The following is a 70,585-nucleotide window of genomic DNA, read 5'->3' on the forward strand; positions in this document are numbered from 1 at the left end:
CCCCGGCCGCAGTCACCTCTCCTGCCCCACGCTTGGCAAGGAGATGCCCCATCCCCCACCCCCAGTGATGCTATGGTGAGGGGCAGCAGCAGGGAAGGAGGTGCACACGTGACAGCAGCCCCCCCCCCCCCCCCCGCCGCCTTCTGTCACCCACCACAAGGGAGGTGAGGGACCTGAGCAGCTGGGGCTTGGGTGAGTGTTGTGACACCCTGCCCTCCCCCCGCCCTCCGCAGTCACCACTCCTGCCCCAGGCTGGGCAAGGGGCAGCCCCATCCCACACTGGACAACGACGAAAAGTGTTTGCTGCCTCCTGAAGAACATCGCAAAAGAAGGGCGACATTTTGTTTTTAATTTTAGAAAGTCTTTGCTTTTGAGGGCTATTGATCCAAGAGTTCTGGGTTGTTTCTCTATTCAAAAGAGTATGAATAAAGTTGATATTCTTAGATAAATACACTTTTCTTATGATGGTGATAGTGTGGAACAGAGGGAAACTGTTAAACGCTTCCTGTTTCCAGTCCACTCTTTTACATAATTTTAAAAATATATAAATCGGCTTACAAGGCAGGTGTGAACGTCCTACTAGGCTCCTGTCTGCATCTTTAGGAGCCTAAATAACTTTGCAAATGTGGCACAGAGACTAAGGGGCAGATTTCAGAAGGTCTGTAGACACCTAAAGATGTAGCTTGGCATCTAGTGGGATTGTCAAAAGCACTTAGGTGCCTAACTCCCATTGGGAGCGAGGTGCCCAGGCACCTTTGAAAACTCCCCCGAACGACTCGGCCAGCTCACCACAGGCTGCTTCCCCTGCACAGGGTCCCACTTGGGCACTTACAATGTTTGACCTCAACTTCTTTTTTATTATTGTGTCAAATTCAGAAAATTGCAGCGGGATTTCAGAATGTTCTAGGGGAGGAGACCTAAGTCCCCTCATTTTAAAGCCTCCCCCACAGCCTCCCGGAGAAGCCTGGTGGGCTCGGCTCCAGGCCTGGCTTGGGGGGATTCCCAGGTCCCCTCAGGACCAATAACTGCATGGTCTGACTCCCAAAGACAAGCTGAGCCCAGGATCCCAGTGAGTGCGATGGGGCCAGTGAGCAACAGGGAATGTCCCGGCATTTACTGCCCTAGGGACTCATTGCCCATGGCGAGGAGTGAAACAGCCACAGGGGCCAAGAGTGAGAGCGCCAGGCCCTGCTGTACGGGCTGCTTTGTGCTGCCAACTTAGCTGTGTCAGGGAAACTGGTCCCAGCGCGATGGAGGGAGTGGTGGGGACGGGGAGTGGGGAGAGCTGGGGAAGGGCAGTCGGTAGCTGGGCCAGGGGAAGGGGAGGGAGAACCCAGCCCCAAGGTTGTGTGAGCGAGGGGCCCAGGATGGGTGAATGGGACCTGGGAGCCCAGGAAGCTCTTCAACCCTCTCCCCACCTCAGCCTCTCACCTAGCCTATACCCCACCCTATATTCTTTTATCTTTGCACCTGCCTCCATGCCTGCATGCCCACCCTGACCTATTGCCCTGGGCCTGCAGACTTCTCCTTCCATACACCCTGTTAGCCGATGGCCAAGGATGTTTGGTGAGGTGCCAGCTATGCCCGTCTATACCATCCGTGACTTTAACCGCTAGGACGCACTGTCCCTTCGCGGCGGGCAGCCCGGGCTAGGCTGACGGATGCCCCAAGGTCCTAACCACCCGTGACTTTAACTGCTAGAGCTCAGAGCTCCTTCGCAGCGGGCAGTCAATACTGACTGACAGGTGCCCCAATGGCAGCACTAAGAGCCTCTCCACACCCGTGACTTTAACTGCTAGAGCTCAGAGCTCCTTCGCAGCGGGCAGCCAGGATTGACTGACAGGTGCCCCAAGAGTTTGCCCCGTGGAGGCGGCACAACTCAACGCTAGGCTCTTAGTACTCTCACCTAATGGCCAGGCTTTAGAGCCAAAACGGCTGAGGTTCTTTAATTGTGTCGGCTGCTTTACAGTAAACCAGAGAAAACAAGTCAGGCTTATGCACAAATGGTTACCAAAATTTATTAAGCTAGATTCTAATCGTATGGTTACAAAATTGCTAGTGCCTACTTATTTAAATGTAGAGATGTTACACACACAAACAAGTTACAAAACTGAAGCCACAATCCCAAAGGAAGAAAACAAAGTATAGAGCTCTATTTCAAAATATGTGTACACTAAAGATAGGAGATCAGGTGTGGGTGCTTCTTACCCTCCTTGCATCTCTCGATTCCAGCGGTGCCAAGCCAGGATCGGTCACTCAATTCCGCGGAAAGACGAATAAGAGACAAGGCGTAGGGACCCTCTTAGCTGCAGAAGCCTTGGGAGGCTGTCACTTATCTGACCAGCAGATAGATAGTGAAAAGCACTCAAAAATCATGGTGCTGTAGGTCCCCTACTTATACCTCTGTACTCCTTTATTCTCTTTCTCCTTTCTTATGCCAAATTGAGGCTGGTCTGTCTGGGTGACGCCAGCTTTCGCAAGAGTAGTTTACACTTGCAAGGGAGAGAAACAATAAGTGTTGACTACTGGACATTTCTTTTATCAGGGTAAATATTTTCCCAACTAGGATGTTGGTGTGTGTGCATCACGCTATTTAGTAGGGGCTAAAAGCCATGTCTGTCACAGGGCCTCTGCCTGCTGTGAGCTTAATCGTTGTATCTGCCCCCAGAGGCACATTGTAGCAGCACACCTGTGCTTTCACAGCTTCAAAGGCTGTGCTGGAATATATGTTAAGTGCCCTGTTCCGGCTTCCTCCTGTGTTTCCAGCAATGCTGGTCTGAGGGGGGGGGGGGGGGGGGGGCTGGCTGTCTGGCTACATTCCACCCCCTGATGCACCACACTACATCCCAGATTGCAAGGTGGCGGTGATGCCAGCACCTCTTGCCCTCCTTGGGGAAATCTAGAAATACCCAACAACCAAATTAGAGGATGAGGGTTCGCGGAATTGGTTAGGATCCCTTTTTAGCTCTAGGTATCTGATTTGCGTGGAGGAAAGAGCAGTTTGAATCAAACGCTTCATAATACATAAAGTTACACAAAAAAACAATTACAATAATTAAAATGGTTAAAACAGTATTCACAACCGAATGTAAAAACGGGGAGAGGGAAAATCCCAAGTGTTGAGCTAACCATTGCATCCATGAGGTTTGTCCATTCTCAGCCACTGCATGTAGTGGTACAAATTCAATTCCCAGTCCATTGGTTGAATCTAGCAAGGTGCACATCCAGCAATTTGTAGCACCAGCAGCTGAGGCGATGGTTTGGATTGCTCCCTGAAGAGGATGTTCTGGTATTGCCAAGGTGACTGGAGCCAACAGAAGGATCATGAGGGCTTGCAGGAACATATCTCTTGTGGGTCGTGTTCTAGCTAAAAAACTTATTTTAAAACCAAAAGCAAAAATTACACCTGCTATTATAAGTAATGGCAAATATATCAACAGTCCATAGTAGTCTCTAGTGATCAAACAGGTCTGCTGCATGGTCCATTTTGCTGACAGGTTAGCTGGCAGGTTGCTCGGAACCGTGGGACCATTCCTGCAATAAATCACATGGTCAGCCGGTCTTGGATGTGATCCAAGCCTCTGTAATGGTTATTAGCCTTTTATCAGCATTTAAAGCACTCCATACACCTTTCTCTTTATAGGCATGCAAAACGCAGGTAAAGGTTCCCAGGGCTGGGTGTTTAATCACAACAGTGTCTCCGGGAGCATACTTGGAACTGTGCAGTGGTGTTCTGGCAGGGGAGATAGCTTTCCCTGTAGGGAAGAATCCCCTGCTGATTGGACTTCCTGTAGGAGTCTGTCTGTTGTTTAATCTCTGCACCACTTCGTCCAGTCTGTCTCCCCATGTGCCATCAGTAGGCTTCAAGTGATTCTTTAGCAACCCATTCCAGCGCTCGACCATGCCATTAGATTGAGGTCGATATGGAAGGTGGAAGGTCCATTGGACTCCATGTTTAAGGGTCCATTCCCTTACAAGTTTATTCTTAAAATGCGAACCATTATCTGATTGGATTTCTTGAGGCATTGGGACAATTGCTGTTAAGCGGTTTAGTCCCATAACTGTGGACAACCCTGTTGCCAATCGGGTTGGATATGCAAAACCAATCCCTGAAACAATTTCTACCCCAGTCAAGATGTATTTCCACCTCTGCCTTGTAGTGGGCAGTGGTCCGACATAGTCGACCTGCCAGGTTGCCCATAGTGTTTTTCCATCTCTTAGCCTGGCAAACTGTTGTCCTTCTGCTATATGTTTTCTAGTCTCAGCACAAATAGTGCAGGCTTGCACCAGGTCTCTAGCCTGTCTGTGGGTGATAGGCCACCCCCTGATATGTGCTTGCCGCACTAACTCATCACTTCCTGTGTGTCCTAAATTATCATGTAACCATGAATATAAGCGTTCCCATTCTACTTGTGTGGTAAAGAGCTGGGCAGCTGCATCGGCTAAATTGTTTAACTGTGCAGCTGGGGTATTATTCCTCTGATGAGCTGAGACATGTCCTATAGACAGGGGTTGTTGCAGGGCATGCTGATATAACCACTTCCAGTATTCCAGTCCCCAGACTGGTTTACCTCCTATTTCCCAGTGGTTATTTTTCCAGTTAGTGATCCACTGAGTGGCACCTGCCCAGACCGCATAGGAGTCCGTATATACTGCGGTGGCTCCTGCTTCACAGGCCAGTTTAATTGCAGCCAATTCTGCAAGTTGTGCTGACCCATCAATTCCAGCAGTTAGGGGTGCTGCAGAGGTGTCTGCAGGCACTGCTGCAGCTTTTCCCTTCCATTTTCCTTTGACCAGCCTGGCACTGCCGTCAGTGAACCATACTCCCTCAGGCTTAGAAGGATCAAATGGGGCAGCATCCTTAATGGGAGACTGCTGTGGAGGTAGGCGGTATTCATCAGGCATTCCTACTTTCCATAGGGATTCCTGAATCATAGTGGGGTTTTGTGCAGTGTCTGCACTACCTACCCGGTGGTGTATGTAAAGTGCCCATCTTTGGATAGTCATCTTTTGTGCTACACCAGGTGGTAACTCTTTCCCTTCCAATATAGGTTTAATGATTGGAAGAGGAGTGTGAATTGTGATGTCCTTATCCTGAGTTAATTCCTCAGTTTCTCTCAAGGCTGTGTAAGCTGCCAGAAGCACCTTCTCATAAGGCGCGTAGTTAGCCTGTGACCCTTGCCATGACTTGGAACCAAACTGAATTGGTCGTCTGGGAGCAGTGTCACTTTCTTGCCAGAGAGCATAAGACATTCCAGTGGCTCCCACAGTTAGGTACAAATGGAATGGGGCTTCAGGATGTATGGGACCCAGAGCCTGATAGGTGTGTATCTCCCCTATCAGTTGCCTGAGGGCTTCCTCATGGGCAGGAGCCCATTCCCAGGCAGCACTTTTCTTTAACAAATTGTACAATGGTCTGGCTATAATGGCAAAGCCAGGTACATGTTTTCTCCAAAATCCCAGGGTTCCCAAAATCTGTCTCAATTGATCTTTACTTTCAGGGGAGGGTGCCTGATTTAGCTCTTGCACAGTGTCATTAGGCACAGACCTCCTACCTCCCATCCATACAGTACCTAAGAATTTTATCTCTTGGGAGGGACCTTGGCATTTCTCAGCTGGTAACTCTAAATTAAGGGCTTCTAGTGCTCCTTTGATTTGATTCATAGTCTCCTGTACCTCTTCTGAGGTTTTCCCACCTATTAAGATGTCATCAATGTATTGCACAGTTTGTACATTGGGTGGCAGTATAAGGTCATCTAGGACCTTTGCCAGTGCCCCATGGCAAATAGTGGGTGAGTGTTTAAACCCTTGTGGCATTCGGGTAAAAGTGTATTGTACACCTTTCCAAGTAAAAGCAAATCTTTCCTGGTCAGCTGGTTGCAAAGGGACCATGAAGAACATGTCCTTTACATCTAATACTGCTAGCCAGGGTTTATCCCAGGTTTGTATGGTGTTTACAATATCTGTTATGCTAGGGACTGCTGCAGTTAATGGTCCAGTGTTACTGTTTAGCTTTCTATAGTCTATAGTGAGTCTCCATTTGCCATTTGGTTTCTTGATGGGCCACACAGGAGAATTAAAGCGAGAGTGGGTACGAATTAAAATTCCTCGCTGTTCCAAATCTTTGATCAGGTCAGTAACAGGGCTTATGGCCTCAGCTGGGACATTATACTGCTTTATGTTTGTTACTGTTGAGGGCGGGAGAGCAGGCGCGCTGCTAAGTAAGTTTACAGAATAGTGGGGAGGGCTTTCCTCTTCCAGGTGGGTGGCATGAGGAAAAGAACTGACTCCAAAAGCCCATCTTTCCCCATTAATCCTTCCCTCCTTTCCTCTTAAAACGTCCATGCCCAGGATGTTGGCATTGCCCAAAATCACCTCATATTTTCGGGGCTGATGGTGGGGTTGCAAGGGGATATCCAGTTTTATCTTAACTAATGGGTAAGTTATGGTACTGCCATTTACTCCTGTAACAAGTACCTGTTTTCCGCCAGTAGGTGGCGAGCCCTGAAAACTTTCTCTCTTAATCATGGACCTTTGAGCCCCTGTGTCCATTAAGAAAGGAATAATGTGTTTGTCATTTACAGTTACATGTATCCGGGGGTCTTTTGCTGTTGTTTTCTCCTCTTTGGATTTAAGCTGGTTTATTAGGAGAGGAGACTGACCCCCGCAAGCTAGTTTCCCTGCTCTAGTAACTCTTGCAGTTGCCGCAGCAATGGAGTATACCGGGTGTCTGCAGGTGGGGAAAGAGGAGAGAGCTGTAGAGGTGCACTGGGAGTAGCATTAGTTGTCTCCCAGTCAGCTCTTTTAAAGGTGGTGAATAATTTTAGCCGCTCTGTGGGCAGTCCATTTATCACATCTCTGGGATAACCTAAAGCCAGACATTGTCTCCACAACTTGGCTCTAAGCTCCTTTTCCTCTTGGGTTGGCTCTCGCTTGTTTTTATGTCCTTTAGATGGTGCCCCCTTGTTTCCCTGAAGGGAACGTATCTTAGCTTTGCCTGTCAGTGCTCTGATGTCTCCGAATTCTCTAAAGTATGACACCAGAAGGTTTAGCAGTGCCCGAAAGGTACTGTTATGTGCTGCAGCTTCTGATCTAAGGGACAGTGCCATAGCCCTGTGGTTACTTGGAACTCCCTTAAGCAGGGGTCTGAGATCATCTACATCTACCTGACCCTCCCATGGGCTTTCATAGGCTAACTCTTGAGGGTTTTGGCCAAGCATGCTAATAACAGCCACAGTTAATAGAGCTGTTTTTACCTCATCTATGTTGGTCCAGTGCATTACTGTGGGTTCATCTCGGTCTGCTGGGTAAATTCCTCTTGCCCATCGACAAGCCAGAGACCAAAGTGTTTTAGGGGTGTTCCCCTCTGAATGTTCCAGGAATATTCCTGCACCTAAGTTAAGGCGCTCAGTTTCTTGGGCTGTCAGGCGTATATATCCACCCCCAGTGTCCCAGAGGCGGACCAGCCACTCTATTATACCTTCCGCAGGCTTTTTAGCAAAATCTCCCTGGATTGTTTTTAACTCCAAGGGAGTATATTGGCGGGTGGTAATTTTGGTAAAGTGTGTTGGAGCTTTACTCCCTTTTCCCTTTTTACCTCCCTTCTTTGTTTTTGAAGAGGTGGATGGATAATTGTCATCCCCTTCTTCATCCAGCTCTGCCCCACTCAAATTTTCCTCATGTTCTTCTGATTTGTGATGTGTGATAGCTGGTCTTAATTTTACAGAGGGACCTTCCTCCTCAGAGGAGGGGGACTCATCTGCTGAATCCCAAATGTCTCCATCCCATTCCTCAGGGTCTAGCCAGAGAGCAGTCTCAACTTTAGCCCGGTTGATACTGCGTGTTTTAGTCTCCAGCTTTTCCCTTCGTTCTATCCCTTCTTTCTCAATTAAGGGAAGTAATCTTTTCTGAAGATGTTCCATATCCCTATTCAGTGTTCTTACTCTGGTATCTAAATTCTGGCATTCCTTGTGCAGTGTGTCCCTTTCCTGTTGTAGCCTATTAAATTCTATTGCCAGACTATGATAATCCTTACAGGCAGCTTGCCAAATGTTAGTAAGCAGCCATATACAAGCACCTTTTCCTTTCCCTTTCTTCATCTTGCAGGCAGTTCTCCAGTTACAGAAATGCTGCCAGATCTCTGCTGGTTTTCCCCAATATTTCTCCAGCAGTTCTTTGCTCCACAGAGGATTTCCCCATCCCTCTTGGGTCAAACTTTTCTCTAGCTCAGGGAATTCTGTGGTGTTTATCATGACTGGTTTCATTGTGTTACTGTAGTGCAGCCTATATCACAATCCTGTTCGTGACGCCAATTTCTGTTAGCCGACGGCCAAGGATGTTTGGTGAGGTGCCAGCTATGCCCGTTTATACCATCCGTGACTTTAACCGCTAGGACGCACTGTCCCTTCGCGGCGGGCAGCCCGGGCTAGGCTGACGGATGCCCCAAGGTCCTAACCACCCGTGACTTTAACTGCTAGAGCTCAGAGCTCCTTTGCAGCGGGCAGTCAATACTGACTGACAGGTGCCCCAATGGCAGCACTAAGAGCCTCTCCACACCCGTGACTTTAACTGCTAGAGCTCACAGCTCCTTCGCAGCGGGCAGCCAGGATTGACTGACAGGTGCCCCAAGAGTTTGCCCCGTGGAGGCGGCACAACTCAACGCTAGGCTCTTAGTACTCTCACCTAATGGCCAGGCTTTAGAGCCAAAATGGCTGAGGTTCTTTAATTGTGTTGGCTGCTTTACAGTAAACCAGAGAAAACAAGTCAGGCTTATGCATAAATGGTTACCAAAATTTATTAAGCTAGATTCTAATCATGTGGTTACAAAATTGCTAGTGCCTACTTATTTAAATGTAGAGATGTTACACACACAAACAAGTTACAAAACTGAAGCCACAATCCCAAAGAAAGAAAACAAAGTATAGAGCTCTATTTCAAAATATGTGTACACTAAAGATAGGAGATCAGGTGTGGGTGCTTCTTACCCTCCTTGCATCTCTCGATTCCAGCGGTGCCAAGCCAGGATCGGTCACTCAATTCCGCGGAAAGACGAATAAGGGACAAGGCATAGGGACCCTCTTAGCTGCAGAAGCCTTGGGAGGCTGTCACTTATCTGACCAGCAGATAGATAGTGAAAAGCACTCAAAAATCATGGTGCTATAGGTCCCCTACTTATACCTCTGTACTCCTTTATTCTCTTTCTCCTTTCTTATGCCAAATTGAGGCTGGTCTGTCTGGGTGACGCCAGCTTTCGCAAGAGTAGTTTACACTTGCAAGGGAGAGAAACAATAAGTGTTGACTACTGGACATTTCTTTTATCAGGGTAAATATTTTCCCAACTAGGATGTTGGTGTGTGTGCATCACGCTATTTAGTAGGGGCTAAAAGCCATGTCTGTCACAGGGCCTCTGCCTGCTGTGAGCTTAATCGTTGTATCTGCCCCCAGAGGCACACCTGTGCTTTCACAGCTTCAAAGGCTGTGCTGGAATATATGTTAAGTGCCCTGTTCCGGCTTCCTCCTGTGTTTCCAGCAATGCTGGGGGGGGGGGGGGGGGGGCTGGCTGTCTGGCTACAGGCAGCCACCATGAGGAATCCCCTAGCTACCACCTGAGCTGGAACAAGGGCTGGACCAGGAGAAAGGATTGTGCCCAGACTAGGAAGGCGTCCAGTCTGAGAAAGAAACTTATTGAAACATCTCTAAGGGTGAGATTTTACCTCTATTCAGTTGTATTACTGTATTAGGTTTAGATTTGTGTGTTTTATTTTATTTTACTTGGTAATTCACTTTGTTCTGTCTGATACTATTTGGAACCACTTAAATCCTACATTCTGATTTAATAAAATCACTTTTTACTTAGTAACTAACCCAGAGTATGTATTAATACCTGGGGCGGGGGGGGGGGGGCAAACAGCTGTGTATATCTCTCTATCAGTGTTATAGAGGGCGAAGAATATATGAGTTTACCCTGTATAAGCTTTATATGGGGTAATACAGATTTATTTAGGGTTTGGACCCCATTGGGAGTTGGGCATCTGAGTGTCAAAGACAGGAACACTTCTGTAAGCTGCTTTCAGTTTAGCCTACAGCTGTTAGAGGACATGGTTCAGACCTGGGTTTGCAGCAGGCTAGCGGGTCTGGCTCAAACCAGGCAGGGCACTGAAGTCCTAAGCTGCTAGGGCAGGAAAGCAGGGGCAGAAATAGTCTTGGCACATCAGGTGGCAGCTCCCAAGGGGGTTTCTGTGATCCAACACGTCACAAATGGATTGTGTGATGTGTCCTGGATGGAAGCTGGTGGCATATAGGTAAGTATAGCAGTCAAAAGGTTTCTGGTATAGGGTCGTGTTTATGAGACCATCACTTATTTGCACTGTAGTGTCCAGAAAGTGAATCTGTTGGTCCAAGCTGAGGTTGTTGGTGGGGTGGAAATTGTTGAAATCCAGGTGGAATTCTTCAAGGGCCTCCTTCCCGTGGTTCCATATGATGAAGATGTCATCAATGTAGCCCAAGCAGAGGAGGGGCACTAGGGGATGAGAGCTGAGGAAGCGTTGTTCTAAGTCAGCCATTAAAATGTTGGCATGCTGTGGGGCCATGCGGGTACCCATAGCAGTGCCGCTGACTTGAAGGTATAAGTTGTCCCCAAATCTGAAATGGTTGTGGGTAAGGACAAAGTCACAAAGCTCAGCCACCAGGTGTGCTGTGGCCTCATCAGGGATACTGTTCCTGACAGCTTGTAGCCCATCCTCGTGTGGAATATTGGTGTATTGTGGAATATTGGTGTAGCTTGTAGTCCATCCACACGAAGCGAGATGCAAATTAATCTGAGCCCTTGCACTTCTATATCCTTTTTCATTCAGCTACTAAACCTCACAGCCATCTTAAGAAAGACCCTCTGTAGGAGAGATTTCCTGTTACCTCGTGCTCCCCTGCCCCTCCAACCCCAGTTTGTTTTTCTCATCCTCCCATTGCAGCTTCTCCTAACCTAGATCCAGAACCTGCCAAGACTCTGGTGCAAAGTATCTTTACACACATTGGATCCTTTGCCGTGATTGAAACTTTGACTCCTGGCAGGATCTGGGCCCTATACCGTGAGCTCTTTGAGGCTATTTACTCAGTGTTTGTGCAGAGCTCAGCACAATGGGGCCCTCTTCCTCCATAGACTGTAATAGGAATACAAATAACTATTTTATAGATGTGGAAACTGAGGCAGGAGCTGGTTGGCTCAATGGGCCAGATTCACACTTGTGCTGGCAAAGGGATAGAGGAGAGGCAGTTTGGGACTCCCCTGTTCAGTGGCTGCAGGGGCTGGTGCAGACCTTGGCACAGGCTGTTGAAGTCCTGAGATTGAGCCAAAGTTGCTCCCCTGTTTCAGTGGCCCCTGTGGGGCTTTTCATGAGTCAGCTTCTGCCCTGCCCCAAAAGAAATCATTAAATTAGCCCCAACATCATGGTTTGTTCTCTTTTAAGATTTATATTGTGTTCTTCAGTCGTTTGATGTCTGAACTCCCCCTGCCACCCCCAGTGTGTCTGTGTCCTTCACCCCCATTCCCCAGCCTGGACCCTGGAGGATTGCAGTGTGGTCCCCTCTCCCCCTTCCCAGGCTGGGTGTTGCAGGCAGGGGGCAGAACAGAGGCGCTGGGCTGCTGCTCACAGGCAATTCCTCTGGATCAGAATCTGCTTCCCATCAGAATTTGCTACTTTGCTGTTATTCAACATAGTCCAGTGTGCTGAATGTGGAACAGCATTTCTTGAAAGGACCAAACGTCCAAGGCTGAGACCCATCACGTTATAAACAATCCAAAGGAGACGTCTAAAATCTACATCTGTAAGGAAAACTTCTCTCTGTCGGATGATTGTGCTCTACAAAGAGCTCAAGGAATTCAACAGGTATAATCGCCCCAGCGCTGTGGGAGGGGATTTTTCCCTTAAGTCAGGCCACTTTCACAGGTCAGCATTTAATTGGGAACAACCTTATACTATCGAGAAAAAATTATCTTGTGTTTGTGTTAACTTTTCAATCAGAGCAGGGTCAAGCTGAAGAAAACCAAGCAACTAATGTCGTGCTGGCTCATTTTTCAACTTTTTCTTCTGTAACTGATATTTCACAGCTCTTGTTAATGCACATGTTGCACAGAGTAATTTTCTAACCCTTAGCCTACAACACCTCCCAGTGACGAACGCTCCTGCCTTAGACCTTACGTTCAGCTACAATGTCCCCTCAGGCATTTTCTCAAGGCTACTTCAGGCTGGCCAGCAGGTTTTAGGATAGCTCTGTCTCAGTTGTCATGGGGAAAAAATGATGCTTACCAGTTTGGGGGGCTCTGGTAGAGGCTTGGGGGAGGGCAGAGATCAGCAAGCGGCGGGTGGGAGCGGCCTCGGGGAGGGGGCAGAGCATGGATGAGAAGAGGCAGAGTGAGGCCAAGACCTTGGGGGAGGGGCGGAGTGGGGGTGGGAAGATGGGGAGAAAGGGTGCGGCCTTGGGGGAGAGGATGTAGCGGGAACGGGGCCTGGGGGCGGAGCAGGGATGGAGCACCTCCTGGGAAAACCAAAAGTTGGCGCCTCTGGATTATACACTGTTTCTACCTCTGAAAATAGGAAATATCCTCTGCGTGATGACTCTGGTCATTTGAGGGGTTCCTGCCCACGCACTGCTCGCTTACACCCTGCAGTAAGAAGAGATCCTGAGACATAAGCCCTTGTATTCGAGGCCTGAGAGGAGGCAGAAGCTGTTCACAGAATCCGACTAAGAAGTGCTAGTCACAGAGCACTCACGCAAACACACCCCGATGTCAAGTAGTGCCAAAACATTCGGACATCAAGAATGGTACAAAAACATTCCCCAAGGACAACAGGAACACCCTGAGCTCTCCTAAAAGCTAAGGTCAGGATCACAATATACAATCAATATTTTAATGGAACCAACATGTACAAGGCGACGTCAGGGGGCCGCACTAACGTGTTTGTGTTGGGGTATAAAGACAGGGCTGGATTAACCTCTTGTGGGCCCTGGCGCCAAACATATTTGTGGGCCCCCATGTCGTCGTCGTGGGCTCCGAGTGTGGGCCTGCTGTGCAGTGCCCTTGCTGCCCTAGTACGCCCTGTGACAGGCAGCCGGCGCTGAATCTCAGAGACGTTTTTCATTTTGATCACACACCTCTACCTGGCTATCTGCATTGCCATACACAGCTCCCTCAGCCCCCAGTTCTTCTCACTGAGCTGTCCCCAGGTGGGTTTACCGGTGTCCACAGTGAGCAGAACTTTCATAGTGATCAGGGGAAACTCCCCACAGATGTAGCTCCTTGACTCCTTCCTCATTCAGACCTTCTATCGCCATGTCTGCAGGACCACCCCATGTCACCAGTCACTGTGTGTGGTTCTGGGCTCAGCTCAATAAAGTTTCACAGCCAGCAGATACCTGATCAATTCTGACAAATCCCTCCCTTAGCGCCCATCCTGCCATTTGAGGAAGCCACTTGCAAACATCATTTCCCCAAAGTGAGGACTTAGCCCCTGGGAACCTCAAGTCACCAGCCTTTCTCCCTCCGCTCCCATCTACATGCTAGTCTACTGCCTGGCCACCACCACCTTGCCCCATGCTTGTTTCCCTTCTACCTTGGACATGCTCCCTAGCCAGCTGGGCTGGAGCTATTCTCCCCTGCAAGCCTGATCTGCTTCCTCTTTCCCTGCTCCCCTGGACATTCCTTTCCTACAGGTGACCTCTGCTCCTTGAGGTTAACTCCAGTTTCTTTATCCGCTCCTAGCTTAATGGCCCCCAGTAGTCACAGAGCCACCTGCAGCTTCTCTGGCTACAGCCATGGGGCCAATCGCCAGAGGTCAGCCTTAGACAGTTGCAGCTGCTAGCAAGGGAGGGGTGGCAATTCCAAGGCTGAGCATGCTTGACCCTTGCAATGGCTGCACTATGGACTCTAAATCCTCAGCACTGGCCCTAGGCAGCTGCAGACTCTGGAGTTAGGCGCTTCCTTCCTCTAGGCCATGGCTTTAAGGAACTGAGATGCCCATCACCTGCAGCAGAGGCCACCAATGCCCATGCACCCCTCAGCTAGCACATAGTCATGCAGAAAGCGCAGCCTGAATGATTTTGGAGGCTGGGGTGCCAGGAGGTTCCCATCCCTGAGCAGCAGCTCTGCAACAAACTCACAGGGCCCCCCTCCACTGTAGGACCAGGACCCTGTGAAGACAGTGGAGTAACCCTGTGTATAACCAGTTCTGTCCAAAGCCTGTTGAAGTGAGTGGGAGTCTTTTTATTGTCTTTAATGGGCTGTGTATAGAAGCAAAGGACCCCGTTCTAGACTCCAGGAGCAAGGTGCATTCTGTGCTGCACTGGTTTACTATGGTAACAGGAAGGTCTCACGTGACCTAGTGAATAAGCAACACCTCCTACAGCACCTAACTTTTTCTGAGAGGCCTCCCGCCCAATTACTAAGTGTAAACCTGCTTCGCTGACCAGGGCTGAAAATGTCAGCCCATGTGGTCACAAAAGCAAGGACTTCTGAATTCAGCAGGAATTCTGGATGTGTCCAGAACACAGAAAGGATGGGTTCCCGCGTGGTTGCAGAACTGCAGTCAAGTGGAACAATTTTCAGCTTGTGTGACTGGAGGATAGCTGATCCATATACTGTCCTACATAAATGAGGAAAAGTTGAGGTGCCTTTGTTATTCTTTTCTTCCACTCTTCATTTCTGTGGGGAATTTGCCAATGCAATATCACGGTCTTCTTTTTAAACAAATAAAACTAAGAAAAATGGCAATGGCTGTTGAAAATAGCAACTCCAGTCCTAGTTAGCACTGGGAAGACCCCAGCATTTGTTGCTCAATTTTATCCTACTCTTCCTACAGCAAATTACAGTGGATCAGCATGTTTGATTTGGGAGAAATGAAGTGACAGCGGCCAAAATTGAGCTTGAGCAGTCCTGAATTTTGAGGGTGTTCAAATCTGGAAAGCATGTGCAAGATTACTTTTCTCACTATTAGATGAATCTGGAAAGGAAAAGTCAATTTCTGCTTTCATGGCTCAGACGTAGAAATCCTCCTTTGCTGTATCTAAAGCTGCCCAGGTCTTCTAGTAGAGCCTCCCCTCCCTCCCTTTTCATTTTAACTTCTCCTGGTGGGATCCACATACCTCCCCTGCTAGGCTTCTGACGGAGAGGTGCACTGTCCATTTAGTCCGCCCAGTTCCTTCTTTGGGGGCTGCCAGGCGAGGTCACACAAGCATCGCTAATCCAGTCTGGGGAAGTGATATCTGGGCCAAAAGCCTTCGACTCCTTGGGCATACTTGTACCCCATTCAAAGTGCCACCCCCTTCTAGCAGCCAGCTCTCCATTCACAATCAGCTGCAGTGCATGGGGTCTCAGCTTCCGCCCTCCCGTACCTGTTGATAGCTGCCAAGGGATAGCTGGGAAATGTAGTTCCTTCCCTGCTCCAGGGCCGGCTCTATTGGCAGGGAGCTGGCCAAGCAACTACAGTTCCCAGGGCCCTGTGGGTTCTCAGCTCCCATGCTAGATCTCTGCTGCCCTGAGGTTCCGCTTCTGCAGCGCTGTGAGAGGGGAGGAAGTAAATGTCATGGGGCCCCTTCTGAGCTTGGGCCCGGCACTATGGTAAATCCGGTACTGTATAAAGCTGTGTCTCAGAGGGAGTATCTTTGGCCGGCCTAGGTGGCAGTGGAAAGTCCCGCCACTTACTGAGCTGCATCCATAGTGGTGGGCATACAAGTCATAGTATCCTCATAGAGGCTGCCAGGTGCTATTACTGTGCTTTGTCGACAATAAACCTAGCCTGGTTCCTTCGTCCCTTAACGGAATTTGTGGTCATTGGGTGGTTCGCTCAACGTCTGCCGTGCTAGCTGTCTGCACAAGGCTGGGGCAGCATACGAAGGGAACACACACACAGCAAAACATCTGTTAACATCTAACCCAAGGGGTTCCTTGTAAGAATGTGGGACCCCGGGATAGTGGGGGGTGGGAGCTTGAACATCAAGGGACCAGTAGGAAACAGAATCTGGCAGTGCAGATACAGGCTCTATCTCCCTCCCTTGCTATATGTGGTCTGTCATTGTCCAGGGAGCAGCCTTCCCATGCACACCCTAAGAGGAATCCTCTGTTATGACTCCATCACTGTCCTAGAAGCTGAGAAGCACCTATGATCACGATTGAACCTTTAAGAATCCAAAGTCTTTTCAAGATTAATTGAATAAAAATCTTTGAATAATAATAATAAATCATCCCCTGAAGCCACTGCCCTCACTCTGCCTTCATTTGAGACAAAAATCTGCTTCCTGCAATAAAAGGGGGCTAACACAGGAAAATGAGAGGGGTGGGATGGGCAGAATTTGTGTAGGAGCCAAAAGGAGTCCAGAGGAGAGTGAAACAGGGAGCACGAGGGAGGGGAAGGAGAGGGGCAGATGGGCGAAATCAGGGACAGGGTGCAGGCGCTGGGGTTCAGAAAGGGGAAGATGCATGTCCTGTTTTCAGGGTACAAGTTCCCTTGGCACCTATGTTTCTGCCTCTGGCCGTGTGCACGGCTGCCCCATTCTAGGAGTGTGAGATGCCTATCTCCCACCTAAGCCCCCAAGTGAGTCATGGACCGGGGAAGATTGGCATTCAGCTGCCGATTTCGCATATGGGGCCTGATCCTCCCAGCATGCCTACCAGATTGGGTCCCGTTCAAGCAGTTGTCCAATGGAAGAGATAGTGGTGCCCACCTTATAACGTCTATCCCAGTGGTTAAAGCACTGCGCTGGAATATGGGGAACCCAAATTCAGTCCCACCTCCCTACCAGGAAGTATTTGAACCCTGTGTCTCCCACCACTCAGATGGGCATGTTAATCACTGTGACAGGGTCCCCAGACTGTGGGACTGCTGAGCCCTCTGTCCCACCAACCTGAGCTTCCCCTCACACTGTGATGCTGATGAGAAGCTACAAAGCTCTGGCAGGTGCTGCCCTTACTCCGCCATCCACCGGCAGGGACTCATCCAACTGAGTTACATGAATGCTTTTATTAGCCACTCATGAACCAACAATAGAGAGGCTCCAGCCGATTCCCCCCAGCTCCTCAGCTTTGCACCCCAGAACTTTACCATCTTGCACAGAAGCCTGGCCAGAGTCAGTTCATTTCACCCAGTCCGCCCCTCCCTCGATGTGGACAGGACACACACTAACTAGCCTTTGTAAACTGACCTGAGATTTCCCAAGCACTTCAACCAAAACACACTGTTTTAGATAAAATATAAAACTGATTTATTAACTACAGAAAGATCACTGTGTGCTGAAGGGTTAACTTTCAAACTCTACTAGTTTGGACTTTCCTGGGGCAGTTTATAGTGCTGCCTTCCAGAAGGCTACCCTGCCTGGGAAAGGCATTTGATACTGCATTGAAGGACCATCGCTGAGATCAATCAAGGCTGCAGTCTGGGGCCATCAACTTTGGATGACTCAAAGCTACTGACCCATCTCTATGGAGTAGAAGAATTTCTATACAGAAGCTGGGGGACAAGCATGAGTGGCTGTTAGGAAGTACACAGATTGACCAGTGGGGAGCAGGGCCGTCCTTAGGCATATGCAGCATACGCGGCTGTGTAGGGCACCTGCAAATTTGGGGCACCACTAGGACCATAGGGGCTGACTTCTCATCTTGCCAGGGGATGCTTGACCCCCCCACTCCACTCCAGGCCCCTCCCCCCTCCACTCCTTCCCCCAAACCCCTGCCCCTCCTCCACCCCCGCCCCGCCTCCTCCCCCCTCCCTCACAGAACTTGAACATGTGAATCAGCTGTTCAGGGTGCTCTGGAAACTTTGGGGGGGGGGGAGGAGTTGGTCAGTGTGGGGCTGCCAGCACGTAAGAGGTGTTGGGGAAGGGAGGCAGAAGGGGGGAGCTTTGCGCTGGTGGGTGCTCCACACCCACTAAAATTCCCTGTGGATGCTCCAGCCCTGGAGTCCGCGCCTATGACCGGGACAGCAGGCAAGAGCGGGTCTGGTCCTGCACACCCAGTGCACGCGGCAGTCTCCTTCCGGGGCAGAAGGCCGGGGCCGTATTCACAGAGCCGAATGTGCCGGTTTAGGGGCACCAGTTTAATAATATTGCATAGGGCCCATAAATCCTAAGGATGGCCCTGGTGGGGAGATCAAGCACATTGCACAGACACAATGGCCCTATTCAGGGGTGGGGGGCCTTCTCTGCAAGGGGGCTGACCATTGCCACATGAAAGAAGGAGAAGGAGGGCAGGGGCAACATTGGCCAGCGTGAAACACTGACAAACCACCGACGTACAAGAAGGGGTGAACTCAGACTACAGGAGGGCGCATCTCTGGACTTGTTATATTACTCAACTGTGCTTTATGAGTAAAGACTCCGTGGTTAAGAAATTCCTTTGCTAAGCCTGTGTGCCTTGCTTCCCCTCCACATTGTTTCTGAAATGGTTAACGTGTAAGTCCGGGGTGCCCACAGCCTAGGGGGAGTTCTGAGGGCATGAGTGTAATTGACTTGGAGGCTAGAGGGGCTCAGACGCTGGTTTCAGAGACTTAGGAAGATGCTGACAGATCCCCCACATCCTGAGGGAGGACAGTAGATAAATGGTCTGAGCCCAGGAGTGAGCCCTAGAGTCCCAGGGCTGGATATAGTGACTAGACTCTGCCCAGAGCCAATTGGCTCAGAAGTATAGGAGACCCAGTAATTCAGTTCACTCACAACAGATGAGTGACTGTACAATGGCTCACTGGGCTGGCCTGTAACAACCACAATGCCATGTAGCCTTTAGGGTATCCTATTGCCTGCAATCTTAGAGACCAGTTCTGTCTAGTTTGCATTGGTATTTCTGGGAAAAGGACCAGCTAAGTAAATTCACCTGTTTCACCGTGGAAATGAAAATGTCAGCAAGTAAATAGTGAGCAATGCAACTGGAACTGATAAGAGTGACTTTATGGTAAAACTTCCCTGCTTTATTACTTGAGAGTCAAATGTTCACGGCCTATCCCATTCCCGGTTGGCAGGTGGTGATTTCAGTTTTAATTGTGGCAAACTCAACTCACAGAGCCAGAAATGGTTTCTGTCAGGTCTTTCATGTGATCACAGCTAGTTTCCAAGAAAAATTAGCTCTGTAATAAGAGAAAATGAAAGGGAAATGATAAAATAGTAGGTAATCTTTAAGCAGGGATATGACAGAGACTTCTTTCATTCAGCTCCAGCTCTCTTGAATGATCTGAAATAACCCTGGATTCCCTGGTGCCCTCTTCCTAAGGCTGGAGTCCTCTTGGGCGCACTAAGAGACAACAGTAGCAGTGAATCAATGGCTGTCCTGGGGGTGGTGCACAGCCGCACCAGCCCATGGGGGCTGCAGGAGATATTGCCTCCTGGATCTCCCCCAGTCACAGAAGTGTCTGAGATGCTGCAGTGTGCCCCCCCTCCCACCCACCGCCATCATGGCCAGCCAGCTCTGCAGTGCAACAATTGCTGTGGCCCCAAGTCCTCCCCACTGCCATGGGGTTTCAGCTTGTGTGCTTGCCTGAGCACCAGGAACGCTCATGTGACTGGCCCCTGCACAGAAGGTGTCAGGTGGTGGGAAAGGCTCTGAAACCTTCCCTCCACTCTTCACCCCTGTGCAGTGGCTGGTCACCATCGGGCACTAAGGAGCTGAAGGTCGAGAGCACCTCGGATTCACCAAGGGGCAGATTCCATCTCACTTGCAATTTGAAGCCTCCTTTGTCTGTAACGTGGGTACCTCACTTTAGTTCTTTGTCCCACTTCTGAAAGTGCAAATTCTGCATGGGTCAGTTCTGAGTCTTACAGCTGAAGAGCTCGGAGTCAGACTCTGGCCAGCCCCACTGGGGAGTGCCGGCCCTGCTCCCTGCGAGGATCCCGTATCAAGCAGCGGCTTGAAGTAGGTTGGAGAACGTGGAGTCACGCCCCCGCCCCCTTCTGCTTGCACAGTGTGTATCGAGGAAGTTAAAGGACCCCCATCAGTTTGGAGCTGTGGAGTCCCAGGGAAACATTTGTCTGTGTGAGCCAGTGGTGGAGGGAGCCTCCCGATTCAATGGGTGAGCTCCCCTGCCACTGCCCCTTCCTCCTCCTCCTCAGCCCACTGAGGGGGCACAGACCAGCCACAGCAGCACCCGCTGCCTCAGCACCGCAGCCCCAATCCCTACCAAGTGCCGAGGGGAGGCCAGAGGGCAGGGGCTGGAGAGTGAGCCCAGCCCACACACATCCTGCAGTGTTGTGTCCTGTCCCATGGGGCTGTGCCTGGCTCCCCATTGCAGGCTGAGTGAGGGACAGGCTCACTCTACAGCCGCTCCCCCCATTGCCCCTTTGCACCAGGTTGGGTTTAGGGTCACAGTGCAGAGGTGGAAGGTGCTGCTGCAAGTGGTCAGAGCCCCCAGGTCACAACACCCACAGCAGGGAGCCAGGCCCAGCCCTGTGGGACAGAAGACACCACTGCAGAGTTTTTTGGGGTGTCAGTGCACCCGTGAACCCCTGCTCAAACCACCCTGGTATGAACTTCTCCTCATGTCTGTGCTCCTCCCACGTCTCATTCTTTATAACCCACTAGATGGGCTCTCTGGCCTGTGAACCAGACATCAGCAACAGTTTGCTGTTTGCAGTCGGGATGCTCTTAGCAGGTATCTGAAGAGATGTGCAGCTTTCCGAGTCATGGCAGACACTGTAAATTCCTCCAACCAAGCCGAAGAGCTCTGGGATCTGCGTGCCCCCAGGAGCGGGTCATGGGGCTCCCAAAGGGGAACGTCCCCAAGCCATTTCCTTCCCAGGCCCCCCTGAGGTGTGCAGCTCTGAGCATGCTGAGATCCATGGCTACAGCTGCATAAACTACAAGGGGCAGGGGTCAAAGATAAAACCCGAATCCTCCTACAGCCTGACAATGTGTGTCCCCAGACTGTGCCATCAAAACGGAGACACTCAGGCTGTACCTTCAAAATGTACCTTCAAAATGAGATCAACTCTAGCTTGTCAGAGTAAGCCAAAAAGTCTGGACACCAATGGCTTCTGGGAAAACAATGCAGCAGAAACCAAGGTGCAGCACCTGGACCTTTCTCGCAGTTGGCCCCAAGCCCCCAGGTTGCCTATATTAGGCTTGATCTTGCTTCTATCGGAGTCAATGTCAACACTCCCATGGAGCCCACAGAGAAATAAAGCTACTGTGACTGCACTAAAAATCCTGCCTCTGATGCTCTAACCTGAGCTGTCGACTCTTGATGCTGGTGATCTGGCTGTTCAGGCACCTTAATTCTGGCATTTCACAGTGTTTACATGCTTGACTTCGCCACCGGAACTTTTTTTTAATGTCGTTCTCTGCATGGAATTGAATATCAGCTGTGCCATCAGGCAGTGCCAGCCTGCGCTGTACGGCCTGCCTGCAGAGTGCCCTCACTGCGGGCAAGGCAGAGTTCAGGGGCTGTAGCTTAGGCTACACTTGCAATTGAACAACAAAAGTTTTGCCCCGGCAAGTGCAAGTGTAAACGGCGCTTTGTTGACACAGCCTTGTCGTGAACAGATGCGCAGTGTAGACATAACCTAAATGGTCTTCGGTTTCCACTGTCTAAAGGACAGGAGAATTTGGCCAAAGCTTGCCACACAAAGCAAAGTGAGGTTCAAAATGACAGGGGCTTTGAATCCTTAGTGTCCTGTAGCATTTATATTTATAGAAATTTCCAGAGCATCCATAACCCTGACTTTCTACCTGAGCTTTGTGACACCCCCTCCTCTCCTGAGGGAGCCGAAAAATCCCTCAGTGCATTTGTAACCCTCTGGGGAGTGTGTGCCATTCACACCGCCCTTGATGGCTGACCCACAGGGTTTATGGGTTTTTACAGCTCTGAACTTCACAAACTGACTCTTTAGTTCCAGCTGTAGAGACTTGTGCTAAACGCTGTAGGTCCCCACTTCAATCCCCAGTGAGCGTTGGGGTCGGTTAGACAGTTCCTGCCTGTGGGGCAGAGGATATGCTCTCCCTTCCAGCCTTCCAGCAATACACATCAGATTGGTTCATATTCTTCCCCCTCTCTCCATTACCCCATGTTCTCCCATCCCTTCTCCCCACCTCCATCCACTCCTTCTCTCCTGCCCTCTCCCTGTCCTTCCCCCTCTTTTACTCTCCTTCAGTTTCACTTTCCTGTTTTCTCCCCCTCCCCCTCCTGGCTCCTCCTTTTTCTTCTTCTCCTTCTGTGGCTGGGACTAGCAGATACTTGCAGGCGGCCCCTCCCAGTGTCAGCACAAGCCCACACTGCACAGCCAAGGGCAGAGAGAACAGATACTCACCCAGCTGCCATGGCCGCTGCAGCTACAGCAGGGGAAATACAAGATGAAGCTATTTGCTCCGTCTGCCTGGGGTATCTGACGGAGCCGGTGACTATCGCGTGTGGGCACAACTTCTGCCGAGCCTGCGTCACCCGGTACAGTGAGGAGAAGGGAACGGGGACACCCCTGACCTGTCCCCAGTGCAGAGCCCGGTTCCAAAAAGGGGAGTTCAAGCCCAACACCCAGCTGAACAACATCATACAAAGGATCAAACAACTGGGGTTAAAACCAGGAAAAGGGCAAAAGGAGGATCTGTGTGAGAGACACGAGGAACGTCTCAAACTCTTCTGTGCGGAGGATGGAGAAACTATTTGCTTGGTGTGTGAGAAATCCCGGGACCACAAGTCTCACACTGTGGTTCCCATTGAGGAGGCTGCCCAGGAGTACAAGGTAGGAAATGCTGTTGACTTTGCTTAATTATACCCCTTAAGGACACCAGGTTTATCCCCCATCAATACAAGAACAAACATTCACCCCTGGCTGCCTATGGTTAGGCACCTAAATGAAAGGGGCCTGGTTTTCAGAGGGGATGAGCACTGGGAGTTGTGGATAATGGGAAAATATCCAAACTTTTTTTTCTCCAACACTGCAAGTTCCAACACGTAATAGAACAGGGCTGACGGCTCTTTGTGCACCTGCAACCCATCTGCCAGGTGGAGTGGGCAGCAAGAACATAAGAACATAAGACCAGCCATCCCCTGTCGGACCAAAGGTCCATCTAGCCCAGTATCCTGTCTTCTGACAGTGGCCAATGCCAGGTGCCCCAGAGGGAATGAACAGAACAGGTGATCATCAAGTGATCCATCCCCTGTCGCCCATTCCCAGCTTCTGGGAACAGCTTCTGAACAGCTGATCTGTGGCAGGTGGGAGGTGCTGGGAGGACAGGGCAGGAGCTGATCTCAGTGTCTCCAGTAGGCAGGAGACGTTGTGGGGCAGGGGAAGAGCTGATCGGCGGGGCTGCCAGTAGGTGCTGAGCACCCACTATTTTTATTCCATGGTTGCTCCAGCCCTGGAGCACCCACAGAGTTGGTGCCGATGGTAAAAAAGAAACTTTAAATGAGAGGAGGGAAGTCACCCGGCATTGATTAAGGAAAATGCCACACGCAGGATTCATAAACATAAAACCGTGAGCAAAACACCCTCTCCAGTGTACGTTGGTCAGTGTCTTCTGCCTCATGTTCTGGAGTTCTACAACCAAAAGTTCCTTTGCTCTGCCCCTCTCTGCTCCCTCACCCCACCCCACTCACAGTGGCTGTCCTTGGTCAGTGAAGACTCAGGGTTCAGAGATGCATCTGTGTGAGCTCACCTCCCACCCTGGTTGGGGGGGGAGGACGAAGATGGCACCTTGCTTGCTCCAGTGTCCAAGCCAGGGCCGTCCTTAGGCATACGCAGCTGCATAGGGCACCATGAAATTTGGGGCACCAAATTGCCCCAAATTTAATGGTGCCCTAGGCAGCTGCATGCTGCATACGTGGCAGCACCAGCCCCGGCAACCAGCCCTTTCCCTCAGCCAGCCCCCCGCGGGCTGCGCCCACTGCAAGGGGCAGGGCCGTTCCTACGGGGGTGTGGGGCTCCGGACACTCCCTCCACCCTGCCTCTTACCCTTCCCCCCTGCTCTGCCCCCGGCCCGCCCCCATTCCACCTCTTCCCCCAGCAACCCCGCACTCACCAGCAGCGGCGGGAAGTGGAGCAGACGGGCCCCAGCCTGATCTACTCCGCCAGATCCCAGCCACGGCGCTCCGCTTCCCGCCGCCGGTGAGAGTGGGAGGCGATCCTTTCCCCAACCCGAGCGACATGGCTGGGGCCGGGGCAAGGGAAGCGGGGCAGGCTCCTCCCGGCCCCCCGCTAATCCCCCGGGCCACTCTGGGCCTGTGGGGCCCCCAAAAGTGGCCCTCCACAGCTCCTGCCATCCATACCTGGGGGGGGCATGGCCTGGGGCCCCACACAGCCCCCCACACACGGGGGGCTGCGTAGGGCCCCCAAATGGCTAGGGACGGCCCTGGTCCAAGTACTAGCTCTAGTGTCACCACCCTACCACACACCCCACTGTCCCACTCCACCGGCCGCCCTGCCAGCCATCACCTGCTTCTCTGCTGTAACCTCTGCAGATCAGGGCATGTCTACACTTGCAATTTAAAGCAGAAGAAGTCCCCTTCTTGTGCAAAAACCTAGCCTCTCGAGTTTCTACGCTGCTCTTAGTGATTTTCAACTCTTAGTGGGGGTACCATTGCGGAGAGTGGACCAGATGATATGTCTGGGGCGAGAAAGCAGAAGGAGACTCCACTGGTTGGAAGGCATGAGATGCGATGTCCTGAGGTTGGGGGTTCCACGACCACCACTCCCAAGAGGAGAAGGCGGGTGGTGGTGGTCGGGGACTCTCTCCTCCGGGGGACTGAGTCATCTATCTGCCGCCCTGACCGGAAAAACCGAGAAGTCTGCTGCTTGCCAGGGGCTAAGATTCGCGATGTGACGGAGAGACTGCCGAGACTCATCAAGCCCTCGGATCGCTACCCCTTCCTGCTTCTCCACGTGGGCACCAATGATACTGCCAAGAATGACCTTGAGCGGATCACTGCGGACTACGTGGCTCTGGGAAGAAGGATAAAGGAGTTGGAGGCGCAAGTGGTGTTCTCGTCCATCCTCCCCGTGGAAGGAAAAGGCCTGGGTAGGGACCGTCGAATCGTGGAAGTCAACGAATGGCTACGCAGGTGGTGTCGGAGAGAAGGCTTTGGATTCTTTGACCATGGGACGGTGTTCCATGAAGGAGGAGTGCTGGGCAGAGACGGGCTCCATCTTACGAAGAGAGGGAAGAGCATCTTTGCCAGCAGGCTGGCTAACCTAGTGAGGAGGGCTTTAAACTAGGTTCACCGGGGGAAGGAGACCAAAGCCCTGAGGTAAGTGGGAAAGCGGGATACCGGGAGGAAGCACAGGCAGGAATGTCTGTGACGGGAGGGCTCCTGCCTCATACTGGGAATGAGGGGCGATCAACAGGTTATCTCAAGTGCTTATATACGAATGCACAAAGCCTTGGAAACAAGCAGGGAGAACTGGAGGTCCTGGTGATGTCAAGGAACTATGACGTGATTGGAATAACAGAGACTTGGTGGGATAACTCACATGACTGGAGTACTGTCATGGATGGTTATAAACTGTTCAGGAAGGACAGGCAGGGCAGAAAAGGTGGGGGAGTAGCACTGTATGTAAGGGAGCAGTATGACTGCTCAGAGCTCCGGTACGAAACTGCAGAAAAACCTGAGTGTCTCTGGATTAAGTTTAGAAGTGTGAGCAACAAGAGTGATGTAGAGGTGGGAGTCTGCTATAGACCACCGGACCAGGGGGATGAGGTAGATGAGGCTTTCTTCCGGCAGCTCACGGAAGCTACTAGATCGCATACCCTGATTCTCATGGGTGACTTTAATTTTCCTGATATCTGCTGGGAGAGCAATACAGCGGTGCATAGACAATCCAGGAAGTTTTTGGAAAGCGTAGGGGACAATTTCCTGGTGCAAGTGCTAGAGGAGCCAACTAGGGGGGGCGCTTTTCTTGACCTGCTGCTCACAAACCGGGTAGAATTAGTGGGGGAAGCAAAAGTGGATGGGAATCTGGGAGGCAGTGACCATGAGTTGGTTGAGTTCAGGATCCTGACACAGGGAAGAAAGGAGAGCAGCAGAATACGGACCCTGGACTTCAGGAAAGCAGACTTCGACTCCTTCAGGGAACGGATGGCCAGGATCCCCTGGGGGACTAACTTGAAGGGGAAAGGAGTCCAGGAGAGCTGGCTGTATTTCAAGGAATCCCTGTTGAGGTTACAGGGACAAACCATCCCAATGAGTCGAAAGAATAGTAAATATGGAAGGCGACCAGCTTGGCTTAATGGTGAAATCCTAGCGGATCTTAAACATAAAAAAGAAGCTTACAAGAAGTGGAAGGTTGGACATATGACCAGGGAAGAGTATAAAAATATTGCTCGGGCATGTAGGAATGAAATCAGGAGGGCCAAATCGCACCTGGAGCTGCAGCTAGCGAGAGATGTCAAGAGTAACAAGAAGGGTTTCTTCAGGTATGTTGGCAACAAGAAGAAAGCCAAGGAAAGTGTGGGCCCCTTACTGAATGAGGGAGGCAACCTAGTGACAGAGGATGTGGAAAAAGCTAATGTACTCAATGCTTTTTTTGCCTCTGTTTTCACTAACAAGGTCAGCTCCCAGACTGCTGCGCTGGGCATCACAAAATGGGGAAGAGATGGCCAGCCCTCTGTGGAGATAGAGGTGGTTAGGGACTATTTAGAAAAGCTGGACGTGCACAAGTCCATGGGGCCGGACGAGTTGCATCCGAGAGTGCTGAAGGAATTGGTGGCTGTGATTGCAGAGCTATTGGCCATTATCTTTGAAAACTTGTGGCGAATGGGGGAAGTCCCGGATGACTGGAAAAAGGCTAATGTAGTGCCAATCTTTAAAAAAGGGAAGAAGGAGGATCCTGGGAACTACAGGCCAGTCAGCCTTACCTCAGTCCCTGGAAAAATCATGGAGCAGGTCCTCAAAGAATCAATCCTGAAGCACTTGCATGAGAGGAAAGTGATCAGGAACAGCCAACATGGATTCACCAAGGGAAGGTCATGCCTGACTAATCTAATCGCCTTTTATGATGAGATTACTGGTTCTGTGGATGAAGGGAAAGCAGTGGATGTATTGTTTCTTGACTTTAGCAAAGCTTTTGACACGGTCTCCCACAGTATTCTTGTCAGCAAGTTAAGGAAGTATGGGCTGGATGAATGCACTATAAGGTGGGTAGAAAGCTGGCTAGATTGTCGGGCTCAACGGGTAGTGATCAATGGCTCCATGTCTAGTTGGCAGCCGGTATCAAGTGGAGTGCCCCAAGGGTCGGTCCTGGGGCCGGTTTTGTTCAATATCTTCATAAATGATCTGGAGGATGGTGTGGATTGCACTCTCAGCAAATTTGCGGATGATACTAAACTGGGAGGAGTGGTAGATACGCTGGAGGGGAGGGATAGGATACAGAAGGACCTAGACAAATTGGAGGATTGGGCCAAAAGAAATCTGATGAGGTTCAATAAGGATAAGTGCAGGGTCCTGCACTTAGGATGGAAGAATCCAATGCACCGCTACAGACTAGGGACCGAATGGCTAGGCAGCAGTTCTGCGGAAAAGGACCTAGGGGTGACAGTGGACGAGAAGCTGGATATGAGTCAACAGTGTGCCCTTGTTGCCAAGAAGGCCAATGGCATTTTGGGATGTATAAGTAGGGGCATAGCGAGGAGATCGAGGGACGTGATCGTTCCCCTCTATTCGACATTGGTGAGGCCTCATCTGGAGTACTGTGTCCAGTTTTGGGCCCCACAATACAAGAAGGATGTGGATAAATTGGAGAGAGTCCAGCGAAGGGCAACAAAAATGATTAGGGGTCTAGAACACATGACTTATGAGGAGAGGCTGAGGGAGCTGGGATTGTTTAGCCTGCAGAAGAGAAGAATGAGGGGGGATTTGATAGCTGCTTTCAACTACCTGAAAGGGGGTTCCAAAGACAATGGCTCTAGACTGTTCTCAATGGTAGCAGATGACAGAACGAGGAGTAATGGTCTCAAGTTGCAGTGGGGGAGGTTTAGATTGGATATTAGGAAAACCTTTTCACTAAGAGGGTGGTGAAACACTGGAATGCGTTACCTAGGGAGGTGGTAGAATCTCCTTCCTTAGAGGTTTTTAAGGTCAGGCTTGACAAAGCCCTGGCTGGGATGATTTAACTGGGAATTGGTCCTGCTTCGAGCAGGGGGTTGGACTAGGTGACCTTCAGGGGTCCCTTCCAACCCTGATATTCTATGATTCTATGATTCTATGAACGTCCTTGCTGAAGCAGGCTGGGCAGAAAAGCTGTCCCACATCAAGTGATTTCAGCTCTAGTGATCACTTAACAAAACAAAAGACTCTGAATGGAGCCTTAATTAGTTCTGTCTGTGAACAGTGGAGAGGAGCAAGTTAAACCATGCCTAGGACTCTTGGGTAAAGTCCACACTGCCCAGCAAGCACACTGTCCCCACCTCCTCTTAAACTTCACAGGGGTCTGGCATCCAAGCCCCCTGCTTAGCGAGTTCAGTTCAGTGGAGGGTGACCCCCTCAATCGGGACAGGCTAAGCCAGGGGTGGCCAACCTGAGCCTGAGAAGGAGCCAGAATTTACCAATGTACATTGCCAAAGAGCCACAGTAATATGTCAGCAACCCCCGATCAGCTCCCCTGTCCCGCTCCCGTGCCTCCCACCCACCAGCAGCCCTGCCGGTCAGAGCCTCCCCCTCCTCCCTGCACCTCCCGATCAGCTGTTCCGTGGCGTGCAGGAGGGTCTGGGGGGGAGGAGTGAGGGCACGGCGGGCTCAGGGGAAGGGGCGGGAAGGGGTTAAGTGGGGGCAGGGCCCATGGCAGAGCCAGGGGTTGAGCAGTGAGCACCCCCCGGCACCTTGGAAGGCTGGTGTCTGCAGTTCCAGCCCCAGAGTCGGTGCCTATACAAGGAACCGCATATTAACTTCTGAAGATCTGCATGTGGCTCCGGAGCCACAGGGTGGCCACCCCTGGGCTAAATGCTTCTCTGCTGCCCTTTACTCACACAGTAAAGAGAACCCTATTTCATTACCCCCACATTCCATACTGAAGTGATCTGTAATCCAGCACCAGCCACAGTTGATCACTTTGGCAACACAGCCCTGTATGCTGGATACCTAGGCAGAGTCGGTGTGTTCATGTAAATACAGTCTGCACCTGAAGCCTTTTCCCCTCCCCAGCCAGCTGTCAGGGGAGAGCTCATTCAGACCCTGCTTGCACACGAAACAATCTGGACCCTGACTCATCCCTGCATGTCAGTGGCACAGAAAGCCACAGCTGGTACCTGTGTCCTGCTCTTCTTTCTTTCTTTCTTTCCCCATGTCCTGTTCTTCTCTCCTCCTTCAGCTCTTCCCCTTCCAGCAGCCCTTCTCCACTCATATTGACTCCTGCAGCCATTAGCCCAGATAACATTAGTAGGATGAGGGGGGGTCTTACAGCTTAGGTACACCATGGATGTACACACCAGGGTATTATAATTGTCTGACAAAGTTGGGGCCACCTGTGTCCTGACATGGTTGGGTTTTGACAGCGTGGGTGGACAACACGGTTCTGGAACCACATTAAAGAAACATGTCATTGCTCCCAACCCATCTGGGGCTGTGTCTGGGCTGGGGAGTGGGAGGCCAGGGAGGAGACGCTGCTGAGGTTCCCTGCCCACATCCCAGGAGAGAGGGGAGGACATGGGCTGATGTTAGGGCCCTGCCCAGGGTTGCAGAAGGAAGGGAGGGAAATGGCCTGAATTCCCTCCCGGCAGGGACCAGACTCACTGACACACTCAGTTTGGCCTGAACTGTTTGAAATTTCTGCTCCAAGTCCCTTCTTCATTGAGCTGCTTCTCTGCCCCAGGAACTCGCAGGCCACGTCAACACTGCAGGGGCTTCAGCAGCACAGCTACAGCCCGGCAGCAAAGAAGCCAGGGAGACTGAAGTGTTATGTTAAGATCAGGCCCAAGCCTCTGTGCTCACTGACAGGGCTCAGGGACAGCCGGGAAGTGCTGGCACTTCTCCCGCGAAGCACCTGCCTTGTTCTCCGGGATCTCAGCTTTCACTTTGCTTTAAACTGAGTCTCCAGCTGTTTTGGTTGTGAAGAAAACCTCAAAACTGTGACCCAGATGTAGGGGATGCAGAGAGCTGGGCACAGCGGCTCTGAGAGGTGTGAACGGCCCCATTGCCTCAGTGAGGGGTGAGCTTAGGGATGATCATTTAAATATCATCACTGTTAATTATTTCATTCCCCATGTGAGAGAGGAGAGGGAGAATTGCAGCTCGGCACCATTTACTGCCAGTGACGCCTCCTTCCGGTGTCACAAGTGGGTGATGTTTGGGAGATGCCACCTCTTATGTTCCCCCCAGTAAAGGAGGACCCTGCCCAGAGAGTCCAGCAGAGCCCAGGGGTATATTCTAGCCCCATGAGGGGAGCCAGGCCCCAGGAGCCCTTGGAGCCCATCAGCCACTCCATCCTGTTCTGAACATTGCACCATCGACTGTGAACAGATCATGGTGTCTCCTTTTGGTGACTCACATGGGTGGAGCTTCTTTTGTGGGTGGAGTTTCAAAGAATCCAGCCACACTCCCCCCCCCCACCCGCCCCCAGCCCCAGTTCTGATCCCTGCTCATTTATGAAGCTGTTTTGCTGGATGCAAAGGCTGCTTTTCTGCCTCCTGTCTCTCACTAGCCCCTGTTGGCTCCCTCCCTCGCTGCTTCCCTGCAGCAGCACCCCAGGGGTGTCAGCTGAACAGCACCTCAGGAGCTCTGGGCACCAGCTGCAGCCTGGGCCCTTGTCAGGGAGGAGGAGAGAACTCCAGGGCTCTGTGAAAAGAGAGTGAAATGGGGAGATCTCTGGCGGGGGGCTCAGGAGGGGACTCTAGGGCACTGCCAGGGGTGTTGCACAGAGCAGGGCTGACAGGGCAGGAGCACGTTGCTGTGCTGTGTGAATGAATCACACGCTGTCAAAGGGGAAGAGAGCCCTGGGTTATTACAGCTCTGGAGCCGTTATAATTATGGGTGACATGTTCCCCCAGACCGAGTGTGTTCCCTGTTCCTCACTGACCTCCTGCCACATCACAGCTTCACCCTGCACAGTTAACGGGACTGCACTGGCTCAGGTGCTCAGCTGCTTCCCGTGGGAGGCCACATGGGCGCCTGGACAGACGAGAGCACAGTGGGGTCTTGTTCCTGGCCTGGATCTGGGGTACAGTGGAGCAAGGTGCTGTCCCAGCCTCTTCACTCGCACTGGCAGGAGGGATCGTTCAGAACCTTCCCAGCTATTTCCCCTCTGGCCTGTGCTCAGGGATGGGAAACTTTAGCTAAAACACAGGACTTGAGAAGTCCTGAGTGTCTGTACGAAGCAGAGCCCCCGCTCTGAGACTGGCATCTCAGCTCCCATGAGGCCTTTGGGGCCGGCAGAGCCGAGTCTGCTGCTCGCTTCCAGGGTATTTTACTGCTCCTGTATGAAATGCCAACATGGATAGTGCTGTCCATCGGACAGGCAGACTAATGGCCGTTTATCGCAGACAATGCCCTTGCAGGTGAAACTCCAGGGAGCCCTGGACCCTCTGAGGAAGGAGCTGGAAGAGGTCCTGGCTCTGAGGTCTAAAGAGAAAAAGAAAACTACAGAGTGGCAGGTGGGTGTCTGGGTTTATTCCTCCCTGAGCCCTTCCCCCTGCAGCGTTCCCAGGAATGCCGGGGCCCCTAAAGCTCCAGGATGAGGCTATGAACCTACTCTGGTTGTTTACTCCATTGCACAGGCTTGGTGCCGGCCATGGGCAGCTCATGCCTCCGGCATTTGGGGACGCTGGGCATGAGTGCCGGAACCTCCCCGGTACCCAGATCATCGCCCTGCCCACTGCTCCACCCCCATTTGGCCTCCTCTACCCGAGGCCCCGACCATGCTCCCTTCCTGCTCTGCCCCATGCCCGGCCCCGCTCCCTTCCAGCCCCCTCCCCAGGGGCTCCCCGTTCACTGTTGCAGCTCGCTCCTCTCTCCCACCCCCTCCCCCAAGGCCCCCTCGCCTGTCACTTGCTCCTTTCTGCCCCCTCCTGCCTTAAGGGCGAGTGACGGGGGAGGGGCAGAGAGGAGCAAGTGGCAGGGAGTTGATGGGCGGCAAGCGGCGGGTGCTGCGGGGTTCGGGGGAAGAGCGGGAGCGAGGGCTCTGGGCGGAGAGCAGGCAGGACTCCACAGACGGCAGGTCTGCAGCCTGCCTCCAAAGGGAGGGGCGCTGCATCCTGCTTGGGGAGACTCAGGTCCGTGTGGACAAACCCTGAGTGAGCAGCGCCAGGGGCAGGTCAGTGTAAAGCCAGGCAGCGCTCGGCCACCTCGCAGCCTCTCTTGCCATCACGTGGCCACTTCATCCCAGGCACCCGCTACTGTTACTGTGACTTCACCTGTGCTTGTCTGTAGCCAGGTGATGAACCCATGGGACAAAATGTCTGTTCCGGTTCACCTACCTATTACAGTGAAATCCCTGCAGAGAGCATGGGGGGCGTGAGGAAGACGCCAGCATCAGGGAGGAGAGGAGAAGCAGGTGTCCCACTAGTCAGATAAAAATGGCCATTTACAAGAGCTGAAATGCTCAGATCTGGGTGCCCCTGGTTCTGCATTTGAAGCCATATTTAGAGCCTGGCGGAAGTGGGCTGGTTTCCAGAGGACAGAACCGCAGCAGCTCCCACTCCCCGCACCGGAAGCAGTTGGTGCTCAGTTCCTCAGACAATAGGGATTTAGATGCATAACAATTAACAGCCAGGTTTGAATGTGTCCGGCAAAGATCCCAGCCGGCGCCATGGAGACAGCTGCACCTTGGGACAGTCACTGGGGTGGTTCTGAAACCCTTGATTATCGCCCAGTGAGAGCGAGTTACGTCCTACAGCACCAGAGGTCACAGCCCAATGATCAGTGTCACTCGGTGCAGAGTAACTGCAGCCCCAGCGACTGTGAGATGAGGCCCAGCAGGGGCGGCCAGTCACCCACTGAGAGGGGCCGTCATGGGCCTGAGCCAGGTGGGGAGTATCCCCATGGGCGGGAGCAGGGCCCGGGAGGTGACAGGCCCCCATGAAGGATGCGCTGTCCGTGTCTGATGGGGGGAGACGTTAGGGGATATCATAATACTGCACGACTCGAATTAGCTGTAACTCAACAGCTCCCAGGGGGCAGGAGGGGAAGGAGGCTGCAGGCCCACGGCCCTTTGCAGGGTCCAGGCCACATGCACAAAGCCTCGGGCAGGTGCCCACAGGGGCTCCGGAGGGAGCCGAGGCTTGTCAGGGCTGTACCCGAGTTGTCTGAGTGCCCTGTGGCTGCAGCGCTCCCAGGGGCAGGGTGGGGGTCGTCTGGGGGATGGGTGGGTGTCCAAAGCCCATTGGCAGAGGGGCCCAGGGGTGCTGGAGGGCTGCCCTGGGGGCTCGGGTCAGCCGGGGCAGAGGTAGGAGGTGGATGTTACAGCGCTCAAGCAGCTGCCTCTTCAGACAGAGACACTGGGCATGGCCCCTCCCCCACCACACAGGTGAGCCGGACAGACAGACGGGTTAGAGCCCTGCAGACGGAAGGGGAGGGGGGTCAGCACAGGGCACAGACTGGTGGGGGGAAGGGCTGGGGACTCACATACTGGGGTTTCAGGGAGGAGGGCTCTGGGGTCAGGGTGCAGGGGCTGGGGAAGCTGCTGAAGCCCCTGGCTCTGTTGGCATCTCAGGGAGAGGAAGAGGGTCTTTTCCCAATATCACTGTGGCCCGAGTCACACTGGGGGGAAAGTTCACCCCAGGGTCAGCCAGCACCTCTGGGCTGAGCTGCAGGGGAGCTAGAGAGGCCAGTGCAGAGCAGCCAGCCCCTCCCCCTGCCAGGATCAGCAGCGGCTCAGCATCATTCCCACGGCTCCTTTCAGAGAGCAGGTGGGGACACAGCTGGCATCATCAACCCGCTGCTCTGTGAGCCTAGAGGGCTCCCTAAAGGCTGCGATCCCAGGGGCACTGGGCACATGGGCATGGGGCACTCGGCCAGGCTGGGTGAGGCCAAAGCCAGCCCTGACAATGCCCTGGGTGCCCAACACCCATGTGAGCTCCAGGATGGCACCAAAAGGACTATAAGCACCAGCCCTAGGTCCTGAACATTGCAGCCCTGGGAGCTGGTCGTCAAAGAAGGAGCATTGCCCACATCCCACTGTGACGGGTCCCCGGGGTGTCTGAGTGCCCAGCACTTGGCACCCAAATCCCCCCACGGACGCCCTGTGCAGCCCCCTGTAAATCTTTACTGTCCCCTCGATTTCTCCCCACTCCACTTTGTCCATCCCATGCCATCTGCAATAACATACTGCGTCTTTACAAAGCACCCGAGACAACCCCACTACGGAACTGGCCATATGAAGTAAATACCCTTAAAAACTGATACTGGTCGAATATCACCTGCTTCCTGGACAGAGGCCCAGTCTGTGTAACTCAACATCTGGCTCACGTTTTCTCTGTGCCTTTCCTATTTTTCTATCTCAAGGGCAAAGTGAAGAATAAGAGAGAGATGATTTCAGGTGAATTTAACAAACTGCACACACTGCTGAGAGAGGAGGAGCAGCTGCTTCTGCAGAGCCTGGAGGAGAAGGAGAGGGAGACTCTGCAGAGACTACAGGAAAATGTCACCAAACTCTCCCGGCAAAGCTCCTCTCTGCAGCAGCTGATCACAGAGATAGAGGAGAAGTGTCAGCAACCGGTTGCAGAGCTGCTGAAGGTGAGATGGCATCAAAATTCTCCACCCATCCAGAATTATAACTGAGATCCATGGATCTGGATTCCAACAATTAGAGTCAATGTGTTCTGTGGTTTACTGACAAACAGAACATCAGGCTAAGGGCTCCATCAGTTCCCAAATATCGCAGTTCATGATACAGGGGAATTCTCCTCATGAAGACCCAGTGAGGCCATGGGAGATTAAATGGATAATACAAAAATGATACTGAGCTAAAGCCATCCCTGCTCTGACCCCAGGACATTGGACCCAACAGTCGATAAACACAGATACTGATGGGTTGTGTCCCTAGAAGGGAGAACCCTTTAGCTAAATTTCTGTCTCCCCTATATGGATGAAACAAGTGTTCAAAATAGTGAAGCCTGGGAGGGTTGATCTATTTTCTAGATGCAAGTTTGATGCCCAGAGTGAGACTCACTCAATTTTATGCACATTGTGTTAATACAGGACATTGATTCTCTTTTTCCTTTCAGGATGTGACAAGCACATTGAGCAGGTATGTTTCCTATGTTCATTGCTCTTATATTCTTGGTGGTGGTTCTGGGATGACGTGTGTACAGAGCAGCTGAGTGATGATGGGACGTTTTCTTCATAGGAGTGAGAATGTGAAACTCCAGGAACCAGAAGCTGTTTCTACTGACCTGAAGAATGTGTATAAAATTTCCCTTGACATGAGGGAAGCACTGAAGAGATTTGGAGGTGAGTGGCATCTACTGGGACATGGAGCTGTATTGTGCCTGGGGATCTGGACAGAGCCTGGGACCCCAGGACACGCTTGCACCCAGTTTACAGGCTTGGAGCTGTGTGAGAGCTGGAGGCTGATGCGCTGAGTGCTGGGCAGTTTGCCTGCTACTTACAGCCACCTGCTGGTACTTGCCCAGGTGTCTGACCAGGCCCATCACTGTGACATCCTGACCACTCTGTGGCTGAGTTAATGGGTGTCCCTGAGCCAGGTGCTGTGAGGCCTGGACTGGGCCCATTGTGCTGGGAGCTGCACAGACTGGTAACGGATGACGTGTCTGTGCCTCTCTCCTGGGACATGTGAGGGCTGCATTGTGTGGCCACCTCTCTGCACTGCCCCAGCCCCCATTAGCCAAGGCTGGCCGAGCTTTCTGAGCTGGAGGAGGGGCCGGTCTGGCTACTGCAGTCTGATCTGGGCCGTGTGGGTAACAAGCTGAACCCTACGGGCCCCTCGTCTGCTCTGAGCACAGCCCAATGTGAGGTTGGGTCAGTGGTTTGCTGCTCATGAGTGAGATTCACTCACAAGAATGTGACCATGTCACAACGGCTGAGCGTGAGCTGCCCCCATCCAAACCCCTCCCCACATCCCCAGCGTGGAGACCGGGAGCAAAGGCACAAACCTGACCACGAGGAGGGACAGAGAAGAAGCTAAGGCAGAGGAGAGGGGGAATGGGAAGGTTCAGTGAGCTCAGTCTCTGATAGTCGAACTGGCCCTTTCATCCTACCCCCGCCCTCCTCTCTTCCCACCCCCGCCCCCAGCAGAGGGCAGTCGAAGGGGCCAAGCTGGGTGTGTCTGTCCCGGCCGATGGAGGCTGCGCAGTGGGTGCCGGCTGCAGGGCCAGGATCTCAGGGCTCCGGGGAGCAGGAACCCCAGGCTGTGGGGGAAGCAGCTTCCTCTCTGTGGCTGGCTGGAGCCAGCACATCCCTGCTCCCCTCCCCCCTCGCTGCCCCCAGCCCAGCCCAGTCTGTGCCCACCGGACCCTGAACACGGCTGGGCTCTGGGCCATTCCACAGCCCTGGCCCCTGAGCCTGTGGGGATCCTGAGCCAGTCACCTCCGTGCCTCCTTCTAGGGGATCAGCAGCCCCTGGGGAGCCTCCTGTCACCCCCCGGAAACCCCGTCCTGGGCAGGGCCCCAGGCCCTGAGTCACTCGCTGGCTGCTCCCGGCTGGCCAGGCCCAGGGTCTCCAGCAGGGCCCTTGGTGCCGGCCCCGCACTGGCTGCCAGAGCTCCCAGCCCCTGGCCCAGCCCGGCCTGTTGTCCCAGCGCTGACCCCTCCCCTGCGGGTGGGGGGGACCCTGCTGCTCTCGATGGCTGAGCCCCCCCCCCCCCCCGCCGCGGCCTCTGGTGCTGCGCTCGCAGGCTCAGCCCGTGCCAGGGCCAATGCGGCGCTGCTGGGGCTGCTCCTCCCCTGGCACCTGGGTTCTCTGGGTCTGGGCAAGTGGCCGGGCGAGTGGGCAGGGACCTGCTCAGAGACACGCGCCCTGTGCTGCCCCCAGAGGGCAGAGACCAGCCAGGGCCGGGCAGCAAAGCGCCACCGCGCTGGGATTAACCCTTTCCTGCCACCCACCCCAGCAGCCCCGGCCGGTCACTGCCGCTCGACTGCCCACGCTCTGACCCCAGGGACCCGGGTCCGGCAGCCGAGGGAGTCGCTGGGTGAATGTGTGGGGCAGAGTAACCAGGGCTCCCTGCACCCCAGTGTCCCCGTGTGCAATGGGGAAGGCCCCGCACTGTCATGCAGCCCTTAGGGGCTGGGCAGTGAGTGTTATTATTGGTATTGCGCTCACGAGTGAGCCAGGCACTGGAGACAGAACAAGGGGCTGCCAGCCCCACAGGGCTCCTGCTCTGAGTGCAGACAAGGCCCAGCAAGGGCAGCAGCAAACACTGGGGGTGGGGACACGTGGGTCCCATTGTGGGGCCAGCCACTCCCTGAGCCCACCCTGTGCCTGTCTTCTGGGTGTGGTAGACAGTATTGTAGTGACCCTGATGGCTCCATACTGGGCTCTGGGTCACCGCCAGGGAACAGGGCAGGGCTGAGGCAGCCTGAGGTCGGGGGAGCTGGAGGCTGTGGGGGAGCGGGAGCAGCCTGGGACCTGGGACAGGGACACTGGATGCCAGGGGGGTAGCCCAAAACCCTGTGCTGTGTTTGCTCCAGGTTTCCACTCTGTGCTGCAGGCTCTGTTGGGGTCAGATGCTGTGGTGAGGGGCCCACCCAGAGAGACTGAAGAGAGCAAGCCTCTGTCTGCATGGGGAAGGGGCAGCAGTTCTGTTAAATTGGTTCTAGTTTTGTAGACTCATCGTGGGGTGGCCCCCTCACGTACCACCCTCAGTCATTTCAGGGTGTCTTGGCAAGCATCTTGCCTCAGTTTACCCTCTTCAGCACTTCTTAAATTATGCCTCACAGTCCAAAAGATCTGAGAGAAAAGTCCCCTCCTGGGGTCCGCTCTGAGTCCAAGTAAACCCCAAAATAAAATCTTTTCCTTCACTCTGCTCCAGCCTCCAGCTCTCACTCAAGCTCCTCACTGTCCTCAAGTCAGGAGTCCTTAATCCTCCTTCCCAGAGCTGGGCTTGGAATAGTTTCCATTGTGGAATCGCATGACTCCAGCCCTCCTTCCCGGCGCTGGGGTCATTTCAGACTGTGCCTTTATTCCCTGCATCCACTTTCTCCAGCCAGTGGCAGCTCTCCAGGGCTCTATCCTCCTCCAGCTGCTGCTGTCATTGTCAGCTCTGGCAGGAGCTCCTCTGTCTAGGGCAGTGGTTCCCAAACGTTTTTGGTCATGCCCTCCCTTACCTGGTTTGTGCCCCCACCCCGGGAGCTGCGGTCGGGAGCTGGGCCAGGAACAGGGCTGCAACTGGGGCTAGGAGCTGGGGGCAGTGTCTGGAAGTGGACCCGCTGTTGGGGCCGGGAGCCACAGTCTTCAGCTGGGAGCGAAGCCGCTGGTGCAGCCTGAGCTGAAACTGGGGCTGCAATTGGGGCCAGGAGCTGGGGGCTTTGGCCAGGGGCGGAACCACGGTTGGGGCTGGAGCTGCAGCTGGGGTCGCAGCCTGGAGCAGGGCCAGGAGTCCTTTGGTGAGGCTGGGGCCGCAGCTGGGGCTTAGGGTGGGGCCAGAGTGGAGGTGGGGGCAGAGTAAAGCTGGTTGGCGTTCCTTTCCCGCCACCCATGGGGGCTGGTCCATGCCCTGCCATGCCCCCAAATGTTCCTCCACACCCTCTAGGGGGGCACGACCCACAGTTTGGGGACCACTGCTCTGGAAGCACCCCTTCCAGGCTCCTTGCTCTGGTGAGCTCTCCTGGGAGCTCCTCTTCTCAGCAGCTTCCTGACCCTAGGATTCCTTCAGCTGAGCCCTGGTAACCCTTTTTCAGGCTCATTAGCTATTTAGCTGCCAACTAGCCACCTAGGGATTTAATTACTTCCAGGTCGGTCTGGGTTGTCTCATTCTCCCTTACAGGAGCCTGTCACAGGTAGTCTGGTCCCTAACTCCCATAAAAGGGCCAGCTCTCTTCATACATTTCCCCCCACCCCCAGAGCCAACCTGTATTCAAAGGTAGGCTTGACCAGGGCTGATACTTGATTATGTTCTGCAGCTGGGGTGGGGTGGGGGGTATCTCCTGCCCTGCTGTCACAAGGAAATCTGCAGGGCCCTTGGCCATAATTTAATTGTCGTCACCGAAGTGTGAAGAGACCAGGAGATTGATTCCCTAACTTTCTATGTAGCTCATGTCATGGGTCAAATCCCCCATTGTCTTCAGCATGTCATAGTTCAGAAGAACTCTTTGGCAATAGCAGAGGTAGTCAATAACCCTGGGCTTTCATCATTGGTGTGATGGTCCTGTCGCAGATATGGGCTAGCTACGGAGCTTCCCTCTCAGCCAGATACACACCAGAAGTGTTCATCACAAAATCCTTGAATTTTCTGCCAAGTATGTCTGAGGTCAGCTTAAATATGGTATTTTACACCCAGCGCTACCTAGTGGTTGAACAGCATAATACAGTTTAGCGTTCCATTACATCTCCCCCGTTAAGTTCTACATTCCGACCATTTATAATATTTACATTATCTCACTGTCTTTGAAGTTCAGTGCAGATCAGTCTGTTAGGTGTCTCTGAATGGTGCTGGTCTTTTAATTACACAACCCAAACAGGTAACAGCTTCGTCATCTGGCTGTCCATTAGTTCCAACGACTGACTATGGTCAGTCTGGAATCCTTGAGTCATCTTCTTGTTCTGCATCCGTCATCTGCAGAGTTTGCTCAGTTGATTGTTCTTTCTGAGGAAGAAATTGTAGATGTTGACAGTTTCTGTTGAACTCTCCTCTCTTGGTCTTGATCACATACAACCTGGGTGTTGAATTCTTTTTCTTTACAACACCTGGTATATTCCATTATTTTTCTCCATCCAGTTTGACACAAACATGGTCACCGGGTTCTAGGCCTGGTAGTTTTCTGAGTGATGTCTGTTGTAAAAGTGTTTGCAAGCTCTTTTTGCCTTTTTATTCAATTTGACTACTGTTTCCATGTCTGACAACTTTGGAGATAGATTCTTTTCCAAAGTTGGGAGGGTAGTTCTGAGTTGTCTTCCCATCAGGAGTTGTGCTGCACTATATCCAGTAGCTGCTATTGGTGTTGATCTATAACTCAGTAGAGCAAAGAATAGATCTTCCTGCTGAAGGATATTCTTCACTGTCTGTGCAGCTCTCTCAGCCTCTCCATTCGCTTGTGAGTAATATGGGCTTCTCGTAACATGAGGAAGATCATATTTTGTTTGGATAAATTAAATTCTACGCCAGTGAATTGTGGTCCATGCTCTGTCACAAGTTCTTCTGGAACCCTGAAATGACCAAAAGTGCACTTCAGTTGCTCTATAACACTCTGGTCTGTTACATCTTTCAAGTACACTCTTTCTATATACCTGGAAAAATAGTCCACGACTACCAGGTAAAGATGTCCCCTGAATTCATATAAATCTGCAGCTAGTTTCTTCCAAGGTCTCTTTCATTCAGACTAGCTCCTTGTGAGTGTCACTAATTACTGCTGGCCGTATCTTTTTCCCTGCAGCCTTCAGTAAAAGAGCTATGGGAGCCCGTGGGGAAATGTTTCTACCAAGGGCAAATTTAACAGCAGCTCTGGAGTGTTTCATAGCTGATGTCCTGAGCCTGCCCTGCCCGTACCTGTGTGGTTCTGGGGATGTTAATAGTCACTCACTGCAAGTCACTGGGATTTGGGCTCCTAAGTTGCTGGGACACGTTTGAAATAGAGCTGGGTGTAATTTTGGGGGTAAATAGTTTATTTGCTGAAAAATTATATTTTGGGTCGACAGAAACTATTCCTGAATCCATGTCGAGTTTGCTCAGTAGTTTCAATGAACAGAAAAAGGTGGCACTGCTTCCCTTCCAGCCTTTACCCCGTGGCTGGGCCCTCAGCGGGGAGCCCCCGGTTCAATCCCCCCGTGGGATGTGGGGGAGGGATTGGAATGTGGGAATCCAGGTTAGGGCTGGAACTGCTGGGCTCCGGGTGTCTGATGTGGGGCTCCCACAATCTCTCCTGCTGAAGACGTCCCCCTGTGTCTAAACACTGCCATGGGCACTGGGCCAGAGTGTGGGAGCGAGACTGACTCTGCAGGCCAGTGGGTCGGGCTGCACCTGGCAGCCCAGAGTCCAGCTCCCCTGGTCCAGTGACCCTGTAAAAATACTGATCAATAACCCCAGTGAGGGGAGGGGTTCTGGCCCCTGGCACAGCAGTGTCTCAGCCATGTCGGTGCCCCACTGAAAACCCCGAGTGCAGATGCGCTGCACTGGTGTGAACTGGGCCTTGGCCCTGGTGCAGCTTCTCCCAGATGGAGTGGGCAGCAAGTGGGGAAATGCCCCCTCCCCTCCCCACTGCCCCAGCCTCATTAGCAATGGCCCCTGTTCCCCCCAGCACCCCTCAACTCCTATCTCCCACTACCCTTTCCCCTTCCAGCGAGCCCAGACACCCTGCCCGTGCCCTAGCATGGAGAGTCCCAGCTGCGCCCTGTGGGTCAGGGCTGTACCCCCAGCGTGTGTGGGGATGGCACCAACCTGCTCTTAGCAACAAACCAGCCACACACAGCCCCAAATCAAGAGAGATTCCCTGGGGCCTGCCCCCTTCACCTTCCTCTATACCCTTGGCACCTGCCCCCCCTTACCCTTCCCTCAATTCCTGTGCCCACCTGACCCCTGCCTCCTCACCTGATCCTGTCCCCTTACCCTCACCCCAAACTCCTGCTGCTCCCCTGGGACCCTGCCCCTCTCCCCACCTTTGTCTCCCTGGCATCTGCCCCTGCCCTCCACCCACCTCTGTCCCCTGGCACCTGCCAATCTCCTCATGCCCCTGTGCCCCCTGGCTCCCGCTCCTCCCTTACCCCTGTGCCCACCTGGCCCCTGCCTCTATCCTCACCCCTCCCCTTCTTCTCACCCCCTTTCTGCTCCCCTCTAACTCTGCCCCCACTTTCCCTCCCTGGCATGTGCCCCTGCCCTCCACCCACCTCTGCCCCCCTGGAACTCACCCCTCCCTTCTCCCCCTGCTGTCCTGTCACCTGCCCCTCTCCTCGAAACAGCCTTTGCACCCTGGAGCCCACCCATCACTTCACCCCCCTGCTACCTCCTGAAATGAACCTCTCCCCTTTCCCCCCTCTCCTGCCATGTCTCCTTACCCTCCCATTGCCCCCCCCGCCCCTCTGGTTCCTGTCACTGCCCTCACCCCCTCTGCCCTTTCATGCCCCCCCACCCATCACCCTCCTCTGCTGTCTTGGCTCCTGCTCTTCTCACCCCCCTCAGCCCCGCCTGTTACCCGTCCCTCTCCCCACCCTCTCTGACCCCTGGCACCCTTCCCTTCCCTCGTCCCTCTGTGCCCATCCCCCCTCTAGCCCCACTCTCACCTTCTGGATCCTGCCCCTCCCCATTCCCCTCTCCTAACACCTCCCTGTACCCACCTGCCCTGCCTCTCTCCTCGCCCCCTCTAGCCCCTCGTGCACACCCCTCCCATCGCCCCCCTCTCTACCTCCTGGTGCCTATCCCTCCCTCCTCTGCCCTCCCTGTGTCTGCCCTTCTGCTCAACCCCCTCAATCCCCCTGGTACCTGCCCTTTCCCTTCCCCCCCCTGCACCCTCCTGGTGCCGACCCCTTCCCTCACTCACCCTACCCTCCTGGTACCTGTCCCTCTTCTTGCCCCCTTCCTCCCTGATGCCCACCCCCCTCACTCCCTCTGCCCCCTGACTCCACTCTCCTCACACCCCTCTTCCCCCATCACCCATGACTTGCCCCACCCCCTGCCTTTCTCGTGACCACCCCTCCTTTCACCCCCCATCTCCTAGCACCCACTCCTCCCCACCCCCTTCCCTCCTTTTTATCTGCCCCCTTCCTTTACCCCCTTCTGTCCCCCGGCACCTGCCCCTTCCCCTGCCCCTCTGGCACCCACCTCTTCCCTTGCCCCCCTCTGCCCCCAATACCGCCTCTTGCCCCTTGTTGTCCCTGGTGCCTGCCCCACTCCATGCCTCACCACTGTCCCCCTGGCGCCTGCCCCTCCCACTGTCCCACTGCTGCCTGCCCATCTGCTCACCCTCCTGTGCCCCCCGGCTTTCACCCCTCCCCTCGTACCCCTCTAGTCTCCTGGCACCCACCCCTTCCCTTGCCCTCCTACCCACTGACGATCACACTTTCCCTCACTGTCCCGCCCATTTCCCCTGGTGCCTTCCCCATCCCATGCCCCACCACTGTTCCCCAATCCCCCAGTGTTTGTCTCTCCCCCACTCTGGCCCCGGTTCCTGCCCCTTCCTTCTCCCGCCCTGGCCCCCACTTCTCCCCTCAGTACAAGCCACTTCCCTCGCCGCCACCCCCTGTTGCCTGCCCTTTCCCTTGCACCCCCTCCCCTGCCACCTTCTGCTTAGTTCTTCCCCCTTCCCTTTCCTCACCCTCTGCCTCCCTAAAACTGGCACCCCTCACCCCCCTCTAGTCCCCTGGTGCCAGCCCCTCTGTTCACTCCTCCTCTGCCCCCCTGAGGCCCATCTCTGCCATTGCTACCATCTGCCTCCATGGTGCCTGCCCCTTCCTTTGCCCCCTCTGCCTGCCTGGTGCAAACCCCTTCCCTTGCCTGGCTTTGGGCCCCCTGGTGTCTGCCCCTCCCCTCCCCCTCTCCTAACCTCTGGATCACACCCCTCCTCTCCCCCTCTCTCTTCCCCCCTCATGCCCAGATCTCCACACCCCTCTGCCCATAGGGCGTGCCCTTCTCCACACCCCACTTTCTGCCCCCCAGTGCCCGCCCCTCTCCTCTCTCCATTCCTTGTATCTACCCCTCTGCTCATGCCCCCCATCCATCCTGGTGACGACCCCTTCCCTCCTCCCACCTCTGTCTTCCTGTCACCCACCCCTCATGCCCTTCTCCCCCTTTATGATTGCCCTTTCCCTTGCTCCACTGTTGCCCCCTGGGGTCTGCCCCACCGCTTGCCCCTGCATGTCCCTCTGAAACCTGTCCTACCCCTCACCCCTCTTTGTCCCCTTGTCACCTGCGCCTTCTCCCACCCCCTCCTTTTCCCCTGGTGCCAGCCCCTCCTTCTACTCCCCCTCTGCCTCCCTAGTGCCTGCCCCTCTGTTCACCCCTTGTGTCCCCTGGTTCAAGCCCCTTCCCCTCCTCCCATCCCCCAGTTCTGTCCGCCCCTTCTGTATCCCACCCTTTGGACCCCTGGTGCCCACCCCTCCCCTCATCTTTCTCTTTCCCTTGGCACCAGTCCTGCCCCTCACTCACACTCTATGGCCCTGATGCAAGTCCCTCCCCTTCTCCCTTATTCCCCCCCCCAGTGCCCGCCCCTCCCATCATCCCATTTTCTCCCCTGGCACATGCTCCTCTGCTCACCCTCCCCCCTTAGCCTTCTGGCACCTGCCCCTCCTCTTGCCCTCCTCCACCCACTGCTGACTGTCCCTGCCCTAGCCAGACCCTCTGCTCCCAGGCTCCTGCATCCCTCCGTCCCCCTGGTGCCTGCCCATTCCCTCCCCACCAAGGTCCTGGAACCTGCCCCACTCCTCATCCCCCCCACCCCCTGGCATCAGTCCCTCCCCTTGATTCCCCCTGCCCCAATGGAGCCCCCCCATTCCCTCACATCCCTCTCCTCCTGGTGCCTGCCCCTTCCCTTGCTTGCCTGTGCCCCCTGGGGTCCATCCCCTTCTTCTGCCCTGGTGCCCACCTGTCCACTCACCCTCTGCAGCCCCTGGGAACCTGCCCCTCCCTTCACCCCCCTCTGTCCTCCTGGTGCCCGCTCCTCTTACCCCCCCCAGTGCCCTTGTGCCTGCCCCTCCCCTCTGCCCCTCCAACCTCTACTCTTGTCATCTGCCCCTCCCCTGTCCTCTCCCAGCATCAGCCTGTCCCCTCCCTCGCCCCCACTGACACTTTCCCACCCCTCCCCCGTTCCTCCTGCCCTTTTCCCCACAATTTCCTTCTCCCCGAACATGCCCAGACAGGAGCTGTTCAGTGTCCCCCTGGATTTGGGGGGAGGAAGGCCCTGTCCCCACTGCCAGGGCAGACAGGTTTTTATAACCAGCTTGTGACACTCCCCTGACCCAGTTACAACCAATTGTGCCCACGTGGCAGCTTTTCTGCCTCACAGCCGGGGCTGAGCTGTGTGTGCGTTTGCTCCCAGCCTCCTGCCTGACCCTGTGTGTGCCCTGGTGCCTGCTGGGGGAGTCGGGGCCGCTCCAGCAGGGATCAGAGAGCCCAGGGGCCATGCACACACATTGCAGCCCCACTGGCCCAGGGGTCCATGCACTCCGGGGTATCCTACCACACAGAGCTGGGAGGGAGGGGGGCATCCAGGGCATTTACACAAACACCGCTGGGGTCCTGTTAGGGTTGCCACCTCTGAGGTACAACAAAACAGGAAATCTGCCTGCTTCATGGACATCACCTGTCCCCTCACCCGGGCACCGTCTCCCCATCCGAATCCCGGGAGAGGGCACCAGCCACCACAGGCTCCTGCTCCTGGACTGCCCCAAGTACCAACCTCACCGAGCAGGACATGGCGCCAGATCTACCCCGCTGCCCCCGGCAGTGACCCCCGCAGCTGGTACCTGCACAGGGGTGACTGGGCCCTGCTGGCCCTGAGCTCCCGATCTCACTCACTGCTCCGAGCTGCCCCGTCTCTGCAGCTCCAGGCACTCTGGACCCAGAGCTCCCTTTGCGTAGGCACGGTCACCCCGCAGCTCCCCCATTACAGCCATTGACACACCTGGGACTTGTCACGTCCTGGGCAGACTCACAGATTTCCCAGGAGAGTGACATGGACAAAGGGACAATCCTGGGAAAACCTGGACAGGTCGGGTGCCAACTTTCTCATCTCACAAAACCGAACACCCCTTCCCCGCCCCTGCCCTGAGGCTCTGCCCTTCCCCCTCTCCGGGGCCCCGCCCTCGCTCACTCCATCCCCCCTCCCTCCGTTGCTCACTGTCCCCCACCCTCCCTCATTTTCACCAGGCTGGGGCAGGGGTTTGGGGTGTGTGAGGGGGATGAGGGCTCCGGCTGGCGGTGCGGACTCTGGGGTGGGGCCAGGGATGAGGGGTTTGGGATAGAGGAGAGGGCTCCAGGATGGGGCAGGGGATTGGGGTGCGGGGGGGGATGGGCTCTGGGCTGGGGGTGTGGGCTCCAGGTGGGGCCAGAAATGAGGGGTTCAGGGTGTGGGAGAGGGCTCCGGGCTGGGGCAGGGGGTTGGGTGCAGGGGTGGTGAGGACTCCAGCTGGGGGTGCGGACTCTGGGGTGGGGCCGGGGATGAGGGGTTTGGGTTGCAGAAAGGGGCTCCGGGCTGGGGCCGAGGGGTTCAGAGTGAGGGAGGGGTGCGGGCTCCGGGGTGGGGCTGGGGATGAGGGGTTTGTGGTGAAGGACGGAGGCCTGACAACCCTATGGACAGGTGCCAACTCTAGGTCCTGTCCACACGGCCCAGTAACACCCTGCTGAGCTTGGTACAGGCAGCCACATGCCAGCCCAGGCCCCTGGCAGGGACGCTGAGCTGTTATGGTCACTAACAGTGTTAACTCTGCCACGTGCCACACACCACGCCCCAGAAACAGCTGTAACCTAGACTCATGGCACTGCAGGGCTGGAAGGGACCTGGAAAGGTCACCTAGCCCAGCCCCTGGTGCTGGGGCAGGGCCTAGACCATCTCTGGCAGGGATTTGTCCAATCTGTTCTTACAAACCTCCAGTGACGGGGATCCCGCAGCCTCCCTTGGACCAGGTCCAGAGCTTCGCTGCCCTGAGACTTAGAAAGTGTTTCCTCATCTCCAGCCTCAGTCTCCCTTGCTGCAGCTTGCACCCATTGTTCCTTGGACAGGCCCTCGCCCTGCCCGCTGCGGGCACTGGGGGTGTCACCAGGTGTGAGCATCGCTGTTATCGCACTGAATGGCTGGGGGCGCTGGGCTGTCTCAGGGGGGCAGTGAGGGAGCTGGGGCCTTTCACTCCCCAGTCACCGATCTCAGCCCAGGCTCAGAGTCCGGCTCCCAGTGAACAGGAGCTCATGTCGTAATTCTCGTTGACGGCAGCCTGACTGGCCACCTCCGCAGGGAGGCCAAGGCCTGAAGGGGCCGCAGGGACGGTTCCTCCCCAGGGAGAGACTCTAGCAGGTGTCAGGGCTGAGCCATGTTGGCAGGACAGTGCGGGGCTCACACGGCCACTGTGACGTCCTCGTACCCTTGATATCCAGAGCTCCAGCAAGTGGGGTGTAAACCTCACTCGTACCCCCAGCACTGAACTCACTGACACTGCCCCGAGGCCCCCTCTCCTCCCGGGGTTGGGGGTGCTGGAGAATGAATGGCACTGGAAGAGAGGGGCCAGGAGACCATGGCCCCATCACTTTTACTGATAGGAGGGCTAGGTCTCCCACTTTTTACCGGCTGTAAGGTTGAGCAATGGGGGGGCGGGAGGGGGCAGAGAGGAGCTACCACGGGGGCCGGGTGTGGGGGGGGAAGAGGTGGTGAGGGGGTGGAGTCTTGGGGAGAAGGGGCAGTGTGGGGGCGGGGTCTTGAGAAGAGGCAGTGTGAGGGCCGTGGCTCAGGGAGAAGGGGCTGTGTGAGGGCAGGGGTTCGGGGAGAAGGGGTGGTGCGGGGGCAGGAGCTCCAGGAGAAGGACCCACATGGGAGGGCGGGGCCATGGTTCAGGCACCGGAGGCCCCTCTACTTTTAGGGAGCTTCCATCACTCCTGGGGAGAGGACCGTCCCGGATCCTGATCCACGGGCACATCTGTGTATTTGCCGGGTGCACAGAGCTCTCCAGGTGGAGACACTTTCTCACTGACCCAGGAGTGGGTGCTGCTGGGAGGCCCCACTGCCCAGGAGGCCAAGGGCTCTCGCTCCCCTGCGCTGCGGGTGAAGGGAGGGGCCCAGGGGCTGCTGTTCCCTGTCCCAGGAATGGGGTTAAGGGGATGTGGACACAGACAATCTGCCCGCTTGCGCTGTGAGGGGCAGACCTGGCTCCACGCTGGGCTTCAGAGCCTGAGCTCCAGCCTGAGCGTGAACGTCTATGTGGCTATTTTTAGTGCCAAAGAGGGAGCCCCACAAGCCTGAATCTGTCCACCCCGTTCGGAGACTCGCTGCCGCGGGCTGTGTACATGAACCCAGAGTGTGTCCAGAGTCTGGGTCTGAAAGTTCCCGGCGCGTCTGACCCAGGGCTGGTTAAGGAGAGCGAGGGGGGTGGCTGGCGCAGTCGTTAGATGGAGACACCGGGGCCCCTGGGGCTCTGGGATGGTCTCTGTGACCATTGTCTGCTCTGGGAGACGCCCAGGTGCAGCTGCAGAGGGTCTGTGCCACCAGCATCGCCCATGGGACACTCGCTCTGGGCAGAGTTCAGGCTGATTTGTGGGGGTCTCCATTTTCAGCCTGATTTTGGGGGCGAGATCAGGGGCTCGGGGGGAATTTTTTTACCCAGGGCAAATTAAATAGCAGCTCTGGAGTGTTTCATAGCTGATGTCCTGAGTCTGACCTGCCCGTAACTTTGCGTTTCTGGGGATGTTGAGAGTCACTCACTGCAAGTCACTGGGATTTGGGCTCCTCAGTTGCTGGGACACGTTTGAAATGGAGCTGGGTGAAATGTTTTGGACAAATAGTTTATTTGCTGCAAAATTATATTTCGGGTCAACAGAAACTATTCGCGAACCCCTGTCGAGTTTGCTGACGAGTTTCAATCAACAGAAAGGTGCCGCCGCTTCCCTACCAGCCTTTAGCCCAGTGGCTGGGCCCCCAGCGGGGAGCTCCCGGTTCAATCCCCCCGTGGGACGCCATGAGGGCTTGAGCTGCTGGGCTCTGGGGGTCTGATGACGTCCCCCTCTGTCTAAACAATTCCCTAGGCACTGGGCCAGAGCGTGGGAGTGAGTCTGACTCTGCAGCCCAGTGTGTCGGGCCCCGACCTGGGAGACCCAGAGTCCAGCTCCCCTGCTCCAGTCACCCTGTAATTATTGATCCATAACCCCAGTGACGGGAGGGGTTACGGCCCCTGGCACACCAGTGTCTCAGGCCATGTCTGCCGGGATTTCCTTGCACCGGTGCAAACCCCCAGGGCAGACTGGCTGTGCGGATGTGAACTGGGACTGGCGCCTGGTGTAGCTTCTCCCAGATGGAGGGGGCAGTAAGTGGGGAAATGCCCCCTCCCCTCCCCACTGCCCTGGCCTCATTAGCAACAGCCTATTAGTACGCATTTACGCACCCCCCCACACCCCCCGAATCCTCCACTGCACAGCCGCCCCAGTGAGCCCAACCCAGACCACTGCCCCACGGCGGACGGGCTGGGCCAGGAGAGTGAAGGGGCAGGCTGTGGGGTTTGCCTGGCTGGTAGGTGGTCCCCGTAGGGCCCGCCAGCATGGAGAGTCCCAGCTGCGTCCCCTGGGACAGGGCTGCACCCCCAGAGTGTGTGGGGCCAGAACCAACCTGCTCTTAGTGAGAAACCGACCACACATGACCCCAAAGCAAGAGAGATTCCCTGGGGCCTGCCTCTCCCTCACCCCTCTAGCTCCTGCCCCTCCCTTACCCTTTTCTCACCCCTGTGCCCACGTGGACCCTGCTCTATTCTGACCCCTCCTCCTCACCCCTCCCCTTCTTCCCATCCACTTTCTGCTTCCCTAGGCCCCTCTGCCCCACACTTTGCCTCCCTGGCATGTGCCCCTGCCTTCCACCCACCTCTGCCCCACTCCCCCCCCTGCCCTCCTGGCACCTTCCCCTCTCCCCCAAACATCCTTTGCACCCTGGAGCCCACCCATCACTTCACACCCCCGCTATGTCCTGGCATCCACCTCTCCCCTTTCCCTCCTCTGCTGCCATGTCTCCCACCTCTTCCCTCACCCCCTCTGCCCCCTGATGGCCGTCCCACCCCTCACCCTCTTCTGCTGTCCTGGCTTCTGCCCTTCTTACTCCCCTCAGCCCTCCTAGCACTGCCTCTCTCCCCAACCTCTCTGACCCCTGGCACGCACCCCTTCCCTCACCCCCCCTGTGCCCACCCCTCCTCTAACCCCACTCTGACCCCCTGGCACCTGCCTCTCCCCAATGCCGTCTCCTAACACTGCCTCTACCCACCTGTCCCTGCCTCTCTCCTCGCCCGTCTCTGCCCCCTGGTGCTTGTCCCTCCCCTCCTCTGCCCTCCCTGTGTCTGCCCTTCTGCTTAACCCCCTCAATCCCCCTGGCACCTACCCTTTCCCTTACCCCCCGCACCCTTCTGGTGCTGACCCCTTCCCTCCTTCCCCCTGCCGCCCCAAACACCTAACCCTCCCCTTGTCCCCTTCCTCCCTGGTGCCTACCCCCTCACCACCCTCTATCCACTGACCCCACTCTCCTCTCCCCCCTCTGCCACCATCATCCATGCCACCTTCTCTTTATTTCTCACCTCTGCCCCTCCCCTCGCCCTCTGGCTCCATGACACCTGCACCCCTCACCACCCCTCTAGTCCCCTGGTGCCAGTTCCTCCTCTGCCCCAAGTCCCAGCTCTACCCTTGCCCCATCTGCCTCCCTGGTGCCTGCCATTTCCTTTGCCCCCTCTGCCCGCCTGGTGCAAGTCCCTTCCCTCGCCCCCCTTTGGACCCCTGGTCTCTGCCCTTCCCCTCACCTCAGCACTGGCCCGCCCCTCCCCTCCCCCTCTCCTAATCTCTGGGTCCCACCCCTCCCTTCATCCTCCCTCTGCCCCCCTGGTGCCCACATCTCCCTTCACACTCCTCTGCCCCCCTAGGTCCTACCCTTCTCCACACCCCTCTCTCTGCCCCCCTTCTGCTCACCTGCTCCCTCACCCCCCATTCTGCCCCCCACCACCAGTGCCTGCCCATTCGCTACCCCCCATGGTTCCACCTCCCCACTCCTCATCATCTCACCCCCTGGCAGCTCACCCTCCCCTTGATTTCCTCTGCCCCATTGGAGCTCCCCCATTCCCTCACACCCCTCTGCCCCCTGGTGTCTGCCCCTTCTCTTGGCCCCGCAGCCCCCTGGGGTCCATCCCCTTCTTCTCCCATGGAGCCCACCCCTCCCCCCATCCCCTGCAGCCCCCAGGATCCTGCCCTTCACCCCCCATCTGTTCTTATGGTGCCTGCCCCTTCCCTTGTCCCCTCATTGCCTTTGTGCCTGCCCCTCCCCTCTACCCCTCCCCCCGCTACTCCTGTCACCTGCCCCTCCCCTCTACCCCTCCCCCCTCTGCTCCTGTCACCAGCCCCTCCCCTCTACCCCTCCCCCTCTACTCCTGTAACCTGCCCCTCCCCTTTCCTCTCCCAGCATCATCCTCCCCCCTCCCCTCCCCCGCCCCCACTGACACCTTCCCACCCCTCCCCTGCTCCTCCTGCCCTTTCCCCCCATTGTCTCCTCACAGGCAGAGGGGCCCTGACTCCCCTCAGGCAACAACCCCCCCCAGCGATTAACGGGGACGCAGGTTAATTTCCCTTCGATCCCAGTGACCAGCCCCTGCCCCCGGCCCTGACTCTGTGACTCTCTCCCCAGTGGACGTGACTCTGGATCCAGACACGGCAAGTGCCTGGCTCGTCCTGTCTGAGGATCAGAAACATGTGAGACGCGGAGACACACGCCAGGATCTGCCCGACAAGCCTGAGAGATTTGATAATTATGCCTTTGTCCTGGGCGCTGAGAGGTTCGCGGGCGGGAGGCGTTACTGGGAGGTGGGGGTGGGAGACAAGACGAAATGGACTCTGGGGGTTTGTCGGGAATCTGTGAGCAGGAAGGGGAAGGTCACACTCACACCTGGAAATGGATTCTGGGTCGTGCGGCTGGAGGATGGGGGATACAAGGCCTTCACCTCCCCCTCGACCCCCCTCCCCGTGAGCGTCCGGCCCAGACAGGTGGGGATTTTCCTGGACTATGAGGCGGGCGAGGTCTCGTTTTACAATGTGACTGACGGGTCCCATCTCTTCACGTTCACTGACACCTTCTCCGGGACGCTCCGCCCTTATTTCAATCCTGGTCTCAACGCTGGGGGTACAAACGCGGCTCCCCTGATCATCTGCCCGGTCCCGGCTCCGGCCGGGGGGAATCTCGGTCCCTGACAGTGACCCCGCAGCTCAGACTGGCCCCCCCAGCGCTGCTGCTCCTCCCGCTCCCCTGTGGTGGGGCCGGTTACTGCAGCTACTGGAGTTTTTGTGCTGCCCGGACGCTGCCAGTTTCCCTTTTCCACTGGAGGGTCCAGTCGAAAACCAGACACCTGGCAACCCCCAGCCCTCACCTTGCCCCGTCCCCTGCCCCGGGGGTAGCAGATGGTGGGGGATGGGGTCATTCACTCCTGTCAGCATTTTCTAGTCCTGTGAAATCTCAATGTAAAATAGGAAAGAAAAAAGATTATTCTAATTTAGAAAATATTATTGTAACAAGGTGTAAATACAAGAATATTTCAATTTACATTTCAACAGTATTTCAAAATCAAGCATCTCAACATTTTTAGAAATGGAATTATTTACATTTATTTTTTGAGTCTTCCCTCAAATCTGTATTGAAGTTTAACTTCTCTAAATAACGTCATTTCTATTTCAACTGCGGAATTTCAAGAAATCCAAAATATTTATCTTGACAAAATAAATTATTAAATTGTCGGATGGGGTTGTTCAGTTACAATGTACGTGTGTCATAAACATCACAACTACACACATGTGCAGCTGCTCTCTCTCTATCTCTCCCTCTCTCCCCCCACCCCCCCACACGCCCCGCTTTATTGTCTTGACTGGTTCTCTCTGGAAGGCAGGGCACATACACCCACCTCCTGCACTACCCCTTTGAAAATTAATAGCTTAAAAATTATAGAATTAATGAAGCAATATATTTAAATTATCTCATACAAGATTATATAATATTCTTTGAAGTTCTGTCAGCATTAATTCACTTTCTAGCTGCATATAATTGGTAATCAAGATATGACCCTTCCTTGCTTTTTCTCACAAAACACGGCCCCAACCTCAAATGCTGTATTCTTAGATACCAGGGGTCGTCAACCCTTCAGAAGTGGTGTGCCGAGTCTTCATTTAGTCACTCTAATGTAAGGTTTTGCATGCCAGTCATACATTTTAACATTTTTAGGAGGTCTCTTTCTATAAGTCAATAATATATAACTAAACTATTGTTGTATGTAAAGTAAATAAAGTTTTTAAAATGTTTAAGAAGCTTCATTTAAAATTAAATTAAAATGCAGAGCTCCCCGGACTGGTGGCCAGGACCCGGGCAGTCTGAGTGCTACTGAAAATCAGCTCACATGCCGCCTTTGGCACATGTGCCATAGGTTGCCTACCCCTGCTATATACAAAAATGTCTTCTACAATCTCATTTTTTTGGTTTATTTTTCTTTAGAAATATTATTTGCAGGCAATGTACTTTGAGTGTGCACTGTTGATTTCAAAGTACTGCCAGGCTTTCCATGTTCTTGGTTATAAGGACACAACAAATGTAGTTTGATAAAGAAATAGAGAAGGGGTTGTATTCCTTTACTGAATCATCACAAATTAACTTAATATGCTGGCACTTAATGACACCTAACATGAAATTTGGTGAAGTTTTATTGGGAGACCTTTCTTCTCGGCCATAAATCAGTCGAAAGGGTGCTATTTTTGCTGTCATGTGAGGTTTAGAGTACAAAGAAAAGAAAGTTGCTCCAGGAAATTCATCACCATTCCTCTGGGTTCTGTCCACCACCTTCTGGAATGCTCTGTAAAAATAAGTTTCAGAGGAGCAGCCGTGTTAGTCTGTATTCGCAAAAAGAAGAGGAGTACTGGTGGCACCCTAGAGATGAACCAATTTATTTCAGCATAAGCTTTGGTGAGCTACAGCTCACTTCATCGGATGCATTTAGTGGAAATGCTCACTGTGTTCAGTTTTGAAGATTTATTCACAATACGCCATCCATGGCAGAGGGCCCTAAACCTACGTTGATTATTTGAAAATAAATACCCTCATGTTATCTTGTGATGGATTCATCTGTGTTTTTATCAAGTCTGCTGCTGTCTAGGTGGCATGGTCTGCTGAAGCAATGTGTCACCCGGCCATGATTGTGTATTTGACCATATAGTGAAATATCACCAAATGTAAACTGTTACCTCGTTATTCAATTCAGAACCTAGATCTGCCAGTATCTGCTCTGGACAGCCATGTTAATATATCATTTCACATGTCTTCTTCCACCTAATGTGCTTTCGTAGTTCTAAGTGGAAATTCTTCTACCCATTTTGAAAAATCATCTGTAGCTCTCAGTACATACTGGTATCGCTTCTGTGATACTGGATAGAGCCCGATTAAATCTGCTCTCAGCAATTCCCAAGTTTTAACAACCTACGTGCAAGAACACAGGCTAGAGTTCTCATTTGGATCTTTCCTATGACATTTTTATTATAATCCCATATATAGGAAGCAAAGTAAACATTATAATGTGGTTTCTATAACAGTTGATGTCTCCACACAGTCAGAATCTAACTTTTGGTGTTTTTCAGAAGTAAATAAATACAGGACAAATTTCTGCAACTGAGAACTTGCATAAATACACCTTGCAGGGTCGGCGAGTTATATGGTCCCGTGGTGCTCGTGCTCCAGCAATATTCAGGGCCTGGGAGCCTGGGTCCACCAATGTTTGGGGCCGGGTCTCTGCCCCGGCCCCACCTGCTGCCCCCATGGGCCTCCCCTGGAGCGCCCCCGGCCCCGCCAGCTGCTCCGCGCAGTGCTCCCTCACCGGCCGCCGCTGGCTACAACACAGGGACCGGCGCGGGCGGCAGGCTGAGGTGGCCGCTGCGCCTGCGGAGGGGGGAGAGGAGGAGGTGCACATGTGATGGCAGCCCCCCCCCGGCACCTACTGGGAGACGACTCCGACTCCGAGGAGGCTTCCTGGAGTCTGGACCTGAGCAGCTGGGGCATGGGTCTGTGTTGGACTCGTGCCCGTGCCCGCAGTCACCTCTCCTGCCCCACGCTTGGCAAGGAGATGCCCCATCCCCCACACCCAGTGATGCTATGGTGACAGGCAGCAGCAGGGGAGGAGGTGCACACGTGACAGCAGCCCCCCTCCCCCCGCCCCCGGCTTCTGTCACCCACCACAAGGGAGGCGAGGGGCCTTCCTGGACCTGAGCAGCTGGGGCTTGGGTGAGTGTCGTGACACTCTGCCCCCCCCGCCCTCCGCAGTTACCACTCCTGCCCCAGGCTGGGCAAGGGGCAGCCCCATCCCCCACTGGACACCGATGAAAAGTGTTTGATGCCTCCTGAAGGACATCGCAGAAGAAGGGGCGACATTTTGTTTTAATTTTAGAAAGTATTTGCTTTTGAGGGCTATTGATCCAAGAGTGCTGGGTTGTTTCTGTATTCAAAAGCGTATTAATAAAGTTGATATTCTTAGCTAAATACATTTTTCTTATGATGGTGATATTGTGGAATAGAGGGAAACTGTTAAATGCTTCCTGTTTCCAGTCCACTTTTACATAATTTAAAAAATATATCAATCAGCTTACAAGGCAGGTGTGAACGTCCCACTAGGCTCCTGTCTGCATCTTTAAGAGCCTAAATAACTTTGCAAATGTGGCACAGAGACTAAGGGGCAGATTTTAGAAGGTCTGTAAACACCTAAAGATGTAGCTTGGCATCTCCCGGGATTTTCAAAAGCACTTAGGTGCCTAACTCCCATTGGAAGCGAGGTGCCCAGGCACCTTTGTAAATTCTCCCAGAACGACTCGGCCAGCTCGCCACAGGCTGCTTCCCCCGCACAGGGTCCCACATGGGCACTTACAATTTTTGGCCTCAACTTTTTTTTATTATTGTGTCAAATTCAGAAAATTGCAGCGGGATTTCAGAATGTTCTAGGGGAGGAGACCTAAGTCCCCACATTCTAAAGCCTCCCCCACAGCCTCCCGGAGAAGCCCAGTGGGGTCGGCTCCAGGCCTGGCTTGGGGGGATTCCCAGGTCCCCTTCGGACCAATAACTGCATGGTCTGACTCCCAAAGACAAGCCGAGCCCAGGATCCCAGTGCGTGCGATGAGGCCAGTGAGCAACAGGGAATGTCCCGGCATTTACTGCCCAAGGGACTCATTGTCCATGGCGAGGAGTGAAACAGCCATAGGGGCCAAGAGTGAGAGCGCCAGGCCCTGCTGTACAGGCTGCTTTGTGCTGCCAACTTAGCTGTGTCAGGGAAACTGGTCCCAGCGCGATGGAGGGAGCGGTGGGGACGGGGAGTGGGGAGAGCTGGGGAAGGGAAGTCGGTAGCTGGGCCAGGGGAAGGGGAGGTAGAGCCCAGCCCCAGGGTTGTGTGAGCGAGGGGCCCAGGATGGGCGAATGGGACCTGGGAGCTCTTCAACCTTCTCCCCACCTCAGCCTCTCACCTAGCCTATACCCCACCCCATATTCTTTTATCTTTGCACCTGCCTCCATGCCTGGACGCTCACCCTCACCTGTTGCCCTGGGCCTGCAGACTTCTCCTTCCATACACACATTAGTGAGCCCCTGAGCCCAGCCCTGCTTGGGAGCATCCAGGGCAGGGACCATACAACATGCCCAGGGCACTGAGGGGGCTACAGAAATAATATGGAATAATAGTAACACCAGTAATTCTCCAGGCAGAGCAAAGGCATAAATAAAAGGCAAGAGACCAAGACCGGGTGGGGCAGGGCCCGGGGGAGAACAGAAGGGCTGAAAGAAGCGCTGGGGAAATCATGTGCAGAATGTGACATGTCCAGTGAGCTCAGCTTCTGTTCCCCTTTGTCAGCTGCCCACAAGCTGATCACAATTTTCTCAGATTTATTTGATCAAATACATTTGTCAAATACATTGATTTCTGTGGGGTTAGTTATGATTGGACACACAGGTCACATGGGATTGTTTCTGTTTCTTGATTGGCTGAATTTAACTCTTAGAAACAGGTTTTGGTGCAAATATGTGTGATTAATGCTTTGGTGGGGTTCCTTATGTTGGATCATATTAAAGAAGTTCTGTATTAAAATCACAAATGAGTTTGATTCCCCATAGTTTAAATTCCAGGGTATTATTAATTAAGAGGTCTCTTGGTTTTTGGTACTGTTTCTCTCCCTCTATGTGTGAAACTTGCAAGCTGCTAATTGCGTTAGTACATTCTAAGACAGAGTCTGTTCTCAAAGCAATTCACAGAGAGAGAGACTCAAAGCAATACTCTAACAACAGAAACAGCACCCAGAGACTCCCCGCCCTTTTGTTGTATTAACAATTGTGATTAAAATAGAGATAGAGGATGTATGTGGATGGATGCTTGGTGTGGATAATAACTGAATGATCAGGGAGGTGCCAGCCTAAGAATGCAGTGTCCATCGGCTGAAGAAGGCGTCAAGTGGAAATAACCAGAGGACCCTAATCCGCCCCCCCCCCCCCCCGGAGGGCAGACTGGAATCCACTCAACAGCCTCAAGAATGGGAGAACCAAAGAACAAGATAACATCTAGCAGCTCGGAGCCATCAGGAATGTGCTATCTGCTGATTGATTCAGCAACCGCATGATGAAGCAATTCCCATAGACTGGCATAGGAAGAAATTCCTATAAAAATAGACTCTAAAAAGTGAGAACTTTGGGGTCTGATTCTGCAAACCAACTTCCAGGAGCATCAGATGAGCATCTGACGAGGCCCTGCTCCCTCCTCATGTCCAGGCCACCTGGCCAGTGGCTTGGCATGAGCAACTCTAAGGCTGGTAACTATGATAACAACCTTGCAGAACCTGTGTGTGTGTGTTTGTATGAATGAATGTGTGAATAAATATGAGATTGAATGGAATGTAATAGCTATAACTAACTGCTTACTATGATTCTTTCTGTATTCACAATAAATGTGGTATTTTGCCTTTTTCCCTTTAATAAGATCCTGCTGGTTTTTATTTTATTGGTACAACACCTGCATGCTGAAAATTATACACATACTTAAGGACCTTGTTGTGTCAGGACCTAAATGTTCAGACATTGCTTCCCAGGAATATTTTATAACATTTAGTAGAAATCCTTTTGTTTGCATGGACATTCCTGCCGGCAAGCGCCGTCGATGGAATATGCATGGGACGAATGCAGAAGGGGCAGGAGCTAAAGGGAATTCACGGGGAGTCAGGCACCTAACTCACGCAGGCACTTTTGAAAGTCCCACTAGGCTCCAGTCTGCATCTTTAGGAGCATAAGTAACTTTGCAAATCTGGCACAGAGACTAAAGGGCAAAGTTTTGAATATCCATAGTCACCTAAAGATGTAGTTAGGCATCTAGTGGGATTTTCAAAAGCACCTAGGTGCCTAACTCCCATTGGAAGCTAAGTGCCCAGGCATCTTTGAAAATTCCACTAGGTGCTTATCTGCATCTTGAGACATCAGAACACCTTGGAAACTCTGGGCCTAAGTGACTTGCCTAAGGCCACACAGGGAGTCTGTAGCAGAGCAGGGAATTATGCACCTTACCCTGGAACTCCCTTCAGAGCCGCACCTGAAGCGTCTCAGATCCCCTGAGCTCGGTCAGCACAGGCAGCGGGGTGTTTAATTAATGTTTCCTGTCAGTGTGTTCTGGGGCACACAGGCTCAGCGTCACTGGTGCCCTGACTCAGGGCCCGTCTGTCAGATAATAGTTCAATGATGTGCAATAAAAAAGGAGACTCTGACCTCAGAGGCTCCCCTCTGCAGCTCAATAAACTGTTACCCTTTTTACCCTCTGCTCGCCACCTGCACCTTTCTGCTGCTGTTACCAAAGGTCGTCATCTCAGCAGGATCATGAATGATGAGGGAGGGGAGGTTTCAGAGTGGTAGCCATGTTAGTCTGTATCAGCAAAAACAACGAGGAGTCCTTATGGCACGTTAGACACTAACAAATTTATTTGAGCATAAGCTTTCGTGGGCTAGAACCCACTTCATCAGATGCATGGAGTGGAAAATAGAGGAGCAGGTATAAATACATGAAAAGATGGGACTTGCCTGCCAAGTGTGAGGTCAGTCTAACGAGACAATTCAACTAACAGTAGGATACAAAGGGAAGAAAAATAACTTTTGTAGTGTTAATGAGAGTGGCCCATTTCAAACAGTTGACAAGAAAGTGTGAGTAACAGAAGGGGGAAATTAGTATGTAGGAAATTAGGTTTAGGTTTTGTAATGACCCAACCAGCCCTAATTCAGTCTTTATACAGGCCTAATGTGATGGTGTCCAGTTTGCAAATTAATTCCAGTTCTGCAGTTTCACGTTGGAATCTGTTTTGGAAGTTTTTTTGTTGAAGAATTGCCACTTTTAAGTCTGTTATTGAGGGACCAGGGAGATTGAAGTGTTCTCCTACTGTTTTTTGAATGTTATAATTCCTGATGTCAGATTTGTGTCCATTTATTCTTTTGCGTAGAGGCTGTCCGGTTTGGCCAATGTACATGGCCGAGGGGCATTGCTGACACATGATGGCATATATCACATTGGTAGATGTGCAGGTGAACAAGCCCTTGATGGTGTGGCTGCTGTGGTTAGGTCCTATAATGGTGTCCCTTGAATAGATATGTGGACAGAGTTGGCACCGGGGTGTGTTGCAGGGTTTGGTTCCTGGGTTAATGTTTTTGTTGTGTGGTGTGTAGTTGCTGGTGAGTATTTGCTTTAGGCTGAGGGGGCTGTCTGTAAGTGAGGACTGGCCTGTCTCCCAAAGTCTGTGAGAGTGAGGGATCGTCCTTCAGGATAGGTTGCAGATCATTGATGATGTACTGGAGAGCTTTTAGTTGGGGGCTGTAGGTGATGGCTAGTGGCGTTCTGTTACTTTCTTTGTTGGGCCTGTCTTGTAGTAGGTAACTTCTTAGTACCCTTCTGGCTCTGTCAATCTGTTTCTTCGCTTCAACAGGTGAGTATTGTAGTTTTAAGAATGCTTGATAGAGATCCTGTAGGTGTTTGTCTCTGTCTGAGGGATTGGAGAAAATGCGGTTGTATCTTAGAGCTTGGCTGTAGAAAATGGACCTTGTGATTTGGTCTGGATGAAAGCTGGAGGCATGTAGGAAAGTATAGCAGTCAGTAGGGTGGTGTTTATGTGACCATCGCTTATTAACACTGTTGTGTCTAGGAAGTGGACCTCTTGTGTGGACTGGTCCAGGCTGAGGTTGACGGTGAGATGGAAATTGTTGAAATCCTGTTGGAATTCCTCAAGGGCCTCCTTCCCATGGGTCCAGGTGATGAAGATGCCATCAGTGTAGCACAAGTGCAGTAGGGGCATTAGGGGACGAAAGCTGAGGAAGCGTTGTTCTAAGTCAGCCATAAAACTGTGGGCATACTGTGGGGCCATGCGGGTACCCATAGCAATCCCGCTGACTTGAAGGTATAAATTGTCCCCAAATCTGAAATAGTGGTGGATGAGGACAAAGTCACAAAGTTCAGCCACCAGGTTTGCTGTGATAGTGTCGGGGATGCTATTCCTGACGGCTTGTAGTCCATCTATGTGTGGAATGTTGGTGTAGAGGGCTTCTACATCCATCGTGGCTAGGATGGTGTTCTCTGGAAGATCACCAAAGGATTGTAGTTTCCTCAGGAAGTCAGTGGTGTCTCGAAAATAGCTGGGAGTGTTGGTAGCATAGGGCCTGAGGAGAGAGACTACATAGCCAGACAATCCTGCTGTAACAGTGCCAATGCCTGAGATGATGGGGCATCCAGGATTCCCAGGATTATGGATTTTGGGTAGCAGATAGAATACTCCTGGTCGGGGCTCTAGGGGTGTGTCATTGTAGATTTGTTCCTATGCTTCTTTAGGGAGTTTCTTGAGTAGATGGTGTAGTTTCTTTTGGTAATCCGCAGTGGGGTCAGAGGGTAATAGCCTGTATTATACACCAGGATGTACACACCAGGGTATTATAATTGTCTGAAATGCTCAGAGCTGGGTGCCTCTGGTTCTGCATTTGACGTCGTATTTAGAACCCAGAGGAAGTGGGCTGGTTTCCAGAGGACAGAACCACAGCAGATCCCATGGCCTGCACCGAAAGCAGTTAGTGCTCAGTTCCTCAGACAATAGGGACTTAGGTTCATAACAATTAACAGCCAGGTTTGAATATGTCAGAGAAAGTGCCCAGCCAGCTCTATGGAGACAGCTGCACCTTGGGACAGTCACTGGGGTGGTTCTGAAACCCTTGATTATCGCCCAGTGAGAGCGAGTTACACCCTACATCACCAGAGGTCATGGCCCAATGATCAGTGTCATTTGGTGCAGAGTAACTGCAGCCCCAGCAACTGAGAGACAAGCCCCAGCAGGGGTGGCCACTCACCCACTGAGAGGGGCTGTCATGGGCCTGAGCCAGGTGGGGAGTATCCCCACGGGCGGGAGCAGGGCCAGGGAGGAGACAGGCCCCCATGAAGGATGCGCTGTCCATGTCTGGTGAGGGGAGATGTTAGGAGATACAATAACGCTGCACCACTCGAATTAGCTGTAACTCAACAGCTCCCAGCAGGAGGTGGGGAAGGAGGCTGCGGGCCCACGGCCCTTTGCAGGGTGCGGGGCATTCCGAGTCCTGTCCCAATGCCCTGCGATGCATCACTTCGCATCCCAGCAATCCCTGTGCTTCCATCCACATTTGGTGCCATCTTTCAATGTTTTTTGTATTGCGCGCTCTGTCTTCCCTTTCCGTCTGCGGGAATGGATCCCGAAGTGCTGAGGAACATGCTGACGAGTCTCGCCAGCACGTCACATTTGGCATTCGAGTTATTCCTTAAGCTATAAACCGACAGTGAGGAGTCCGACGATGATGTTGACTCGCAGAACGCATACGACATGAGATGGCTTGTGGCATTCACGGACATGCTCACCGCAGTGGAACACAGCTTTTGGGTCTTGGGAAACAAGCACTGAGTGGCGGGATCACATTGTCATGCAAGTCTGGGATGACGAGCAGTGACTACAGAACTTTCAGATGAGAAAAGCCACTTTCATGGGACTGTGTGATGCGCTTGTCCCCACCCTGTGGTGCAAGGACATGAGATTGAGAGCTGCCCTGAGAGTGGAGAAGTGGGTGGCTATTGCAATCTGGAAGCTGGCAACTCCAGACAGCTACCGATCGGTCGCTAACCCGTTTGGAGTGGGAAAGTCGACCGTTGGAATCGTGTTGATGCAAGTTTGCGGGGCCATTAATTGCATCTTGCTCAGAAGAACCGTGACTCTGGGTAACGTGCATGAGATTGTGGCTGGCTTTGAAGAAATGGGTTTCCCTAACTGCAGAGGGGCGATCGATGGGATGCATCTTCCAATTCTGGCACCAGACCACCAAGCCACCGAGTATGTTAATTGGAAGGGTTTTTTCTCTGTGGTTCTCCAGGTGCTTGTGGATCACCGTGGGGCTTTCATTGACATTAATACAGGCTGGCCCGGAAGGGTGCATGACGCACACATCTTTTGGAACAGTGGCCTGTTCAGGAAACTGTGAGCCGGGACTTCCTTCCCAGACCAGAAGATCACTGAAGGGGAAGTCAAAATGCCCACTGTGATCCTTGGAGACCCCGCTTACCCTTTAATGCCGTGGCTCATGAAACCCTACACAGGGAGCCTTGACAGCAGCATGGAGCGGTTCAACAACAGGCTGAGACGGTGCAGAATGACTGTGGAGTGTGCTTTTGGCCATTTAAAGGGCTGCTGGTGCTCTCTGAATGGGAAGCTGGACCTGGCTGATGACAACATCCCTGCGGTTATATCCACATGCTGTACCCTCCATAACATTTGTGAAGGGAAGGCTAAAAGATTCATTCAAGCATGGACCTCAGAGGTACAACACCTGGAGGCTGAATTTGAACAGCCAGACAGCAGGGCTATTAGAGGGGCCCAGTGCGGGGTTGCAAGGATGAGAGATGCCTTGAGGGAGCAATTTGAGGCTGACAGCCACCAGTAACGTCTGGTGCCCTGCACGGGAGTGAAGTGCAGTGGTTCCAATGTTAGTAGGAATCTGTGTTTGCTACACTGACTTGCAGTGCCTGCTGCTTTTCTGGGCTAAGGTATCTTTTACTTAATACAATAATAAAGAATGTTTTCAAAACCAAAAAAGCCATTTATTGAAGAGAAAATTCATTTATTGAAAAGAAACACAATTCTTGGGAAACAGAAAGGGCAAGGGGGTGGGGTGGGGAAAGGTACAATCACAGATCTGGGCATGTCTTATTCTCATACTCGGCCTTCATGTCTGGAGTGCTGTGCAGTGAGTGCTGCCCTTCAGGATGGCTAAAATGCATGGTGATGGGGGTTGAGTGCAGTGGATAAGGGTCACAGGGCTGGGTGGTGAAGCTACAGGTGTTGGAAGCAGCTGGTGGTGATAAGAACCCAGATGTTGGCATGATACAAAAATGATACTGAGCAAAACCCATCCCTGCTCTGACTCCAGAAAACTGGACCCAACACAGTTGATAAACACAGATACTGATGGGTTGGGTCCTGAGAAGGGAGAACCCTGTTTAGCTAAATTCCTGTCTCCCCTACACAAATGAAACAAGTGTTAATGCAAAATGGAGTGTGAGATATTACCACAAAACAGTGAAGCCTGGGAGGGCTGATCTATTTTCTGGGTGAAACTTTGAAGCCCAGAGTTAAACTCACTCAGTTTTATGTGCACTGTGTTAATACAGAACATTGATTATCTTTTTCCTTTCAGGATGTGAAAAGCACATTGAGCAGGTGTGTTTCCTATGTTCATTGCTCTAATATTTTTGGTGGTGGTTCTGGGATGTTGTGTGTACAGAGCAGCTGAGTGATGATGGGATGTTTTCTTTGTAGGACTGAGAATGTGAAACTCCAGGAACCAGAAGCTGTTTCTACTGATATGAAGAACGTGTATAAAATTTCCCCTGATATGAGGGAAGCGCTGAAGAGATTTGGAGGTGAGTGGCGTCTACTGGGACATTCAACTGTATTGTGCTGGGGATCTGGACAGAGCCTGGGACTCCAGGACACACTTGCAGCCAGCTGACAGGCCTGGAGCTGTGTGAGAGCTGGAGGCTGATGCGCTGAGTGCTGGGCAGTTTCCCTCCTACTTACAGACACCTGCTGGTACTTGCCCAGGTGTCTGACCAGGCCCCATCACTGTGACATCCTGACCCCTCATCGCTGAGTTAATGGGTGCCCCTGAGCCAGGTGCTGTGAGGCCTGGACTGGGCCCATTGTGCTGGGAGCTGCACAGACTGGTAATGGATGATGCGTCTGTGTCTCTCTCCTGGGACATGTGAGGGCTGTGTTGTGTGGCCACGCTCAGCACTGCCCCAGCCCCCTTTAGCCAAGGCTGGCCGAGCTTTCTGAGCTGGAGGAGGGGCCGGTCTGGCTGCTGCGGTCTGACCTGGGCCGTGTGTTACTGGGTAAGAAGCTGAATCCTATGGGCCCCTCGTCTGCTCTGAGCACAGCCCAGTGTGAGGTTGGGTCAGTGGTTTGCTGCTCAGTGAGTGAGACTCCCACACAACAGTGTGATCCTGTCACAGTGTCTGGCGTGAGCTGCCCCATCCAAACCCCTCCCCACAACCCCAGTGTGGAGACCGGGGGCAAAGAAAGAAACCTGACCGTAAGGAGGGACAGAGAAGAAGCTAAGGCAGAGGAGAGGGGGAGTAGGAAAGTTCAGTGAGCTCAGTCTGTGATAAGAAAAGGAGTACTTGTGGCACCTTAGAGACTAACCAATTTACTGACAGTATGCATCCGATGAAGTGAGCTGTAGCTCACGAAAGCTCATGCTCAAATAAATTGGTTAGTCTCTAAGGTTCCACAAGTACTCCTTTTCTTTTTGCGAATACAGACTAACACGGCTGCTACTCTGAAATCAGTCTGTGATTGCTGAACTGGCCCTTTCAACCTACCCCCGCCCTCCTCTCTTCCCACCCACCCCCCAGCAGGGGGCAGTCGAAGGGGCCAAGCTGGGTGTGTCTGTCCCGGCCGATGGAGGCTGCGCAGTGGGTGCCGGCTGCAGGGCCAGGATCTCAGGGCTCCGGGGAGCAGGAACTCCAGGCTGTGGGGGAAGCAGCTTCCTCTCTGGGGCTGGCTGGAGCCAGCACATCCCTGCTCCCCTCCCCCCTCGCTGCCCCCAGCCCAGCCCAGTCTGTGCCCACCGGACCCTGAACACGGCTGGGCTCTGGGCCATTCCACAGCCCTGGCCCCTGAGCCTGTCGGGATCCGGAGCCAGTCACCTCCGTGCCTCCTTCTAGGGGATCAGCAGCCCCTGGGGAGCCTCCTGTCACCCCCCGGAAACCCCGTCCTGGGCAGGGCCCCAGGCCCTGAGTCACTCGCTGGCTGCTCCCGGCTGGCCAGGCCCAGGGTCTCCAGCAGGGCCCTTGGTGCCGGCCCCGCGCTGGCTGCCAGAGCTCCCAGCCCCTGGCCCAGCCCGGCCTGTTGTCCCAGCGCCGACCCCTCCCCTGCGGGTGGGGGGGGACCCTGCTGCTCTCAATGGCTGAGCCCCCCCTCTGCCGCGGCCTCTGGTGCTGCGCTCGCAGGCTCAGCCCATGCCAGGGCCAATGCGGCGCTGCTGGGGCTGCTCCTCCCCCGGCACCTGGGTTCTCTGTGTCGGGGCGAGTGGCCGGGCGAGTGGGCAGGGACCTGCTCAGAGACACGCGCCCTGTGCTGCCCCCAGAGGGCAGAGACCAGCCAGGGCCGGGCAGCAAAGTGATACCACCAGGGCCGGCTCTACCGTTTTTGCCGCCCCAAGCAGTTAAACCGTCGCCGCCAAATTGCCGCCGGGGACAGAAGAACGAAGAAGCAATCTAAAAGATCCGAGAGAAAAAGTCCCCTGCTGGGGTCCGCTCTGAGTCCAAGTAAACCCTAAAATAAAATCTTTTCCCTCACTCTGCTCCAGCCTCCAGCTCTCACTCAAGCTCCTCCTTATCCTCAAATCTGGAGCCCTCAGTCCTCCTTCCTGGAGCTGGGCTTGGATTTGTTTCCATCGTGGAATCAGATGACTCCCGCCCTCCTTCCCGGAGCTGGGGTCATTTCAGACTGTGCCTTTATTCTCTGCGTCCACTTTCTCCAGCCGGGGGCAGCTCTCCAGGGCTCTGTCCTGCTACAGCTGCTGCTGTCATTGTCATCTCTGGCAGCTCCTCCCCCTTAGGGGAGCTCCTCTGTCTAGGACAGTGGTCCCCAAACATTTTTGGTCATGCCCTCCCTTACCTGGTTTGCATTCCCACCCCGGGAATTTCCTAAAGACAGACTGCTTTTCATTAAAATATCCTGATTTGCAACTAAATACAGTCGAACCTCGGGAATGGAGGTTGTTTGTAACTCTGAACAAAACATTGTGGTTGTTTTTTTTAAAAGTTCACAACTGAACATTGACAAGAGAGCTTTGAAACTGGGCTATGCAGAAGAAAAATGCTGCTTTTAACCATCTTAACTTAAATGAAACAAGCACAGAAACAGTTTCCTTACCTTAGCAAATCTTTTTTTTTTTTTTGACATTTCCCTTTATTTTTTTTAGTAGTTTACATTTAACACAGCACTGTACTATATTTCCTTGTTGTTATTTTTTTTTGGCCCTGATGCTGTCTGGTTGTGTACTTCCGGTTCCAAGAGGTGTGTTTGACCATCCAGTTCATAACTCTGGTGTTCGTAACTCTGAGATTCTGCTGTATAACATTTACACTAAATCTGGTACTTCTCTGTGCTCACCAGGAGGCTACACTTTACCTCCATACATTTACTGAGATTCGTTTATTCACATTTATTCATGTATTCCGATTCTTACATTTTCACATTTTAATTATGTTAACAATTGTGAATGACACACTTCTTATTTACTCGATATTTTTTTTACTTGTGCAAACTGACAAACAACAAAACAAACCATCCAAACAACCAGCATTTTAAAACTGTTTTTATGTGTTAAATAAAAGTTCCTCAAATGTGCTGGATATTGAAGAAAAAAATAAGTTGACCAAAACAAATTTTGCATTTAAAATTGATTTCTTTAACAGAGGAACTATTATCTGTAGTTAGTGAATTGAACTGATTTCTTAAGGTCACCATGTCCTTCAAGATTTTAGAACAGGTAGAGCTCATCCTCCCACACCTTACGTTTTATTCATAGATTGGAAGAGGATAAAAAGCTTTCCTACTTTTTCAACTCAAACAGTTTCTCAGCTCTGAATGAACTAGTCATTGAACTGAGCTAACTGAATACACTGAAATTAAGAAAATATTTTCTCTGTTTCTCTGAACCTGCATAAGAGGCTACTGCTGTCAAAAACTAGTTTAGTACTTCAGCAAGCTCCCTGGTTCCAGGTGCTTAGCCAGTAACTTCTACTAGTTCAGTGGTTTGACGGTCTTTAAAACTTCTGCCGCAAACATGTACTGCTTGAATATTATTTTATGTATATTTAATTCAAATTATTTTAATAGATTATAGGAGTTTAGGATTGAACGTGGGTTGTTTCAATTTTAAATTTAAATTTGAAATGGTTTATTTTAAAAAATAAAAATCTTATCTTTAATTAAAAAATCCAAGTTAAAAAGCCATGTAAATAAAACAATATTTGTAATTAAAAATGAAATGAATTTCATCCATCCTGAGTGTCTGATGTTTCCTTTAGACCTTCGTTGCCAAAGAAAAACAACACTTTGAGGGGTGAAATTAATAAATGTGATTCCTCGGTTTGTGTAGATTGGATGAATTATTGTACAAATCTCAAATTTGTTTGTTTGTTTTGAAAACAGAGCTGCAGCACTGCCAACCCCAATATTCAAAACTCAAAAGTCAGTGTTATGCCCTCCCTAATATATTATGTCTGTGTAGTATTATCTGGTTTTGTGTTGTCTGGTCTTGCAGCTTTAATAAACTGTAAAACTGTACAATGTCATAGGACAACCCAGGAAGAATGAGGTATTCAGGAAAAGATGTAAACTGTACTTCAATTACTTTTTTTCTATTTCCCAATGTCTGTTTTTTTATGAAAATCAATTAAAAAAATAATCACAGACACACAAAATCACATCAAGCCAAAAAACAGACATGAGACTGACTTAAAAATAATGAGCTTTAAAATTCTAATGATAACAATCCATTTTAAGTCCTCATTTTTTGTCTTTTGGTTTCTGACCCCTGAGGGAGCACTCAGATCATATTACTAAACTTTGTCTGCAACCTTGAGGGTGAGAACTTTAGTTTTTACTTAAATGATATCTGAGATTCTCACATAATCATAATACTAGAGATCTGGGGCTTTAGGAAAATTAGCAGATAGCGTGAGACTTAAAATAAAACGCCAACATTCACAAAAAATTTATGTGAGCTGACAACACTCTAGCTCTCCAAAATGTTTAAACAAAAATTATTTTTTCAATAGAATGATTTTAGAAAAAAACTTTAAAAATGAATTTTCCTATTATCTGAATGTTTCTAATTTTTCAATGAAATGATGCTAAGTGAGAATATACAGTTCAAATTGATTCAAAAGAAGAATGCTAATAAAATCCAAACATTTTACTGACCCTTCCCCTATTCTTGATAAAAGAAGAATAACAATGTTTGAAAAAAGAAAATAATTTTGTTTCAATGATATTTGATTAAAAATGGAAATTAAAAATATTTCAAACAAAACAAAAGTGAATTATTGTTGTGAAATAGTGTTTTACAATTAATTTTTTTACTACCGTTAGTCCTTTAGATTTCCTCAGGAAATCTCCCCTCCAATGACTGTTCTGTCAACTGCTGTGTAAATATGCCTCTTTTTAAATTATGTCATGAAACCCCTATTCAGCAGCACACTTGAGCTCATGGTCTGCTTTAGGCACATGCTTAATTCCCCCTCACTTCAGAAGGAGAACAGGATGCAATTTTCTGTCTTGATTGATTGTGGAAATAATTTTCCTTTTTTCCCTTGAAAGTGTCAGAAACAACAGGATTCAGCCCCACAGGCAGAGATAGAAAACTGTCACGTTAACAGGCAGAAGGACAGAACAGTTGGGAGTGTGGCACAGTAAATCTCGTCCGGTATTCTCAATACAGGAAGTTATTTGTTACAAATCTCCCTGGGACGTCACTGAGAACAAGATCGGGCCCAGTGTTCTTGAATGAAACATACCCACAAAAGAAGCAAATGATTAATCCAACATGCCGCACAAATCCTGAGTTACGCTGCTAGGACAAGAATCTGAAAGACATCGGAGTGTCAATCACTGTGAATGTACTTGGAACATAGTGTTTACATAACGAATAAAATAAATGACCTCGGATTATTTAATCTTTGTGTTAGTAACAATCCGGCCAGGCAATGAGCAGGACACATGAGGGGATGTGAGGAATCATTCTGAAGCTAAATGAACCTGCCTGATTGGTCCTTCCGAGACATTTTACAATCTCCAGGGTGGGATCAGACTCCGTGGGGTTTGTTGCGATGATTTCCACTGTCAGTGACTCTTTCAATTGATCACATTGCAGGACTGATTCCCTGGCTACCAAATCGCTGCAGTTTCCCCAGCTTTTCCTCGCCCTTTGGGGAAGAAATCTTTGGGCTCCGAGCAGAGCCCGGGGCTTCCCTCTGGCAGAGCAGCCCACGATGGAAAGCAAAAGTCAAGTCACACCGGCGGCACGTGACAAGATTAGTGTTTTCTCTGGAAGAAACAGCCACCACCCGGCTGCGCTCTAAGGGCCCTTCCAGGCCAGCAGCCTCCAGCATTCCCGTGGCCCGAGACACCCAGACCCAGCGATGAGCTTGAAGAGATTCTTCTGCCGGCTTTTGTTGTTGTGGACTATGGAGTTAAGGCGACGTGATGTCACGGAATCCATGACTTCTTCCAGAGACCTCTGTGACCTTTTCCGCTTCAGCCTGGGGCGGCTGGGCTGGAGCTGCCAGCCAGTGGGGGCCCCAGTACTCCCAGCATCTGGTGGCGGGGGACCCTGGAGCAATAGCAGCCATGTGTGCTGGACCCCCACTCCCCATGGTGACATCGTTATTTTTAGTAAAAGTCACCGAGAGGTCACGGGCAATAAGCAAAAAGTCATAGAAGCCCGTGAAGCCCGTGACCTATCCCTAACTTTTACTAAAAATGACTGACAAAATCTTAGCCTTACTAATGAGAGCCTTGGATGTGTAAACAGGGGAGTAGTACGGAGTTGGCCTTGCTGAGATTGAGACTGGAATACCCAGTACAGAGGCTTGGAAGGATTAGATCTTTATCAGTCAAGGTCGATTTCACCGGACACACACAAACTGATGGAAAAAATATTTCCATCAATAATGGAAATTTACAGACAGGCAAAGAAAGAAGGAAGTTGCTTGAGAACTTATTGGAGTTTTGTTTAAGGATACTTCCTTTGTGTATTTTGGCATGTGATCTTGTAATGTGTGTTTTAGCGGTTATAAAGCTTTTTTTTTTTTTTTGAGTCTCAAGATTTACTGTCATTAAATTATTGTTGTCTGATTCTCTCCCCCGCACCACTAGGGCTTGGACTTTTCCACCAAAGGTCATAGCTCCCCACCCCATCCCACCATGGAAAGTGGAAGTCTCCCTATGAAGTTCAAAGGGCATGGTTTTAAACTGGTGTATTCCATCACAGGCAGATTGTTTAATTGTTGTGGAGTTGTTTGCTTTAAATTTACCCTTTTTATTTATTTATTAAACATGTTTTTGTTTGTTTGCTTACCTTTTTGTTTGTTTTTTTATGATTTTTCTCATTGCGGGGGTATAATTTTATAAATTGTGGGGAAAAACTAACCTGGATAAATTTCACACAAAAAGCTAATTTGATTAAATGGTAAGCAATAGAGTAATTGGGTTTGTTTAGTCTGGAGAAGAGCGAGGGACAGGATAACAGTTTTCAAGTATTTGAAATGTTGTTACAAGGAGG

At 52.6% G+C, this 70,585-nt stretch overlaps 1 protein-coding gene across 3 annotated transcripts; it reads left to right on the forward strand.

Annotated features, from left to right (window-relative positions):
- Positions 1-22,270: 22,270 nt before the first annotated feature.
- Positions 22,271-53,768, forward strand: LOC144275024 (E3 ubiquitin-protein ligase TRIM39-like). Of its 3 annotated transcripts, none has more exons than XM_077834099.1 (6): positions 22,271-22,704; positions 31,430-31,540; positions 34,389-34,619; positions 35,111-35,133; positions 35,233-35,336; positions 51,332-53,768. In XM_077834099.1, the coding sequence occupies exons 1-6, from the start codon at positions 22,285-22,287 to the stop codon at positions 51,889-51,891; spliced, it is 1,449 nt and encodes a 482-aa protein (XP_077690225.1). In that variant the 5' UTR covers positions 22,271-22,284; the 3' UTR covers positions 51,892-53,768. The 3 variants fall into 3 exon arrangements, with proteins under 3 accessions (XP_077690225.1, XP_077690226.1, XP_077690227.1); XM_077834100.1 differs by having other exon boundaries at positions 31,445-31,540; XM_077834101.1 differs by lacking the exon at positions 31,430-31,540.
- Positions 53,769-70,585: the final 16,817 nt, after the last annotated feature.

Source organism: Eretmochelys imbricata, chromosome 14, assembly GCF_965152235.1.
Source record: "Eretmochelys imbricata isolate rEreImb1 chromosome 14, rEreImb1.hap1, whole genome shotgun sequence".
Lineage (NCBI taxonomy): Eukaryota > Metazoa > Chordata > Testudines > Cheloniidae > Eretmochelys > Eretmochelys imbricata.

Excerpts from the sequence above, each read along its gene's own strand:
- LOC144275024 (XM_077834099.1), top strand. The coding sequence starts at position 22,285 with ATGGCCGCTGCAGCTACAGCAGGGGAAATACAAGATGAAGCTATTTGC. Across the intron at positions 22,705-31,429 it reads AGGCTGCCCAGGAGTACAAG|ACAATGCCCTTGCAGGTGAA; the intron begins GTAGGAAATGCT and ends CGTTTATCGCAG. Across the intron at positions 34,620-35,110 it reads CGGTTGCAGAGCTGCTGAAG|GATGTGACAAGCACATTGAG; the intron begins GTGAGATGGCAT and ends TTTTCCTTTCAG.